Source organism: Prosopis cineraria, unplaced genomic scaffold, assembly GCF_029017545.1.
Source record: "Prosopis cineraria cultivar Desert tree isolate PC_DT_omini unplaced genomic scaffold, ASM2901754v1 PC1, whole genome shotgun sequence".
NCBI lineage: Eukaryota > Viridiplantae > Streptophyta > Magnoliopsida > Fabales > Fabaceae > Prosopis > Prosopis cineraria.
Genome location: NW_026555332.1, coordinates 45,004,172 through 45,062,104, shown reverse-complemented (window position 1 = coordinate 45,062,104; position 57,933 = coordinate 45,004,172). Strand labels below are relative to the sequence as shown.

The 57,933-nt window shown below is 32.3% G+C and overlaps 3 protein-coding genes and 1 long non-coding RNA gene across 16 annotated transcripts; 2 read left to right on the top strand and 2 right to left on the bottom strand.

Annotated features, from left to right (window-relative positions):
• The first annotated feature begins 12,594 nt into the window (after positions 1-12,594).
• Positions 12,595-19,264, top strand: LOC129315581 (putative lysine-specific demethylase JMJ16). 13 transcript variants are annotated; one of them, XM_054959456.1, is made up of 10 exons: positions 12,608-14,602; positions 14,723-14,767; positions 14,910-15,089; positions 15,283-15,354; positions 15,455-15,532; positions 15,677-16,159; positions 16,256-16,480; positions 16,660-16,821; positions 17,577-17,945; positions 18,158-19,264. In XM_054959456.1, exons 3-10 carry the CDS (start codon positions 15,060-15,062, stop codon positions 18,959-18,961), a joined length of 2,223 nt encoding a protein of 740 aa, XP_054815431.1. In that variant the 5' UTR covers positions 12,608-14,602; positions 14,723-14,767; positions 14,910-15,059; the 3' UTR covers positions 18,962-19,264. The 13 variants fall into 13 exon arrangements, with proteins under 13 accessions (XP_054815387.1, XP_054815433.1, XP_054815393.1 ...); XM_054959412.1 differs by having other exon boundaries at positions 12,595-12,701; positions 14,723-14,994; XM_054959458.1 differs by lacking the exon at positions 14,723-14,767 and having other exon boundaries at positions 12,606-12,701.
• Positions 19,265-19,586: 322 nt separating this feature from the next.
• Positions 19,587-22,168, top strand: LOC129295232 (uncharacterized). Its single transcript, XR_008589535.1, has 2 exons — positions 19,587-19,981; positions 20,237-22,168. It is a non-coding gene; the product is annotated as an uncharacterized LOC129295232 (long non-coding RNA).
• Positions 22,169-22,640: 472 nt separating this feature from the next.
• On the bottom strand, positions 22,641-24,993 carry LOC129289439 (probable arabinose 5-phosphate isomerase). The gene is made up of 3 exons (XM_054926216.1): positions 24,218-24,993; positions 23,124-23,347; positions 22,641-23,017 (listed from the first exon to the last, which is right to left on the bottom strand). The coding sequence occupies exons 1-3, from the start codon at positions 24,869-24,871 to the stop codon at positions 22,861-22,863; spliced, it is 1,035 nt and encodes a 344-aa protein (XP_054782191.1). The 5' UTR covers positions 24,872-24,993; the 3' UTR covers positions 22,641-22,860.
• An 18,511-nt stretch (positions 24,994-43,504) lies between these two features.
• Positions 43,505-45,409, bottom strand: LOC129308098 (protein G1-like5). Its single transcript, XM_054949108.1, has 2 exons — positions 44,594-45,409; positions 43,505-44,460 (listed from the first exon to the last, which is right to left on the bottom strand). The coding sequence occupies exons 1-2, from the start codon at positions 44,842-44,844 to the stop codon at positions 44,079-44,081; spliced, it is 633 nt and encodes a 210-aa protein (XP_054805083.1). The 5' UTR covers positions 44,845-45,409; the 3' UTR covers positions 43,505-44,078.
• Between the last annotated feature and the right edge of the window lie 12,524 nt (positions 45,410-57,933).

Below are 57,933 nucleotides of genomic sequence, written 5' to 3'. Positions count from 1 at the left end.
CTCCTCTAAAGTATTGTTTGTATTTAACAATTTTTAAAATTATAATTAACCACTGCGAACAAATATTTGTTGGTCAGGACTTTCTTGGTTTAAGAAAGAAGCAGGAATTTATACCTAAGATCAGAGCCATTACCAATTTATAAGCCACGCATACTTCCCAGTCTCTCAGTAATAAACACCAAGTAAATATGCACGTGTAACGGAAAATTAGGCTAGTAAGCAGGTTTGAATGCAAAGGAATTTTGTAAACAAATAAAAAAAAACAACAGGTGAACCAATAAATTCAAATTAACGTCATACAAAGTGATGTTAGAAATAAGCCGTGTGTGTGCGTGTTCATAAAATATTGTCGCACCGTCATAGTTACTCGTCAAATCAACCATGAATCATTTTGTTTTCCGCCGGTAGATTTACTAACACAGTAAGATTCCAAGAGATGACGAAATGGGATTTTTTTTTTTGGCTTAATTAAAGGATAAGAAGAAACTGTCAAGTAAATTGCTATATGGATTTAAAGCATGTGATGAGATAGTACGAACAAAAGCTAAGATGATGAGTGAGAAGATGGAGCAGAGTGATTGCTTTGTTTGGGGCTTATATTTCAACGGGAATCTTCAGTCTATTTCTGCATCAAAGTTATCAGGGACATTAACATGACGCCTAATAAGATCTTTGTTAGAGAAAATCTTTTACTTTACTACCATTCACCATCACCGTGTTCTAATAAAGCCCATGCATGCATTTCCACCAGAAAATGACCCCCCAACATGTTTTTATTTTTTTTAATTTTTTGCCGTGTAATTTCTTGGAATAAAGTTCCCATGTTGGAGTCATAGTCAGGGTGGGTTTTAATTTCTAATTATTTTACGTTAATTTCACTGTGTGTTAGTTATTTGTCGGTACACTTGTCCAACGCTGGATTCCACATTGAAATATGTGTCCATGCGGTTGGGTAAAAAGATTCTTTGATTCTTGCTGCAAAATTTGCTTTTTGTGCTTTTTCGCTTTATCTCTCTTCGTGTCATTATTTTATCCAAACAAAACTATTTCTTAGAAAACTGGTATTGTGTCTGCTTCAGCCTCCTTTCATTTGATAAAAGCTCCCCCACAGCGTCGCAAGGCACGGATATATATATATATATATATATATATATATATATATATAATATTGACGAGCCCAATGATTGGAGGCTGCTGGAAATGATGATACAATTAAGTTGAATGTAACGTATACGTTGCATATGCTCTTAATTAAATAATTTTATGAGCATGCTATATATACACATCTGATCCTGAGTTTAATTAATTTGTTGAAATAAAAAACTACTTAACCTTGATTTCTTAATTTTGTCAACTCCTGACATAGAAAATTCATGAAAGGCCAAGAGAAGAAATGATATAATAATGCTTGAAGTTGTCTGCAAGATATGTTGGAGTGGAACTAATTCTTGTTGTTTTGCATAAGAAATAGGGACGCTTGCAATGTTGTATATGAATTTAGATAATATTAGTTGTCTAAATCAAGTTATTACAATAAAGAACAATGAAAATCTTGTGAAGTTCAAGAATAAACAACATGATGGGTATTAATTAAGGCCATATTTTTACAATGATTATTTGAAGTGCTTTCTATATAAGCATATACATATATATGACACGTGACATAGTTAATTAATCCCATGATCAGGATATAAAACACAGTTCTGTGTGAGTTCTGAGTTCTGACAGAAGTCAATCCCCCGTACGTCATTTACTTAAACATGAATTGTTGTTAGATCGAGATTATGTTTCAAGCATAAGAGAATGATTCTGGTGACTCATTAAAGAAAACAGGAAAACTGCCGAGGAAAAAACAAGCGGTTTTTTTATTCCCTTGGATACATTAACACTTTTTTTTTTTGGTCGAGATATATTAACATATAATTCCAAAGATTTAGTGAAATTGGGTGAGGTGTTGATGACTCTCTCTCTCTCTTTCTCTCTCTGTTTTTTTTTTTTTAAACAAGTTGTTGAATGTTGATTCTCTCTATGACTTTGGTTCTTCTGAAAAGTGAAAGGGGGCTCTGAAAACACCAAAAGAGTTTCATGGCCATTATCTTCTTTAAGCAATAGCCACTCTTTCTGGTCGTCTCTCAGGTGCCTTTTTCCTTGGATTTTGATTTGTGGTGCCATGAGAATTTGTGCGTTCTCATTCCGTTATGAAATATACTAATATTTTCCTAAATAAAAGATGCACAAAATAAATACAATATATGTACGAAATTTACTTTCCAATCCCTTTTCCTTTATTAGGTACATTATGAGGGACTAGTCCTTTTTACTATTCTAGTAGTCAATTCTTGTTGGTTGTTATTTCATTTTTTTACTATCCATAAGTATCTTTTATTGAAGATAATCATATTAGAGATATTGTTGGGTATTAAATATGAGCATCAAAGACACTTCAATGCTCATATTAAAGGTTTTTTTTTTTTTTGTTGGGATTGGAGGGGGGACACGAATCAAATGAGAATGGGGAGCAAGACTGCGAGACTATCACTTCGTTTTTTACCTTTAAAAAAAAACAAAGTAGATAATTTTTTTGTGATCTAAACAATGTTATTATGAAAATGTGGTGGCAAACATGCATGTCCCTTTTCTTTTTTGGAACAACTCAAAAAAAAAAAATATATACATATATATATAATAGGCCGTTGCCTTTTCTTTTCTTTTTTGGGTACACAACCATTCCCATTTCACTGCTGCTTCTCATTTATACACACACGCATATATGTGCGCCTATATATATATATATATATATAGTTTTATTTCTTTTATTTACTTCTTTTCAATACTTTTGCAATACGATGATTAGTATTCATGTTATTTTAATTATGTGATTAGATGGCCTAAAGTCATATCACTTTAAATTTTCATTATTTTTTAAGTGATCAATTTATGGTCATAATAAATTATATAGCCAGAATATATATTTAATTTTGTTATTATATGGCTAGAAATCATATTTGATTTTATTATCATGTGGTCAAAAGCAATATTTGATTTCATGATTATATGATTAGAAGTCTTTTATGATCATATTGCTAAAAGCGATAGTTAATCTTATCATTATATGACTAGAAGTCATCTCAGTTTTAATTATGACTTTTCTGTAAAAGAATAACTTTATAGGCCTGACAATGAATGTAAACTTTGTAGAATTTTAATGGGTATCTCAATTATTAATTTGATTGTCTTAACTACCATAGCCTTGAAGGCTAACAGTTCAAAAGGCATTGTCAAGTTTAGAAGATTATTTTGTTATAATCTTGAATATTATGGTAAATAGAGTTTACATTGCAAAAAACAAAAAAAAGGCATGTAGCCATGCAGACATAATGTCTATAATTTATCGAACTCAAGGAATGACAATGTTAGTTGTGAGAACCACAATATGTTGAGAAAATGTCAATGAATGGCAATGAAAAGCCATTGTAATAATGAATTTATGAAAGTACATATTTATATATAGATAATTCTAATTATTTTATTAAGAAAGTTTATTCAAGAAAAAATTTACAGGTCATTTAAGAGTGCTTGGAGATTAATCTTGAAAAAATTAGACATGAATGACATTCTCTCCAAAGAATTCTCTAGAAGAAGGTGAGCAATTAAACATATTTTCGCTTTCTTTAAATTCTTTAATTATATGTCCATATAGTTGACTTGTTGATTGTTTCTTATAATGTTTATGACATATGATAAATTTTAATTCACTTAGAATGGACAATATAATCGTTATGTTTTGATATTCAAATTCAACTATCATTATATGAATGGCTCTAAAAGTTAGAAAGGAACAGTAAGCATTTTAAGATTGTTTATGATTTAGTTCCATAAGAACTTTTGAAAATTTGTATCTTTTTATTATTGAATTAAAGCTATACAGTGAAAAAAATATTCTCTTTGAATAATATTTAAGGGCGAGGGTTAGGTAATCACATTAGAAAATAAGTGGTGTTGTTGTTGCACTAGGAGGACAAAATTGATAGAGGCCGTCAAAGAATTTTCATAATCATAGAGGAAAATTTATTCATGATGCTATTTTCTTAAGTTTTAAATATATTTTTTGTATTTATTATTGAATGTCATATTAAGATTATAATTATAGCCAAAAGTCTACAATGATAGATAAATTGTTATAGCAAATTGAAAGTTTACTATTAACTTGGTATAGTATACCAGAAGTATACTAATATTAGTTGGCATTACTGAATAGATTATCTCATATTAGTATTGATGCAAAGTATCGAGATCCATTGAATAACTAGAAGATTATTCATAAATAGCTAACTTGTTATAGACTTAAAGAATTCTCATGTGCTACTTAAATAAAATTATGAGATAATCACTAGTTATAATTGAGATTGGACCCCAAATATATGAAAGATATTAAGTTGATATGATGAACTCATTTAGACACCATGTGAACTATAGAAAGATATAATGAAATTAATTAATACATCTATAAGATAACAAGAACCACATGGGTATATATATTAATCAATTCACAACATTTGCGATGAAAAATTATATTATGTGCACATTTTTCAGCCTATAGATAGCTCACTTGAAAATGTAAGTGATTTCATATCGTAGGCTTTAATAAAGCTGAAGAAAAGCTTATTTATCTAAATGGCCTATGCTTCCAATAAGATGATTAGATCAATATTTGGAAAAATAAAATTTTTCATAAAATATGCAAGTTTGCACGTTGCAAAACATATATGCATTAGGCCAACAAAATTTTGTGAATACCCCTTGAAATTGGCTTTCAATCAAAAGTCAAAAATTTTAATTGTACTTCACCACAATTTATGAAATAATTGCTCAAATAAAATTGAGAGTAGATGTTGGGTAATATACTTCTTCTTTTTGTTTGTTTCTAAATGAAACAAAAGGGTGTTTCTATAAGAAACAAATGGATCTAGAATACTTATACGATATGATTTGTTATCCCAAAATGAGGGTGAGATAATGAATAGCCAAAAATAACAATACGTGAATGTTATTGTGTGTGTGTACTAGAAGTTCTTAAATTGTGCATTCGTGAAACATTAGAAAACAATTGCCAGAAGTAAATATTGATGCAATAAAATTTATTTTCCAATTGTCAATGCTCCAAAATATAAAGGACAAAATGAATCATGCTTGAAACATGAAAGGCAAATTGGTTAAAAAAATGCTATAGAAAAGAATATATAATTAAGATGAATATATTAAGGAGGCTGTCATTTCTCAAGAGACCAAAAACAACTAACTTTAAATCCTCAAAAGAGGATCAGGTACTTGATAACAATGGAGACATGTTGATAAGTTGTATCAACATGAGAAGTGATGTGATCAAAAAGAATAAAGTTGTTGACAACACTTTCGATGAGGATGAAAAATTGCAATCAAATGAGGGATATTGAGAGAATGTCAATAAAAGGCTTATCAGATTAGAGAAAAGGACACAATCAACTAGAATTACATTTACTTGTTCAAGACATGAGAGTTATGAATTTATAGTTCAAGTACTTGAAATACAATATTACACTTGAGCATTTATGCAAAAGAGATATATAAAATATCACATGGAAAGCTTGGCTTTCGATACAAGAACACCTTACAAAGATTCAAAATGTGGACTAATGGAATATTTTGTGGCGGATGAAATGATTTGTTGACATATTATTCACCTAGTAGTATAGAAATCTGATATGCGCCTAATAAATTCCAAGTTCTTTATAAAATGGTATTTACTTGAATAATCTTATAAAGATTAAAGATGATAAATGTAACATCCTGATTTTTATTTTTAAAATTCAAGTAATATTGGGATGAGAGATTATTCCATAATGAATGAAATATAACATGTTACTAGCTAGTAGATTTAATTTGCTCAAAAATATTATTTATTATCTTAGGTAGGATTAAATAAATGTTTAAAATAGTATTTCAATTTAAGGTATTGCTAAATAGTATAAAATTTTATTTGAGCAAAATGTATAAATTTAGCAGTCTTCCATATTTCTTTACAAAGTAAAAAAAAGGAAAATTAATTAATATATAAACAAACAAATTTTAAATAATATATATAATAAATAATTTTTTTGATAGAGAAGAAAATAAATAAATGAGATATTAACCATATAATAAATAAGTTTAAAGAAAAAACAAAATAACCAATAGTGACGTGGGCTTAAGCCCATCCTTGGTTTGCCGGGGGGGGGGGGGGACGCGCGCGAGTACATGGTGCGTAGTTCATAGACAGATTTAGCGTGAGAGGGTTATTCATTGTGAGTGTTGTGGGGTTCCAAAATTTTATTCGGCAGATTTCAAGGCTTATAAAAATTAAGTAAATAATCTAGATCTTCATCTTATTTTTCTTTTTAATATTTTGAGATCTGATATGAAAAAGGAATTTAAATCTAGGTAAATTTTAAATTTAATAGGTGTTTTTAAATGATTATTGGGCTGTTAAAATAGCAAAAAATCTTAACTCAAGAGTTTATATATGTGGGTATTGTCCAAGTCATTGATTTTGAGCACTCTAAAATAGTTTTTAATGTTTTGAGGGACTTAATATAAATAATGATTTATGAACTAATGAGTTAGAAAATTTCTCTAGACACTAAATTTATTTACAAATAAGCTGAATTAATAGAACAAACTTTAGAGATAGAATTTGAGTCTTTTACAAAAAATTTTAATATAAAGAGTTCTCTTTTAATTTTATTGAGGTGGAAAATTGACAAAATGTATAGAAATTAATTTAAATTAAAAGATAAAATAATTTAGAGATTAAACGAGAAACATTGGGAGCTGTTAGAGTAGATTTTTGAATAAAATAAATTATCAAGACTTATTAAATAATGATTATTCATTATATTAAATAATATATTATTATTATTAATTTTTCTAGACTAGCGTTTGTATTGGTGGTTCTGTGAACATTACGTAATGCATAAATTTTAGCTTGAAAAAGAGATAATAATGATTATTGTTTTATATTAAAAAATTATTATGCTATAATAATTTATAGGCTAATTACACACAACTCTCATAAACTTTGAACCATATACAAATAACCACTTTGACCTTTAAAACTTAATAATAAACATCATTAAGCTTCCAAGTTTATACAAATAACTCCTAGCTATTAAGTGTATACTCCCTTAAACTTTACTTTTGTATGCACTTAAACTCTTAAACTTTGATTGATATACAGATAACCTCTTAAAATTTATGTTATGTATAGATGATTAATATATAAAATTAATCATATTGAGTTGCCTACATAAATATAAGAGTTGAGGAGGGTTTATTGTAAAGTTTCAAAGGTTAAAGAGGTTATGTGTACATGATATAAAGTTCAAGAAAATAATGCATAATTTAGCCTGTTATATATATGTAAGTTGTTTTGGGAATATTGTGCCCATTAAGGGCTTGTTTGATTTGTCATTGATTGAAAATGCATCTTTAAAATTGTCTAGCAAGCTTGGCCATAATTTGAACTCATATATTATTTTGTTTCTTTTCAAGTATGCTAATTTATATCGTTTAATGAATTCTATTGTAGAAATAGTTATTTATAATTATTCAAATCCTTTCAAGCATGCTTATGAATATTTGAAATGTTATAAGAAATATGTTTTTTCTCTTTTAAAGCATACTTGTGTGTTTTGGAACCTTGCGAATGTTATGCAATTGTAAGGAGTATAGGGGAGAATATGATTATAGTGGATGCGCTGCGGTTTTTGTTACCATTTTGGCCACATAGTAAGCCAACACTAAAGATCTCGTAGTTGGTATTTCTTGTTATGGCTCATTTCCCTTGGTTTGGCTGTTTAGGACAATAGGACATTGGGCACCTTCTTTTAAGGAAGGAAGTTTAGTCTTACAGGCAATGCACATTTGGTTAGGTGTATCTTTGAGCTAGACTTCAGCTAGCAGGATAAAATGGATACGAGGTAAAAGGGGGGATCAAGGATGACATCACTTGTTTATATGACTTTTTTGTTATACTTTTGAATTAAACAAGTTTTGTTCCCTTATTTCAAAACACATTTTGCAAACTAGTATTGCAAAAGATATTATGTACAAATAGATATTGTGAAATAAGATTTTGAACTAGTTTGCTAGTATATTTAAAATTCTCATATGTTACTAAAATGATTGGTCTTACATGTTACCTCTATCAATTTTTAAGTTTAGTTTTTGATAGGCCACAAGGGAAGGTGTGGAGGGATTGAACAATGACTCAATTATCCTCTAGGTATCATACATGTTTAGTTTATGCTTTGTTTATTGCCATGACCTAAGAGTGTGCATTTAAGTTACTATTTTCTTGGTTTTAAACTAATAAATTATAGTACTTTGGGTCCTTTGAAACTATTTTAAAGAGTTATTTTATTTGATTTTTAGCAGAGCCTTATCCTTTTTATTAAAGTCTCTTCTTGTTTTTTGTTTAATTTATGAAAAATGGTTGTAAGTTTAAAAGCCTTGGTTGTTTTATTGGGATCCTAATGTCTAATTGACAAGGTGTTATTGTCGTCGTCGTTATTGTTGTCATTATATGATATTTGTTATAAAAATTAAGATGTTACAATAAAAGTTTATAAATATTCTTGAAGAATTTTCTTTATCATTGCATTTGTTCACATTAATATATACATATTAATTTGCATAAAAAAATTGATTGATTGAGCATTACTGAATATCATAAAAAGTTTACATGAGCACTTGATTGTTAAAGAACTATGTTATAATATGGGGTGATCGAATGTAAATCAATATTATTTTTCTTCAAAAGGATAATGAAATATGGTTCTGAAACACCATTATGAATGCTTTAATATCACAATTTATAATATTGCTTTGATTTGCAACAAAATTATGTACTTGATATGATATGCCTAAGAATTTATTATGTGTGGTTGCTCTACTAAACTTATTCATTATCAAAATTAATTGACTATGTATGTGTTATACATGCTTAATTTAAGCTATACAAATTGACCTTCTAGAGATTATTTATCCATGAAAATACATGTATATCATGATTGTTTATTAGTGGCTTTTATTGTTACTCCTAAAAAATATACGAAAAGTGGAAAGTGCATTCATATCCAAAAGAGGTGTTGATATGGGCACAGGAGCAAAATTGTGCTAATTCAGGATGGAACGCAGAACATGAATAAAAGAAGTGAAAATGAAACAAAGAAATGTAAAGATAAAGGTAATGATAAAGAAAAGACAATAATCAAGGAAAAGGAAAACTTTGAGAGATCACAAGAGTTGATCAGACTCTCGATCGCACCAGTATTCACCTTAGGATTTCCACAAGCAAGCACAGCTTGCACACAGAGTTTTATCAAATTCAAGAAAAAATTTTCATTCATTACTTGGTTTAAAGAGTATATAAGGGGGCCCATTTATAGGCAAGATAGAAGACTCTAGAATTCCTAACCCTAGATGACTCCCTCTATAATGGCGCCATCTCCTCAAAAAGGAAGATTCCTTGTTTCTTGGAGATTTAGCAATAATGGCTAAATGAGAGAGTTCAAAAACTTTTCCAATAACTAAAGTCTTACACCTTAAGTCAAATCACCAAATAAAGCCATAATAATAAACAAGAATCAGCATTAAAGCTAAAAATAAAAGAGGGAATCAATTTAGTCTTGAAATTCAAACTTAGAACAAAATAAGAAACAATTCAAATTCGCATTGAAAGCTTGAAGATGATGGAAATCATGCCTTCTCTCTCCTCATTTATGATCATAAATGCGGCCTTCTCCCTTTTCAAATTTGCTCATAAATGCGTGCTCCTATTGTCCATAATATCCCTCAAGCATATTTAACACATAGTGAATTAAATAGGCTTGGGTCTTCATTAATTAGGCTTTTATCTTCATGAATTTAGACCTTGAACAAGATTAGGTCCTCTTTAAGATGGGTTTGGGACGTGCTCCTCTCTCTCTTAACCCACATCCCTTGTTTCCAATTAGCACATGGTGAATTAGGACACTTTAAAAAGTTTAGATGGCCTTCTTATGGATAAATGAATTGTACTTGTAATACTTTGATTATCACAAATGGGCTCCCTTTGCTCTTGGAATGCCTCTCTTACATACCGGGGCTCTTAAAGTTTTCTTATGATACAATCATTGGGCTCTTTTACATTCTTGTGTTGAGATATGTCTCTAGGCTTGTAACACCTTGTATTAGATCCTTGGACACAAGATGATGGTCTTGAATCTTATGAATCATATGGCCTTTATGGGGATGGGACTCAATCACACATTCTAACTCCTTTTGGGCTTTAAGTACTTCACCTCCACTCCTTTTGCCATACCCTTCATGATCTAGCTCTATTAATTGGGTTGGGTTGTCTATAGCTCTCTATTGGCCCACTAGATTTGCACCAATATAGAGAAGATGTTTCAAAATATTACATGAAAACAATAGTTCATGTATAGTCCAGTTGGAAGAAAATATCAGCTTGCAAAGGTATCAACAAAAAATAATACTTAAGAAATTGACACATAATATGTGACACAATGACTCAGGAAGGCTCAAGAGCAAGGAGTGATGTTATCATCAAAAGGAGTAAAAGTGATGTTGTACTATTATTTCCTTAATTAGGATTTTGTCTCACTAGGTTTTCTTGATAAGGTTTTTAAAAAGGCAGCTTCAATAAATATGATAACATTGTGTATTATTTTTTCACTAAGTTTTTATCTCATTAGGTTTTTCTTAGTGAAGTTTTAACAAGGCACAATATTTGGACATCCAATATGAACTCTTTTAAATATTAAGATATTATGTTGATGTCCATCATCTCACCATATCTTTTAGACTCTCTAATATATTTTGGTTACTATAATATCCTTCAATTATTATTATCTTATATATTTAATTTAATTGATATATTTATACATGTAAATAGAAGACACTATTGCCTATATATATATGCATATGTTATAAATTGAGAAGAATGCGCCATCTATATTAATAATGTTAGTAACTTCATATTATCATATACAAAAAAATTGAGATAGGATTATAACAAATAAAGTAAACAAACTGATATACGGTAGTTATAAAATATTTTTTTGAAGAAATAAAAATAAATAATTAAATGTAGCTAATTTTAGAATTTACTTTATACTTTGTGAATAGTTTCAGGATCCACTTCAAGTTCCATAGATAACCTTGAGATCTACTTTATCTACTATGTAAATAATTTCAAGATCCACTTTTATGAAAAATTATATATGTAAATAGTTAGACAAATTATATATATAGACAAGTAGTTGAATGTAGGATAAATAAATAAATGTAGATATTTTTAGGATCTACATTATGCTGCATGGATAATTTCAAGTTTTGTGGATAACTTCATAATCCAAATTTATATTATTTGTGAATTCATTCAAATGTACTTTATATTATGTGTGAATAACTTTTAGATAAACTCTATTTTATTTGTGGATAACTTCATGAATCATAATCCATATTTTCTAAAATATAAATTGTATCTCATACTTTTAGATATGGCACATAATACATAATTGAATCAAGAGAAGAAGACAACAATTGATTAAATGATTTCAATAAATAAATAAATAAATAAACAACAAAGTAAATATATTATAGAGATTGTCTTGTTTTTCAATAGAGTGTGCATTCATGGGAGAATAACAAGTAAAGATCTTGTAAAAAAAATTAATGTTAAATCAAGAATTTTAATATTAAAACATGTGAGAAATAGTATTGAATTTGAAAACTTTAGTATTAAAGAAATTTTAATTTAATATTAATTTTTTTAAGGTCCTTACTTATCATTCTCTCGTGCCTTCCATCAATATCAGAGATGTTCATTAGTATGAGTATTAATATCAAATCCATTAATAGGATAAATGAAAATAAATTGAAAAACAAAAATAGAAGTGCACCCTTAATGACACTAAAGAATGAGAAAATTGAGAGCTTTCTCATACTCAATACAATTAAGATGCATTATATTTATAAGCACAAGTATAACAATTAAATTAAATATATAAGATAAAAATAAGTGAAATATGTTATAGTAAACAAAAGATATCAGAAAATTTAAAAAATATAATGAGATAATGTACATCTATATAATATCCTAATATTTATAATTGTTATATCAATAATCTATTTATACATAATATAGTAATGTAAAATGTACATCAATTCTTGTTACGTGAGTCTTGAATCAATGCATCTAGTTTTGGTCCATTTATCTGTTAACCTTTTTAATTTGTTAAAATAGCTTCACGCTAATAGTTAAAATATAAAAATATAATTTAAAGATTACAAAAAGTTAACTTCTTTTATAAAACTAATGAGATTATGAACCCTTGTTAATGATACCAAGTTTCCGGTATTTTTGCATTTTAATGGAAAAAATAAAAAAAATCAATGCAGCTCGTTGCAACGCACCGTTTCATTTAACACATTTAAATCTGACCCGTTCAGTGTTATCAGCTAATCTCAACCGTCCAATGCTTTCTAACCTCACAATCCCTCATTTCTTCCCGTGGCTACATGTCGTCGATTTCACTCTTCCCTACAAGCAGAGGCGTGCGGCGGCGGCGGCATATGACGGTGGCATGGGTATGACGGCTGCGGCAATAGATCCAAATCTGGTTCAATCTCTTCCTCTATTTCTATGTTTCGATCTGTTCATAGTCTCGTGCTGCTTGAAGGTTCCGCTGGTTCAAGTTATTTGTTTGATTAATTGAAAGGGTGTATATTCGATTGATTCGTAGAACAGGAAGGAGCAACATTTATTTGATTCTTTGAATCATAAAAATAAGTTATTATGGTTACATTGAAAAGGTGTGCATTCAATGATATTATTAGTTTTCCTGAGCCTATAGCATGACATATAATCCTCTGTAAAATTTTATTTGACCTGAACGGAACAGCATATTTTTTCTTCGATTTCTCATGTTATTGTTGCTTCATTTTGTTTGTGCTTTTTGGTCATGTTCTAATCTATCTCATTGACAATTGATGAGCTGTTGAATTCAAGTAATTAAAAATAATTTGAGCTAAAAATTAAGCATACGTGGTCCTATAGATTTTCGCCATCAGTGGATGCATAGGAGATCCCATAAACAAACGGTCTATATCGAGAGGGGAAGTACCATCAGGGGATGCAAGCATTCAAGGGCTGTCAGCTGGCCCTAATCATTAATGGGGTTCCATGTGGCAAGTAAGAAGTAGGGAAGAGGTATGGCTTTTTTTAAGATTATTGGACAGGAAAGAGTATTACACTCTCTGAAGCACACAGCCATTAGCATGGAACTAAGAGCGAGCAAAGCAAATGCTTGCAGTAGTGAAAGGACAAAGGCGCCCTTAAGTTGCTAGACCTCTAAAACGCCTTAGGCGATAGGTGCTAGAAAAGCAAACATCCAGGTGCTAAAATAAGAAGAATATGATATATATATATATATATGTATGTATATAAGGATAAATGTAACTTAAAATACTGCCATTATACTCTCTATATTTTGAAATATAAGAGAAACTAACATGTGTCTCTTTATTTTGATTTATAAGAAAAACTACAAATTTCAAGAAGCATTGATCACAAGTTTTCTAAATTGTCTCTCATAAAGTCAATGTTTATTTTCACTAGACAAATTTGTTTCATTAATTACAGGGATACTTCAGTCCAAATTTTTTAATTTCAGACATGATTATTATACTTAACTAACTTTTTTAAACTGTGTAAATTGGTTATTTTCTGTTATATTTGAAAATGGAGGGAGTATAGATTAAACTAAAATAAATGACTGCCATACATTTCTAGCTAATTTTGAAGTGTGTGCATCATAAAGCCTTTGTACACCCTGTTGAATGGTATGGGGTTAGGGCTAGTTTGACAGATAAATTTTGAAAAAAGAATGATATATTAAAGTTTGGGTTGGACCATTCAAGTTGTGTTTTATTGGTTATTTCATGATTAAGGAGCTCCTTTAGTGAGGTGCCAAGAGGCAATTTGAGAGGAGCTGAACTCGTTTAGCGTCTTGCCTCAGTGCCTTAGGCGCTAAGGCAAGCCCCTGCGGCTTCTTCCATGATCCACAATGAGCTTCTTTTTTGGCATCACGCCTCCTGACTTGTCACTGGGGCTAGATTCAACAGCAAGCTGGTTGTAGATGCCTAATTAGAAATGCTCAAGGAGCATGGGTGGTTGAGTTCACTTGCTCATTGGGCGGATTTTCAATTGAGGATGCAGAAGCTTGTGGAGTCTTAGAACGTTTGCATCTTGCTTGAATCAGGGGGTTTAGGCTTAGCACAGTATGAGTGGAGTTAAAGGCCATACCTTCGGTACATATTATGAAGGCCCCATGTAACTACTCAACTACAAGATCATATATAATTTTCTTTTTTCTGGCTTTGATTTCTTTTGTCATGCCACCCTTGTGTCTTCCCTAGCTGAAATTTCAGTTCTTTATCTTTTCTTTTTGAGGGAATTATAAAAGTTTGATGCTCTAGGGTGAACTTTTGAATGATTTATAGCTCTGCTAGGTGATAACTGGTAAGCTGCTCACAAGCTCATTATATAGTAGATCTATTCCAAAGTTCAGCTGTGAATTCACTCTATCAATTAGCTCTGAGGCTCCTTCTTATATGATTTTTTGTTTGGTCTTTGTTGCAGTAATTATGGAATCAAAAAATAGAAGGAAATCTGTGAAATCTAAAAGTAAAGAAATCCCTTCAGCCCCCCCTGGTTTTAGATCCCTTACTTCTTTCATGCTAAAAAAGGTTGCAAAGACTGATAAATCTGAATGTGATCCAATCTGCATGGAGAGTATATTGAAGCTAAATGATGCTGCTGCATATAGGGCAATTCTTAAGCATCGTCCATGGATACTTTTCGATCATAGCAACTGTGACCCTGAGAAATCCAACACAGAGGATTTCCCTCAGGTATGTTGGGAAATGATGCGCGCTTGTCTTTGGGGTGTATGGCATAGAGGCATGGGATTCTTGATATGCTTGTTCCAATAGTAGTTGTGAATCAGGTAATATGACCTTAAAGGTAGAGCATAACTAATGTGTTAATATATGATTTCCACAAAGGATAACTCGATTGGTTATTTTCTTATGCTATTTCATTTTGGAGAAATAGAATTACAGCCACAGAGATCTCATAAATGGTTTTCTTTTTTAGCATGAAAGCAAAAATAATTGTGTGGTTTAAAATTGGTTTTCCAGGGTTTTTCTTCAAACGCTTGTCGTCCAAAAGGGGTTTCTCTTGGTTGTCCAGATTGTAATGATTGTCTGAAGGTTCCTTTCTGTCCCCAGATCTTGAGCAAATTATTGATGGTAGGCATACACTTTCACTTTACCATTTGAGCTTAGAAATTCTACCGACGTCTTGAATCAGGTAACTGCAAGGTGGTGCCCTGAGGATGCAAGAAGAGATGTCCTTGATGAAGTTCAAATGTTCCACCCAACAGAAGAGGTACCTTAGGCATTACTGTAATAGGATGCAGATTTGTTTATTTCCATGCTTCCTTTTTATGTCTTGATTATATTTTTTTCAAATTTGGATTTGATTGCTTCTTGGGTTTATAGAAGTTTGAGGTAGTTGCTTTTACATTTAAAGGAATTTAAAGACACACTTGAATATATTGCAAGCATACGTTCCAAAGCAGAGCCTTACGGAATCTGTCGTATTGTTCCTCCTCCTTCTTGGCAACCACCATGTCTTCCTGATGAAAAAAACATATGGGAAAACTCTAAATTTTCTACTAAGATTCAGCGGATTGATGGCCTCCAAGTTCAGTGCCAGCAAGAAGTTATTGACAACCCTTACAAAAATGTAGAGACCAAGACCAGAAAAGAGCCGGGAGCAGCTTTGGACTCTCAACCTGGTAATGAAAACCCCCATGATGTTAAAGACTTAGAGTCTAAACCTGGCCCTACCTTCAGTCTCAGTACATTTAAGAAATTTGCTGATGATTTCAAGGCCAAGTACTTCCACCGTGACAATAATGTCATGGGTTCTGATGAAAAGTGGGAGCCATCTGTGGAAAATGTTGAGGGAGAGTATGGACGAATTACTCAAAATCCAACTGATGAAATTGAGGTACATCAATGAAAAAAATTATAAACAGGCAATGCCTTATATTCTATGTCTTCTGATATTAGACTTAATGTGAAACTAATTTATGCTATTCTATAGGTGGTTTTTGGTAATGACTTGGGGACTGGAGTTTTAAGCAGTGGATTTCCAATGGTGTCTGATTCTGTGGAGTCGTTAAATCATCCTGAATGTATGAGATCTGGATGGAATTTAAATAATATGCTTACACAAGCTGGTTCTCTCCTTTCATTTGAAAGCTCCGAGGTTTCTAGCAAATTTGCCCCTCAGGTTCACGTTGGAATGTGCTTTTCTTCATTCAATTGGGTTAGTTGCCATAGCTTGTATATCCTGCTATCTGCATTCATTTCTTTGTCTTTAACATGTTTTAGATATTTCTTAATTCCTATTTGATTTTCAGGGAAAATTTGTTGATGCAAATTAATATATCTTTTGTTGTGGAATTTCTTCTTTCTATTTATCTTGTTAATCATTTGAGAGAACAGAAAGTGGAAGAGCACCAGTTGTACTCGTTGTGTTACATGCATGTGGGAGAGCCTAGAGTTTGGTATAGCATTCCGGGAAGATTTGCTGCTGACTTTGAAACAGTGAGGAAGAAGCATCTCCCAATTTTGTTTGCAGAAGAGTCTGATTTGCTTGACAATTTGGTGAGTTAAATATGAGTGCCGGTTATGAATATTTTTTTAATCCTTGAACAGGACTATAGGGCAAGATTTTTAGTCACTGGGCACCTTGTCACATTCGTCGTAAACTAAGCCATTCAGAGATGCTTATATATTGGAATTATCATCTGATTGCTTAGATGAGCTCTATAAGTGTCTTTAACAATTAATTAATTCCATTCATTCTCTTTCATTATGTGCCCAACTCCTACTGTTTTTCTGAAATTTTCTCCTGTTTGATTGTTCATGGGCTATACTTTTCGTCCAATTCATTTGGTGCATTTTTCATCCATTGTACGAGCTGCTTTTGATTTTGGTTTCCACTTTATATCTTTGCTAAGTTGCTGTGTATCAGAGTGAAGGGTAAATGTTATATGTTTCATTTCAACAACTGAAAATTACATTGGCACTTAGAGACAAAAGCACAGGTTCAAGTTAAAGGACTTGAATTTATGCCTCTTATAATCACTTTGTTTATCATCACGCTCAAGTTGGCTGAACCTGAAGCTGCTTGTGGGAAATCTTTCTTTTATGGTAAAGTGCTTTGGTCTAACAGTTATACCTGTTATTTTTCTTTAATTGAGTATAAAATGTTTATTCTTGAACCCACTCAATTTTCTGAGAATAAATAATTTCAAGTTATTTGAATGAGATGTTTATATTGCTGTCTTGAGAGCCACTGGGGATTCACTATCTCTTTGCATGTGTACTATTGAGGTTTTTACATGAATATGGTACAGCAGATGCAGTTATCCTCCGCCATATTGAAGTCAGAGGGTGTACCAGTATATCGCTGTGTCCAGTATCCCCGGGAGTTTGTTCTTGTCTTCCCAGGAGCATACCATTCCGGATTTGATTGTGGTTTCAATTTTTCTGAATCAGTCAGTTTTGCTCCTCTTGATTGGCTGCTTCATGGACAGAAAGTTGTAGAGTTATATTGTGAACAAAGGCGAAGGACATCAATTTCATACGATAAGCTGTTGCTTGGGGCAGCAAGGAAAGCTGTTAGGGCACAATTTGAGATTGGACTCTGCGGGATGGGTACCCCAGATAATTTATACTGGAAAGATGCATGTGGAAGGGATGGGATATTAACAAAAGCTTTTGATGTAAGTCCCTCAGACCTATGCCCTCAATTTAATGGACCTGTTCTTTAGTCTACTTCAAATCCTGTTGAAGTTGAAGCAGGCTTGAGACTTTTTTTTCTTCTGTATTATAAAAAAGAACGATTTGAAGTCCTTAGGGAGGGGTTTTCTATTGAGTATGGCTTTTCTCAAATTGATTGTCTTAACAGAATGTTGGATTTGTTTTCTTGGTGTAGTTACGGAGAAAGAGTGAAAGTTCAAAGAGGGAATTTCTTTGCGCTTCTCTGAAGTCACGGATAATGGAAAAAGATTTCGATGTCACTTGCAAAAGAGAATGTTGTGTATGTCTCCGTGACTTGCACTTATCTGCCATAAGTTGTCCATGTTCGACCAACAAATTTGCATGTCTTAATCATGGAAAGCAGCTGTGTTTTTGCCCTTGGAGTGACAAATTTATCCTCTGGCGATATGAAATCAGTGAGTTGAATACCCTTTGTCTTGCTTTGGAGGGAAAAGCAAGTGTTATCCACAAATGGGCTAAAGTCGATCTTGGATTAACTGTGCACTCTGTCGCCTCCAAAGCATCGAAACAGAACCCAGGAAATGCAAGTGCTTCATCGTCTACTGCCTTAGCAAGAGTGGCATTTTTGAATTCACTGAAACGGAAAAGAGATGCAGTCGAGCCCAAAGGTTCGGGCACTGATGGTATCTCTCCTAGCATTGAGGCAAAATTGAAGCCACCGTTACCTGACTCAACATGTGTAGGTAAATCGAAGGCAAAACAGAAAAAGGTGGGTCACCAATCTACAGCAAGACACAAGAGTGGAGTCAATTCTGCTCCTGCCATTAAACCTGATCTCAAGTCGCGCAAGGTTCAGTCATCAATTCCAAACTTGGCTGAAAATGACCCAAAAGTGTCTAGGGATTTTCTAGGTCTTAGTTTAACGTCAGGTTATGTGTCACTTCTTCCGGAAATCAGGTCATTTGATGTTTCTTCAGATAGTTCAGCTTCATCATCAGGATCCGATGATGACACTTGACTTGCTGATAGTAAAAAAAAAAAAAAAAAATCATGGAGCAGTGCTGAAAGGGTTTATACCTGTAAAAGAATCATCCATACAGTGAGTGATTCGGATGTTTAGTTGTGTTGGTGCAGTACTGGATGTGCGAATGGTGCATCCATTCATGGTTTAGACTTTGAGCTGCATTTCGGGGCTTCATGTTAATCATGCTCAAGTTTTAATTCTACCACAATCACATTGTTGTAAAGCTTGTAACCCCTCTCGACTTTTGATTAGACCGCAATTAGAAATAGGAAAATTTAACCTGTTGTGATTTTCCTACCTTTTCTGCTTTCATTGTGTTTCCTCTTAAGATTTTCTGTTCTTGATTTTGTTTTAAAGTAGATCCAAATAAATTAAAATTAATTTTTTGTATTCATATATATATATATATATATTGAAATGATGATATAAAAGGGGGAAAATTAATTATTATTCCATTTTTGCTTAGGATATTTTATTACTTCATTTATTATACCTTTTCCCTTGTCTTTGTTTAAATATACCATACATACATACATACATACATATATATATATATTTCGTTTTATGACCGCGTAAAATCTAAATTGATGTCATCTTGTCCTGATTTTGGCAGAAGTGAGGCTCGGAAAAAAGTTCGTTTTGTTCGCCAGATCTCATGAGTACTTTGTGCTTTGAAAGGAAGGAATCTTTGTCGGTTATTACACCAGAGCATACTCCTACTTCCTAAATTATTAACAACCAAATAACCGTGGTGAACTAAAGGAATTGGCTATGAATTATTTCAAGGATCTCTTCACTGAAGACAATTTTGACAGGCCAAAACTGAATACCCGGTATAACTATCCACAGATTGAGGATGAGATCCTTCTCTGCTTTCGTCGTGATATCGAGGACGATGAAATTAAGGAGGCCATTCGAAGTATGGGAGTGCTGAAATCACCTGGACCTGATGGCATTGGAGCTATTTTCTATCAAAGTCAATGGGAACATATAGGAGACTCAGTGACATCGACGGTAAAATATTTTTTCAATAATCGCTAGGCAATTAAGGAAATAAATGGCATTTTTATTGTTCTTATCCTGAAAAAATCTCCTCCTGAAAGGGTACATGGCTTGAGACCCATAAGTTTATGCAATGTTATTTTTAAGGCTATTGCTAAAGTGATTACTAATAGGACGAAGACTTACGGTAAACTTAATTGGGATTTTCTTTTTGATTGCATGGACCACCTCAAGTTTCCTACTCATATTATTGATGTTATTACTCAGATTATGCCTTCATCTACTATGCAACTTCTCTAGAATGGCAATAAATATGAGGCATTCTTACCATAAGGTGACCCTATATTCTCTTATCTCTTTGTTATTTTTGTGGAGAGGTTGGCTCACTTAATCCAACAGAAAATAGATGATGCAGATGGGAACCTATGCGGCTTGGGAGGGAAGGCCCCCTAATATCACATTTATTGTTCGCTAATGATATTATTCTCTTCGCAGAAGCTTTGTTAGCTCAAGCCAATGTGATTAATCAGTGTATGAGCCAGTTTCGTGATAGTTTCGAGATGAAAGTGAATGTTAAGACTCAAATCTTTTTCTCAAAAAATGTGCATATTGTTTGATGGGATGAAATTATCTCTATGCTTGGATTTACTCGCACTGCCGATCGTGGCCACTGTCTCGGAGTTCAACTTCACACTAAACCAGTAGAGAAAGAAACATTTTATGATGTTGTTGACAAGATTAAAAAAGCATCTTTCGTCTTGGAAAGCTACCCCACTGTCTCTTGTGGGGCGGACCACTCTTGATCAAATGAATAGAGACTTTATATAGAGCTCTATAGAAGATAAAAAGAAAATTCATTTAGCGTCTTAGAATGATGTGGGACGAAGCAAAATAAACGGAGGACATGGTATAAAGCATGCAAGGACTTAAAACCAAGCGTTTCTTATGAAGTTAGGATAGAAATTAATGAAACAGAGAGATGACCTCTACGTACGGGTTATTAGAAGCAAATACAAATGTGGAAGTGACGTGATTCCAACCATCAATAAGTAGAGAGTAGGCTCAAAAGTTTGGGTTGATATAAAGGCTACCTAGAAAGGAGTGTGTGAAGGCATTGAGCTTGTTAATGGCGGACAAGATGTCAAGTGGAAATGGGAGAAGCATGGTGCTTTCTCATTTAAATATGCATACTACTGCTTGTCTAAGAAAAAACCAACGAAGGACATGATATGGGGCAAACTTTGGAAGTTGAATATTCCTCGAGGGTGTAAGTCATTCATGTGGCTTGTCTTACATAATAGGTTGCTTACCAACAAAGCATGGAAACAGAGAAAGATGAACACTGATGGTTGATGCATTTGGTGTCCCAATTGCCAGGAAGATGTGTTACATGTTCTTCGAGATTGCCCGCAAACTTACCAATTCTAGTGCCGATTAGTGCATCCCAGTCATCAAGGTGTGTTTTTTGACCTGAACCTGAATCTTACACAACGGCTCTGATGGAATTTGAATGGCCCAGGAAGTAAGATGCGTCTAGATTGACGTGAATTGTTTTCAGTGTGCTATTGGCTTTTTTGGCAAAGAAGAAACAAGTATATTTTTGAGAACGAAACTAGAAGCAATAAGTCCATACATGCACAAGCACTCTTTGTCCTTTCGAGCATGGCAAAACAAAAGGCTGCTATAGCCGGGACAAATTTTTTAGGATAAAAAACAAGGACTGACACTGCTACTTGGCAAGCTCCTTCGCAGGGATGGATCCTTAGTAACATTGATGGCGCCTTCTTTTATCGGACGGGTATAGGAGGATGTGGGGGGATGCTTCAAAATCACACTGGTTACTTTATTTCTGGGTTTATTCACGAAAATATTGGCACAGAAAGTCTTGAAATTGTACTTTGGGCAATTTTGCTTGGGTTGAAGGAAACGTGGGACTTAGGGCACCGAAAAGCAATTGTGGAAAGTGATTCTTTTGAGGCAATTCATCTTGTTAATAGAGAGTATAACCCTCTTCACGATTACCATATGCTTGTTGGCGAGATTCAGGAATTCTTTTGTAGAGAGTGGCATGGGAGTGTGCGTCATACTTGTAGACATGGTAATGTTGTTGTTGATAGCCTTGCCAAACTAACCCTTAATACTTGGCCAGGATTCACTAGAGTTTTCTCTCCGCCCCTTGATGTATTTTCTCTTTTATTAGCTGATTGCAATAATACTACCCAGCCTTAGTTAGGCTGCCTATATTTATAAATAATAATAATAATAATAATAATAATAATAATAATTGGTACAAGTGATAACCCACTCAGGAATCAAGAGACGATGGTTCAGCAGAAAATAGAGAAACTTTTAGACACTAGACATATACTGTGTGCGTGTGTATGCACTGAGTGATTAAAATTTATTTTCCATGTATCAAATAATAAATATATGTTAAAAAATAGATTTTAACCGGCGAATAATTCAACTTGCGCTCGATTTAGTCCCTTGCAAATGTTTCATCCTGAGTTGCATGAAAAAAGTATAGTTTTGTTACCTTGGTATTTATCTGCACCACCCGGCTCCCATCATTAATTTTGCCCATTACTGTTGGATAGGACATAGCATCAACATCACATCAAATAATGCACTTCTTCTCAAGACAATGAAAAAACATATCAAAACACCCACCTACACAATTATTAACTCTATTATTCATAAAACTACAAATAACGTGATTCATTTCCTAGGATTTGACAAAGCATATTTTAAAATAAAACGTTGATACATGGTACAGCAGCTGAACCCCAACTTTATAGGGGCTGGATTCAAACATTGCAATTATACTACAAAGAATGGTATAGAATCATTTTTCCAAAAATCACTCTACGCTGTTGCAGGCACAGATGTTATTACAGCCCTGCTGAAACCAAACCGTGCAAAGTAACAATGCCAATCAAGACATTTTCATCACTGATGACAGGCAAAAATTGTACTGGTGATGGAGGTGCTTCCATCTTCTTCATGGCCACCACTGCCATGGCATCCGGACCAATGATTTTTGGTTTCCTGACATTAAAATAATGTCACCTCAGAAGATATCACTTTCACTATTACGCGATTACGAAAGAATTAGCTTTCCAAATAGATGTATTGTGCAATTACATGCTCTTACCTGTTGCACATTTCGCCCACAGTGAGCTTGAAAATGCCCTCCCCACTAGCTCTGAGAGTGCGTCGTAGATCACCATCTGTAAATGTTCCAATCAGATGGCGTTGCTCGTCTATAACAAGCAGACATCCACATCCTTTACTCGTCAATTCCACCAGCTGATCCATAATTAGATCTGCTTCCCGGCAAACAGGAAGCTCGTCCTGCTTCTTCATGACATCCTTTACCTGCACATGGCAATCAAGCCATCTTTTACTTTTTAGATGATGAGCATCTATGTATTTTAGAAGCCACTGTTAAGAGAACACGACAGTTGAGGAAACCAAATTTGTGGTAATAATCTGCAGTAACTACAACATTAATTAGTGAGTAGTCTTCTGTCTAATGCTCACCTCACGAAAAGGACAGAAGACAAGAAACAAGAGCAGAAGAGTCAAAGCAATAACGCTCTAAAAGTGACTTCTCCATTAGAAGATATTACTTCGGCTTCAAGAATGCATGTGCCTAAACTCTGGTCGTAAGTTTAGTTCTTGATATCTATAAAAGTTCAATATTTGAAAATGCCATTCCCACTACTCTACTCTAGGTTCTAAATCCCTATCAAACAGCAATAACCATGCGGCAATAAAATGTGATTGGTAAGAAACAGCATACCAGAAGCCAAAGCCACATTTCAACTCTAACGACAAAATCTGACGTTCTCAAGGTTAAAATAAATGGGAATGGAAACATGTGTTGGCAATATAAATCAAATCTATTCCTGAGTTAGCACATAACGGTGAACCCAGATCAGCTACGATCAGTAAAATTCTTAGAGTCTCGCATTGTCACCACAAAGCCAACAAAGAACCAGAAAATAACGAATCATTAGACCATCACAAGAAATATCCCTACTATATAACGAATTAGCGATTATTGATGAGAAAATAACAAGTTGTTCAACAATAAGAGACACAATGGTGAGCTAATTATGCATCGTCATTTATACCAGTTTAATTTTCATTATTCGTAATTCTTCCATCTCCATAACATGGATCATCTTGCGGAATAAAAATTTAACAAAATGGTAAAGAAAGCAACACGGAATTAAGCCGCACCTTGAAGATAAGGTGTTTGCCGATCCTCCCAGCGGGGTGATTGCTGGCGTAGTCTTCCTTGCTCAAATTTCTGGCTTGCATAAGAGCAATCGCCACCGTGTCACCGAAAACCAGCTGGATGGCTGTGGAAGTCACCGGCGCCAGATTAAAGGGACACAATTCCCTCTCCAAAGGCAAATGCACGTTCATGTCGCACATGCCAGCCAACACATTCCCTTCGACGGAGGTAACCGAGATCAGATAGGCCCCCTTGGCCCTGGCACAGGGAACAAGCCTAACAAGTTCCTCAGTGTTACCAGATTTGCTGAGGAGGACGAGAACGTCACGACCGCAGAGAATTCCGATATCGCCGTGGAGAGCGTCGACGGGGGACAGGAATGCAGAGGTGATGCCGAGGGAGACTAGAGTCTGCGAGATCTTGTGAGCGACGAATCCAGATTTGCCGACACCGGTGAAGAAGATAGTACCGGAGGAATTGAGAAGGGTACGAGTGAATGCCAAGGTTTGGGAATGGTCGATGTTGTTGAAGAAGAAGTTGATGTGGTTCTGCTGAGATTTGAAGAGGCTGAGGAGGGCGGCTTCGTCGATCAGAGGAAGGGATTGTTTGGATGGTGAGGGAGAAACAGCGTCTGAAAATGGGGACAGAGAACCCATATTGTAGCGAGATAACTAGAATAGAATGAACAGCCAAGCCTCTCTAATGGCGGATCTTTTGAATATCAAGAGTGAAGAAGAAAATCAGGAGAGCTATAAATTTATCTGGAATCCTGATTAAATTAAAATATAATAAATTAATGAAACACAACACACCTTTTAAAGTCTGGCTGGTTCTGTTAATTACTTAATTCACGCGGTAAGGCTTAAGGAAGTGTCGGTGATTGCATAAAGAAACTTGTACATGTAATGGAACCAAGTACTTTGGGCTGGTTGGGCTCATTGAAATTGAGTCACATTTTTCTGAGTCCAACCCAACAGATGATAGGCTCGGCCCAATATAACTAATCGAATTGAGTCACGTATGTTTTTGGATGCTGTTAAAAAAAAACCTCAACAAAGCCCACCCTAACTAAACCAAACTGGCCCGCGAATACCCACATTTAAATGTACCGATGGCCAGCACCATACATGCCTACATACAATAACAAATTCCATATCAACGGATGCTTGTCTAAATAGTTAGGAGCCTAGACAATTGATACCTGCTAAACCCCCACGAAAAGGGCCCGTGGAAATCTAGATTAGTTTGAATTGAGCTAGGTTGGCAATAGAATCCAAAATACCCAAATACTCTAGGATACTAGGTGGAAATCTAAAAATAAATAAATAAATAAATAAGTTTCATTAGGCTGGGTTGCTTATATAGATTGTACAACATCATTATATTCTATCATTTACCAATTTTTTAAAAATATTGTTAGTTAAGAGATATCAGTCAATAACTTTCACAAATATTATCTTCAACCTTCCTCAACTTCTCTTAACATAGCTCAAAATTATTCATTCAACTCTTCTCACTAATACCTCTCGCTATAATCTTTGTATATGTGCAAATCATTTTGAACAATTTTTTTATCATTTTTCTTTTAATAGGTGTTACGCTCACTTTTTTTGCATGTGTTCGTTTTGGACTTTATCTTTATATGTATGCCTGTACATCCATCTTAACACTTTTCTATTTGTTACTCTAACTTTATGTTCTTGGTTTCTCACATTCTATCATACATACATACATACATATTTATAATTTATAAAAATTCATTCTTTTTATAAGTTATGGATAATATAACTATTTTTTTATTATATTTCTATTTTAATGATGAATTTTCTAAATTTTTTTATGTTTCCGAAGGAAAAGATCCTTCAGAAGGTTGGGACTTGGGTGTAAAAATGAGGATAGTTTACTATAAAAATATTAGAACTGAGAGACTATCCTCTGGCTACAAATGATTTTTTTTTTATTTTTTGGGGTAGAAAACAAGCGCAAAAGAGTTGTTTTGAAGATGGCATATATAAGGCCCATTAGACGCTGGATTTATGTTGTGAACGAGGCCCATGATCCATTTTTTTGGCAAATATAGTAAAAAAAAGTGAGAGCCCTGTCCACCCACATTGTCCAATGGATCGATCAATCACGGCTCATGTTCTCCTGCTGAATGGAGTAAGGGATCACGTCTTCGTTAAAACCAATTTTCAAGTTCCCCTCTCAACCCATTGGTGTCCTCTCGAACATGAATATAGTCGCGAATTTCATATTAAAAAAATAATGTCGCGAATTTCGGAAAGTTTAAGGAATGATGAGATCAGTTTTACAATGCATCAATTATTTGTACAAGTATTTTAGATTGTTGTGATCATTGAGAGGTGAAAAAACTTTATAAAATGCCACGTCATAAACTTGTACTCCACTCACCAAAACAGTGTTCGAATAATATTATTAAGGGGGAAAAAAAAAAAGCACGACGTCGAAGTCACAAAAAGATTTTTTAAAAAAAAAACTGGGACGATTCTGATCGCAATAGGTTGCCACGAACGTGCTTGCGGAGACATAATGCGAGAATATCGCGCTATCTGGTCAATTGGACGCGATGCAACCTTCTGATTTAACTAAAGGACTTTTCTTTTTTAAACAAAATATATTTTTTATTAGTCATATTTATTCTTTTATTCAACGCAACCATATTTGAAACACCTTGCTTATGTTTTGAAAAAAAAAAAAAAAAAGCAGATTTGAATCCCCCAATTGTGTTTTTAGGAGGAGGAAGCAACAAAACAAAACAAAGATATTAAAAAAAAAAAAGGTTGGGCCCCGTTCAGGACCCTCCGAACCGTGCAATGCTCACGTGTACCCCTGATGCCCATGTCGGAAACGGGACAATGCTTCTGAGCTAAGCGCAATGCGCGCGCCAGTTGAAACCACCGTTGATCAAGGGTCAACAGTAGTCTAGATGAATCCGCTTGATTTTTTTTTTTTTTTTCAAGGAATGAGACTAAGATCCTAAAAAAAAACATAATTGTAGTTTGAGCCTGAAAAAAATTTGATATTAAATTGTAGGCCTTACGGCTTTTATTGTAATTTTTTTTTGAAACCAAAAATATATTTTTGACTTTTACTTGATTCGAATTCAAAAAACATGCTTAAAATTGTGTATAATACAATATTTATTATGTACAAGATAATATTTATATATGTTCAACTGAAAATCTATGCCTTTTTAATATTTCAGTAGCCTAAACTCAATAAAATAAATAACTTAGGTAGATTATGCTCAACACAGTACTCACTATGCATAAGATAATGCTCACCTATGCTTGACTTAAAAGTTCATAACTTTTTATATTTTAGTAGCCTATGTTCAACAAAATGGATAATTTAAATATACCATGCACAACATAATATCTACTAGGCACAAGACAATACTCACGTATGCTCAACTTAAAGTCCGTGCCTTTTCAGTATTTCAGTAGCTTAGGCTTAACAAAATGAACAATCTAGGCAAATCATGCACAACACAACATCTACTATGCATGAAACAATGCTTAAGTATGCTTAACTCAAAATCTATGTCTTTTTAATATTAAGAAGGACAATTACATCAAATATGAATAATTTCATGTTGATACTAGCCTAGTTACTAAAATAAGTACTCATATAAAATTTGACTTAATATTTCAAGTCCAATATATATAAAAAACCAGTAACTATATTCAAAACATCTAACCATTACTTTTCTATATACAAATAAAAAATATTTATGACTCATAATTATTCAAAAAATATTACTTAAAAATACTTTCATATACATAATTATAGTTACTCATGTATAAAAAAAAAGTATAATGTGAGTACTTCTCATATTGAGTTAGGATTCTCGCATGTCTTGCAATTGTGTTCGACTTCCCCACATCTTGAACAATAATAAATTTTCTTATCCTGAAATTGAGACTCTATCTTTTTTATTTGTGGCCTCCCAAATGGATGACTAGTTAAAAATAGTTGTTAAAAAGTTTGTGATAAGTTATCTATCAATATTGCTATATTAGTAGGTTAGGCTTAATAAAATGTACAAGTAGGTAAATAATGTACAACACAATATCTATTATATATAACACAAAATTCATATATTATCAACTGAAAGTTTATAAACTCTAGTTTATCAGTAGGCTAAGCTTTACAAAATGTTCAAGTTAGGTAAATAATGTACAAACAAAATCTACGATATGCAACATGAGGTTCATATATTCTTAACTAAAAGTTCATGCGATTTCAATTTATCAATGGGTTAGGCTTAACAAAATGCTCAATTTAGGCAAACAATGTATAACATAATATCTATTATATACAACACAAGGTTCGTATATTCTTAATTGAAAGTTTATACGATTCCAATTTATCAGTAGTTTAAGCTTGATAAAATGCTCAAATTAGACAAATAAAATATACAACACAATATTCAATATGCACAATATAAGGTTCATGTATTTTCAATTAAAAATCCATGTGATTTCAGTTTACCATTAGACTAGGCTTAATAAAATGCATAACTCAACATTCAACAACAACTCAAAGTTAGTTTCTGCGCAACAAATATTTCACATGTTAAAATTTAATATGAACAACTCAATCATCATTATTGTATAATAACTAATCTACTTTAAAACTTTCACAGCCAATTCAATGGTTTAACAATTTTTAATTTATATCAATAGTAAAATCACAATTGAAATTCCAGCTGAAAGTTTTCCCATCCAACTAAATATTTGATTGAAATTCAACTATTTTGGATAATCCTCTCATCAATTGATGCGAGACTAAAAAGCCAGTGAGCCCATTCCATTACTCTCTGCTCGTGGTTTAATGAAGAAAACATGGCCAAACAAGAAGCTATCAATAACAATAAATATTGAAAGTCAACAAAATGTTATATTACTCATTGCTCGTGGTTCAACTGTCAACTCTTTCATATTTTAGCATAAAAGTAATGGACAACATTCTTAATCAAAGCTTAACAGACAAATTTTCAATCGAAGTGTAACACCCTTAAATTTACATACCGATTTTTCACAAATTATTAAAACCATTATCATGGTAGAAAATTTTCTTACCATGATACATCCAAGACATAATACAAGTCTTAAAATATCCAAAAAGACAATTAAAACCGTGAGAGACAGACATAAGCCTCATGTCATGATATTCAAATCAGATCATAAATCAAGAGGGACAGACATAATCCTCTTGGTCATATAAATACTTTTAATAAAAAGGATTAGAGTTTACATGCTTCACAAAGAAGATATGTCCTAAGTTGGCACAAGATACATTGTATAATCTAAAATAAGAGGCAACGTAAAAGATGGTGTCTTATACACCATAGTTATACCTCTAGTGCTTTCTCGGCCGGACTCGCTCCTGTAAAAATATTAACCACGGGGAATGAGACTTAAAAGTCACAGTAACCAAAAATTAATATGTAATGATGCATTCGGATGTAACTAATAATGCGATTGCTAAGTGGGCACACAAAACATTTAATCGAACAATACTTTCAAACAAACTGAATAAGTATTTAATTTACATAACTGCACCTTATATCCTCCTTTTGCCATACTCGGACGCCAAATCACCTGACCAAAGGTGAGTTGGACCAAGCGACACGCCACTCATTGGGTCCAATGAGGGCTTACCACGTGGTAATAATTAACCGAACAGAAATTTTCATTAACACCATACATTAAATACCCTGACAAGTCATGCATCATTCAAATATCCAAACAGAAATATATCTGAACAATAATATCTCATCATGATAAACAAAAATAAATTTTTTAACCCACTTGGCAATAATTTCAAACAAGTATATACAGTATTTATTTTCAATAATTCATAAGTTTTCCTAAACAACAAAATAACACATAACAGTTCACAAACACACCCATCACAACACATTAATAATGGTTACCTTGTGTCTTGAATAACAAGTTCCCCTTCATAACTCCTTTTTCACCACTATCTTTGTCAATATAATCTACATAATTATTTCACAATACTATATATTAATTTTATATTAAAATAAATAACTCTAATTTAAAGAGTTAGAAAGTCTTAGATCTATAATTCATATTAACACTAATTTAAGATTTATGCCTCATTTAACTTCTCAAATTCTTTTCTAAAATTCTCGTACCCTGATAAACTATTTTTTTATCCTTAATTCACTTCTAGTATCACAATTTCATCCTTTTATATTCTAAAAATTCATCCAAAAATAAATTAAAAATTTTAGAATTATCTTGAAGCCTCAAATCACCTTTCTATAATCTCAAAAATATCTATTCATACTTAAATAAATATTTAATAATCATAGGTTTATCCTTACATCTCAGATTCCACATAAATTCAACCATATAGATCTAGATTTTAACTCAAAAATTCTTAAACATGAGTTTCAACCTCAAGAAAATATTCTATAATATTTATTATATCCCTAAGAGTTTTAACCTATATTTTTACTCCATCATATCATCAAATTAACTATCCTATAGAAAAATCTTAATCAGAATATTTACTCTATCCTACAAAATAATCATATTACTAGAAAGCTAATATTATTTAGAAAATAAATATAAAATTAATTTTGTAATTAAATAAATTTTTAAATGCTAATCTAAACAGAAAAGTTAGAACATACCTGAAGAAAAAAAAATAATCCCCCCTTGCGAGAAAACGCCAAGCAACGTGAGAGGAAGAGAGAAAAATAATATAAAAATGAGATTGTGGTCCCAAAATTATATTAAAAAAAACTATAGGTTTGAATTTAATTATTCAAACCTTTAGGCTAAAAGTTACAATTTCCTCTAAATTGCATCTTAGCCTCTTATACTTCCTAATGCACACACCCCCTCCTTTTTATACATGAAGGCACCTCTTCTCTTCCCTCATCTAACCAATGTGGGACTTAGAAACAACAACCTTTTACCCCCTTTTTTTTGTTCCTTCTACCTTCTCTTTTTTTAACACATATAAAAAATTATTTATGTATTATATCTTAACTAAATATTGCTTATGTACTTTTAAATTTAAATTTTTAAATTTATAATTAAATACCTAACCATAATATCATTTCTAAATAACCTCAAATAATATAAATTTCTATTATTATCATTTTTTTCTCAAAACCTAAATTCCACAATTTTTTTATTATATAAAAATCAGGATGTTACACGAAGCACTCCTCAAGATGGAGGGATTTTAAAATTTACACACCTTAAAAGTTATTTCTCACCAATAAAGTTGAGAAACCTTCACATCCTTTGAGTAGCCTTCTCACATTTGTCATCAATTCCACCACTCCCTGTTCGTTCATATTCATTTTTTTTCTTAAAGGGTAAAATTATATTTTTGGTGTGAAGAAAAATTACAATAAAGGCTCCAAGGTTTGCAGAATAATATCAAGTTTTTTTAGGCCCAATATATAATAATATATTTTTTAAGAGCCTTAATACCATTTTTTTCTTTTTTTATTAAGTTTTAAAACAGACCAAACACTTTTTTTCTCGTACATAAATGGCATTATTCATTTATGAATTATACAGCACTTAAAATGTTTGTTATATCTTATATTAATCATTTAATATATTGATATCATGATAAAAAATATGATAGAAAAAATATTGATAATTATAATACGTTGAGTAATTAAAATTTCAGATTCTATGTATAATTTTGAAATTGAACATTAAAAATAAATACATACAAAAAATTGAAATAAAAAAATAATAATTTCATCATACAAAATGTAATAACGACAGTGAGATTTTGAGGAAATTTTTAAGATTAATTTTTTGTGTGGAAAATTAGTTTAATACAAGTCCATAACTAATTTTATATAGTTTAAAAGTTTGGTATAAATATTCACAAATTTAGCTTCACTAACTATTAAAACGATTTAGGAAATCATAACTTTTTATTGACATTTTTCTTCATTCAACAAAATTTAACTAATTGTATATGGTTCATAAATTTGATATATATAAGTATTTACAAGTTTAGTTTCATTAATAATCAAAATAATTTTAAAAACCACAACTTTCTATCAGTAAAGTCTAACTAATTTTATTTCATTTATAAGTTTGGTGTAACTATTTGCAAGTATAGTTTCATTAATAATTAAAATTATTTAAAAAATCATAACTTTTTAAATCATAGAGAGATGTTGAAGTAATTTTATATAAAAATTTAAGAGAAATGCTTAGATAGATTGGGAGAACTATATTATTTGTGATTTGTCTAATTAAAATGCTTAAAGAATCTAAATAAATTTTGTGTGACATCTTTTAAATTAATTTTATTTTTATAATATAATACACATTTGATTTCTTACATTTTTTCTCTCTACTATCATTAATATCATAATTAATTTATATTTAATATCATCTAAATGTTATATTTTTATTAGACAAATCACAAATGGCATGATACACCCGATTTATTGAAGTATTTTTCAAAATATAATATTAAATAAGTTCATTAAAATTTCACTATCATTATTTATTACATTTTCCCAATATTTAAAATGAGCTTGAAGACATTATTATAAAATAACCCTACACGAACACTTATTTCTTATACTTAAAAGTATATCTATGAGAACACTATTAAAGGTTGTTTATTTCTTTTTTATTATTTTTATTTCAATTTTTAAGAGTGCTCATACATTGAGCACTTCTAAAGATGTTATATTTAGGAGCGCTCATAAAGATTGTATACTTAGGAATGTTCATGAATGTCAATCTTTAAGAGTGCTTTTAGTTTTTTTTTATTTTTGTTAATCTTTTTATTCATATATTTAGCAGTAATTTTTTAAATGAACATTTATAAATAGTACTCGCTTTGTCACAAATTATAAAACAATTTTAGAAAAAGTTTAGCGTCCTAAAATATAAAACACTTTAATAAAAATAAAGTTTCATTGATGATACTTTTTTAATATTATCTTTTTTATATATTATTCTTCTTCAATATTCCTTCATCAATGGGATATTAAATGAAGGGTATTTTTAAAATTTTATATTTTTATCTTTAAAAGAAAATTATAAAATGTATTTAATAAGCTTTATTGGTATGTAAAATTTTATTTAAAAATATTTTATAATTTAAGATGGAGGAAGTAGTAGACCAAAGCGTTTTTTAATAGGCTAAAATACATAAAACCTTCTTAAATTTTGAGACAATTGTTTATAACCTCTCTTACTTTTAAAAATTTAAAACTAACTTTCTCAACCTTTAATTTTGGTTTTCAAAAACCCCTATTGTTAATTATGTTATTTTTTTCATGAGGGTTACAATGTCATTCAACTAAAAAAATTTATTAAACAAAATATTATATTGTATAACTATTTATAATAAATTTTTTATATTTTTTGAATTGTTGAGGCATTGATAATAAAAAAATATTATTATCACTATATAAAATTTTAAATATTTATGCTTACATTAGCTTTATCCATGTTTTTTTAATTGTCAATAGGGCATGATTTTATTAATTTAAAAGATAAATTTTTATTTATTTTTTATGTTAGATTAATGTAATGCACATGGATAAAATATTTAAATATTAGATAAATTTTAAAATTTATCTAACACATTAATATTTAAAATTTAAAATATTTTAATCATGTGCATTAGATTAAGCTAACTTAAAAAATAAATAAAAATTTATCTTTTAAAACAATAACATCATGCACCATTGACAACAAAAAATGAATAAAATTAATATAAACATAAATATTTAAAATTTTATACAATAATAATAACATTTTTTGTGTGCTATGAATGCCTTAATTATTTAAAAAATATAAAAAATTATTATAAATAGTTATACAATATAATATTTTTATTTAATAGCATTTTTTAGTTAATGACATTTTAATCCTTGTAAAAAAATAATATAATTAACAAGATTTTAAAAAATAAAATTAAAGATTGTGAGGTAAATTTTAAGCTTTTAAAAATAAAAAAGGTTATATATAATTGTTTTAAAATTTAAAATTTTTTTATACATTTTGACCTTTTCAATACAGATGCTCCGGGGTTTGCCTTTATATTTGGTAACGCTATTTTACTTAAGCGCTCTGATAAAACGCGCTCTAAAAAAATTCCTTTTGTAGCAGTGAGATGTTGTTTGGAGATGCGGAGGAGGGGGTTGGACCGTGGAGCCCGCGTAGTTGCTTTTCGAGAGGTCAGATGAGACTTTTCCGTACGGAGACACCTCGGTTCCTATCAATTTCTTTGATTTTTTGCGCGGGCGCGCTCTCTCTCTCTCTATCTCTCTCTTTTCTATTCCCCTATTTTTCTCTCTTTTGATGAGGACATGTCACGTCAGAGGCACCGCCGATTCTGCATGGGCTCCACGTTCCCATTCACTTTTTCCTCCTATTTCTTCTTCTTCTTCTTCTTTTTTAAGATACAAGCATTTTCTGTTAATATAGGCAAAAAATCCAAGGATAAATTTTTGTTCAACTTTTCAAGTTTCTACGTCCATTTTCATATCAGAGGTGATCAGGGTAGTTGACTCACAGCAATGAATCAATTGGTTATCTACCCAGTGGTGGCGTTGAAGTTGGAGAATTAATATTAATCAGATCCGAGTAATAAAGAACTCTAATTAATGTGATGTAATATAAATATGATGCTATATATGTGGCCTATCGCTGAACGCGGAAGAAAAAAAGGCCTCGCACGTGATTTTTTTTAAAGCACACTTAAATCAGCTGATAAAGACATTGTAAGAAATTAAATTGTGATTAGTTTGACAATTTTAATTTCTCAATTGTATGCCAGCTCAATCCAGTGCATTAGTTTGTGCAAACTTCGCAATCAGAGAATAAATTCCGATGTGTTGGCTGAGTGATATAAGCCAACCACTGGGTAATCGGGATAGAGACATAACATAGTGGTATGCATTGTATTAAATTAATTGAAGATAAGAAATGCTTTTTTATATTATGATCATTAATACCCGATTATATCGTGTCTTTTCTCCATGTGTGGCAGCTAGAGTTTTAGAAGAAACTCTGCGTGTGTTGTGATGTGCAAAAAATGATGTCCAGCATATTGAGGAGAATATCAGATGGAGTAACCAGGTAATTGCATCAGATTAGAGCCAATCATAAAATGGTGTCTAAATAGCATCAGAACCGTTGAGCTGAGCAAGTAGCTCCAAATTATGAATATATATTAGTCTTTTTTTTTTATTAATTACGAAAAAGGCACAGAAGAATGGGAGTTAGATAACGGAAAGGATAAAGTACCGAAGGCTCCCCTAGTTAATTAGTCTGATATTTTTTTTTTTTTGAATAATGAGGAAACAACAGCACAACAATACGCGCGCGCGCGCGCAAAACGAAAGAAAAATAAGGAAAAACAGAAAGGCAACTAATTAATTCAATATGCCATAGGAAGTTATCCTTACAAATTAAATAATTGATATGCAGGTAATTATGGTATACAGTATATTGACTTTTAATCGATGAAAGGTACGATAATAATTTATAACTATATTCAACAACATTATTGCTGGCTATTCGCTGTATTAGACTAAGTAACTAAAACCTAAGTAACGAATGAACGAGGACAGTAAAGTGAGAACCTGCACGTTTCCATTATTATTCAGCGTCGTTCTTTATTCAAAAAGGGAATAAAAATCTCTGGGGAATGAAGTGTCGTGCTTACATGTCTCCGTCATTTTCGCAACTAAAGAAGAGAAAGGCACAGCATCCCCATTCTACTTGTAGGTTCCATTAATTGGTTCAAGCTAGGTGCTCTACAATCTGCGTTGTTCGACAGTATCAAGAAATTATTATACGGATATCCATTTGTGTGTGTGCTGACCATACATAAATATGCACCACGTGGTTTCATCACGTTACTTTAATTAGTCGCATTAGGATTGTACCTGTACTGTGTACAGTAGCCGCACTGCGGAATTGTAGAGTTCCTAGAGCAGGGGCCCGTCAATGGAATGCTTATTAAAATTCCATGTTTCGGGCAATACACAAGAGAAGCACAGAATATATAGAATTGTAAAGTTAGAGTGTTCCTAGGTACAGAGAAAAGTGTGTGTGTGTGTGTATATATATAAATCAAAATTGGATTCAGATACGCTGCTTAACGAGTCCCCCAACGGTCATATGATTCTGGCCATTAATATGTGTGGTTGAGTGTTAGCCAAGAGGACGTTTCTGGAGAATCATATACGGTTGTAGTTGGATTAATTAGAGTGAGTTGCTAGCCCCTGGCCTAATTTGCCTATACAGGATAAACGAATTCAATTATTATTCGGTTCGGACTTCGAGCTGTGGGGTTCCATAAAGGGTCAAAAGGTGCAGACAATTTTCACTTATAGGTAATCTTCAGTGACCTTTATCATGCGTATTTTTCATTCCCTTCGCTGACGCTAATGAGAGCGTCAATTATTTTTCAGTTGCTGGAAAACTAAAAAAAAAAATCAATATTTATCCGTATGACAGGAAGAATACGAATCACTTTTCAAACTCTGGAAACGTTTAGAATTCATGTCCACTCTAGGTTAAAAATAGATATTCTCTAACGTCAGTGTTGTGAGATATTTTAAACTAATTTACACTTTCATAAATTAGTTAATGATATTTATAATTACACAGTCTTTTTATGCTTGTTCTTTTAATAGGTTGTCTTAATTAAAATATCTTATTAACTACACTCTTAATTAAGGGAATAATTTTTTTGACGATGAAATAAGGGAATTTTTTAAAAAAATCATATTAATTGTATTTTGAAAGATTCAATATGTTTTATAATTTTTATTTAGCATGATATCTCAAAAAAGTATTTTATAATCTTAACAGAAAGCTGGAGGAAATACTCAACAGAAAGCCAGAGGAAGACTGATTTATATCCTATGTAATAGCATATTTTAATAAGTTTTTTGTTGAAATCAACAAAACCTTAAAAGTCAGTTATCTCTGTCTAAAAATTCAGTAACTCTTCAACTTTGTTTGAATTAAATATGCATATTTTAATAGTACACACTCTCTCACAAATATTTGATGAGATAAAAGAAAAAAATTTTGATATAATATAAACACAATTTGGCTACTTTATAAGTACTAATTGATGGAATTGTTTTGTTTCAAATTGAAATCCTTAAATTATGGTTGAAAAATAAAAGAGAGAGACCAAAAAAAATTGTTATATGGTTTGTTTATTTTTTGCTTTTTAGTTGAAAGGCATGCTTGGGCTTTCACTAACTGTTATTTCTTATGCTTTTCTTATATTATATTGATGAAATAGGTAGAAATAACTTATAAATATAGAATTCCAATAGAGTAAGATGCATATAAGACAAAAAAATCATTCTCTCTGTATAAAAAGGGAGCAGAAGAGTAAATTAAATAAGGAAAAGTAGGAGTAGAGAAGTGAAGACTGGGGTGCATTGAATCATAGTGGGGGCGTGTATGATAAACAGGAACAGGAAGATAGGGACGTGGAAACAGTTACGAGTGTTGTAGAGCGTCTGGCGACTGCTTTGGGGGAGGGTTTGGTGGGCGTGCCTTTAAAACCACGGGCTATATCTCTCCCATGGTGGACATGTTATGTTTTCTTGTCTTCCCATTTTCCACCATTTTTAATTTCAACTCCTAAATCATAGCTTGATTGCATGTGATTATGCCGGGCCAAAGTGTGTTCCGAAACACGTATATACTTGAGTAAAAGTGCGTTCCGAAACACGTATATACTTTTGAGTAAAAGTTCCAGACTATATACGCGTTAGGGCGTCGCACGCCAGGAAAAGCATGAATAGATAGATAGGTAGGAAAGATCTAGCAGAGAAAGAGGGAAGAGATATATGACCCCTGATAATTTATTAATGCAGTAAATGATACGAGCATGTCAACGTCGCTTTGACATGCACATGTTTATGTAATAATTGAAGAGCTGATCTTGAGAAACAAAGTAATTAGTCAGTAAAGGTAGGAAAGTTGGAATTTGTTGAAGGGATAGTGTCACGCATAATGGTTTGCTTTGTTGGTTAGCTAGAGCGAGCTGAGTTGAGACTTGAGAGAGAGAGAGAGAGAGAGAGAGAGAATGGGGTGCAATAATTGGAAGGGTGTCTGTGAATGGCTACTGTTGATAACGTGAAGAGGAGGGAGAGAGGAGATCCTCTGGATTGGAGCGAACACTTTTCCTTCAGAAATGGCAGTCACTTGCCTTAATCACTCAGATATCTGGGGAATGTAAACCCTGCTCAGCTTTACTGCTCCCCTCCTCTCCTTTGGCTTCTATCGAACCCCAGTTAGCTTTTCTTCTTTGCTGAGAAGAATTGAGAAGTGATCATTATACGTTCTATTGTTAAATCGAACTTCGTGGTTTAAATTTAACAATTTTTTTAAAGTACATATTTAATTTAAGTAGTTTAGATTTACAGTGTAGAAATAATGGAGAGAAAAAGTAGTTAGAGATCACCCATATCTCTTTGCTCACACATACATTCTTGTATCTCTCATATTTACTGAGACGCTCTTAATTAAATTTTGCAAAAAGTCACAGAACCTACATCTAAAAAGGTTGACAATAATGAAGCAAAAACGATTGTTCCGAGTGTGTGATCAAGAAATGAAGAAGATTGGTTGTTGTTGAAGGCAGACACAAAATATTAATGCGGGGAAGCGTCGATAGTACTCATCAAATCACATTATTTAATACTACATCTTGCAGTCTGGTACAAATTTTGCTGTGACCTGCTCTGCCATCCATATGGATGAATTTTCTTTTAAAAAAAAACAAATATTCGCATTATTATATTTTTATTCAATAAAATAACTCAAAGGTAAGATTCAAAATGTATTTTGATCTTATTTTTATTCAGGATTTATTTTAAAGGTCACCTACATTTTTTTAAGTATTTCAAAAAGCATATTTATATTTTTTTGGATTAAATAAAATAATTAATTTTTAAGTAAAAATTAAAAAAATAAAAATGTTGACAATATTTTAGGCCACTATTAATATTACTACTAAATTAATATTATTAGTGGCAGAAGGAATATATATTAACAGTGAAAGTTAATACTTGCATATGGATGAATTTATTGAGATTACTCTTGCTGTAGCTTCCTCTTTTGTCTTGAATTATTACGTAACAGTTTGGTCGAAATGTTCCATCTGGACAGCACCACCACCACCAGTACTGACCTGATCGGCTGATCCTCCATTCGTTTAAAATATAAAATCTTTTTAATCAAATTTTATTTTTAATAAAATAATTATTTATTTTTAAATTAATTTTATTTTTTTATAGTCATCCTATTAAATACCTTACAATAAATATAAAGTTATTATCAATAGAGGTATTTAAAAAAATAATGATTACACCTCAAAAGATTAAAAATGTCTTAAATTTTTAACATCACTTTTTAAAAAATGTTTATATTTTTTTTAAATATATGCTACATAAATGATCCAACCACACTCTGGCCTGGACATCCCTGTGTGAACGTGTGTCTGTAAATCTAATCGGGCACGTACGTGTGCATCATGTATCATCATGGTAAATATTTCATTAAAAAAAAATCAAAAATCAAACATCACACACAGACACACGCACTCTGCAGGGGATTTATGCTAGGCCGTGGCCCGTACGACGTCGTTGGAAGACCCCGGAGAGACATTACTCAAAAGAGCGCCAAGGGATTTGGCATACTGTTGGAGTAGTTGAAAACAAGCATGTGGGATTCACTTTAATTTCTCTCTGTTGCTTTCGTGAACACAGATAGGTATTATTACTTCGCTTCTACTCAATTACTCTCTCGTTTTACTATTTCCACGTCACTCTCTCCATCCACGGCTCACAAGAAATCAAATCGCAGCTAGTTAGCTTAAAGCTCTGATCAGATCCTAACTCGGTGGCAAAAAGAAAGTCTCCGAGTCTGTTGATTGATCAAGGGCAATAATTTCATTCAAAGGACTGAGAAACACTACTTTTGGTTATTTGGCTTTGATGTATAATAGAAAATCTCCTGTCATTTTGTAAAGATTATCATAATTATGAGATGAAATTATTTAGTTGAGCGGCGGGCTTGAGGCTGGAAAAGGTGGGTCCCGCCTCTTTTGACTTCTGTCGGCCAGCACTTAACCAATCAATGATCAATTATTTCATCTCCCAATTAAAAAATGATTTAAAAGGAAAGGAAGAACAGATTACAAATGTCATCATTATAAATGCGAGGATCGTGATTTTCTAATGACGCTTCGCCCTCAGTGGAAGCATGCTACCAGCTTGGACACGCCTATAGACACACACACGCACACACTCATACTCGACTCTGCACTGATGCATAATCGAACCAGAAAGTGCCCTAGCTTGTGGAATTCGATTAGCAAGCTAATACATGTTTTTACCTTTAAAGATTAGCTTCAATCATATAATTAATTGAGGAGATATAATTATAAAAACTATGTTTGTAGGACTTATTTGTTTTTATTATATATTCTCTCTTTAATTATACTTTTTATGATTATTTTTGTTGATATTCGACGACATAAGATCCTCCTTATTAATATATATTTATTTCAACAATCCCGACGGCTTTGGGATTTGCAACCTTTACTGTGCTGCCCTGAAGCTATGTGTTTGTGTTTATTGTACTTGCGAACATAGCTGATAAAACACTGTCCCTGTAATTTCTTACACTGCCACTGTATATATAAGCATACATATACTCTGGCTTCATCAGTAGTCACGCTTAGTTGAATATTTATACGAGTACAGTGCACATAAAAGAAATTTGTGAAAGGAGACATTGATGTCGGAACGTTTTGACTCGGGGGAGTTCTAAAAGTGGTATGTGAAGATAGAGTAACTAGGAGGCCGGAGTATTGTTGAAGAAATGGCGCGCGTTATCATCATTCATCGTCCATAGCTTGAATGATATTTGGCTGTTTGTAGACACTAAAGTAAGATACGTATGGATGCACAGTGCATTTCTACAGTGCACACAGCCGCACACGCACATAGACACCAAGTTTAATTAAAATCCCTTTTGGGATGGAACACCAATCATTGTAGAGGCCAGTGCTAGACATTCCATGCATATTAATTACACTGGACTGAACTGAACTGAACTGAACAATGTTGAGATCAATTATATTGTAGGCGAAACCCTATTCATGAACGAGAGGTGAATCATTGTTCAGATATATTACGATTTTGTGAATGGGAAATATAAAGTTAAAGAACACGTCATGTGAGACTAACTAAAATCATAGATGCAAACGAATTCTGTCTCACTAGCGCGATATTTAACCTACTCAGAAACTAACAATACCTGTTATAAATTAGATCAAGAGAATATGACTACTATAACGCGACAAATGACTATATATGATTTTTTTTTTAAATTCATGCATTCAACTGCTACTACAACGGTCAAGAGCCGACCGAATAGGAAGTGGATGAACTGGATGATTGAGCATCTCTTGGATCTTCACAACTCAACTTGTTAATTATGCTATAACCCAACACTATGAACGAAATTTAGGGATCTTGTGGAAAGCCAGAAATAGATATATAATCACGAGAAACTGAAAGCATTGAATATGAGGAATTTCCGGGATGCTTATTATGGAGCAAGCTATAACAATAACAAGTTAGGAGTTTTCTCCGACCTTGACCTGACCTAGAATTGTGATCATTAAGGCAACCGACTCTGATAAAATATTTGTAAGATCGTAACAGAATCATTAATTTTGTAATTAATAAATTAGAAAAATGATGGCTTGATAAACACAATGCGTTATTATATTATTAAATATCGGGATCCTTCCCCAAGCTAGCACAACATTATATAAATCATCCCGCCTAAAGTCTAAACTTGTGATATATCTAAATGATTAGGAGAAGAATAGATCCTCTATGTCTAAAAGTGGTAGTCTGATCATGTATACCCCACTAGAATCACTTAAAAAGGGACTACAATTAAGAAGGTTCGCTGATCTGAGCTCCAGCATCTATCCTGTGTCCCATTGGGTATTTTGGTCTTGGCTAAATGGTGATAAAAATAGGTGACTCTTCATGAACACAGGGATATGCGGATAAAACACTTATTTTGAGCCTAAATGATCACAAAATCCAAGGGCAGTGACTCAAATTGATTATATCCAGTCACAGACAGTTGTCGGCCAAATTCATTCAGAAATTCTCTTCCCTGTGAGCATCTGACTACTTGATTACTCCACTCTTTCTAGTTAATTGAATTAATTAATCACATCTTATAGCTTCTTTATTAATTAAATTACTCCACTATATATATATATATTATATTTATTATTGGCTTAAACGGCGAAGACAAGTTTAATTTTCCTAATTAATTAAATAGAAGAACGTAGAATTTATATTCAGGCATAATTAATAATTCCTGCCCCTAGCTACTTCTAACCAGCTGGGTGAAAATCTACGTCTACCTAATTGTTGTCATGTTCTGTAAAATTAAATTGATACGTTATGACGATTGAAATATTTCTGGATTTCACCGGGTCATTTCAAACGAGTAGTTTGAAGACCGCCACCAGGCTATCTGGCAAACCTAACTAAAATGATCAAAAGGGAATATAATAGAAAGTTATGTCATACAAAGAAGGAGTAGTTCTAAACTTCTAGTTCAAAGACCTCGTCACGGTTCTATATGTGACCAGCAAATGATACTGCGATCATATTATTATAGGTAAATTATAGTAGAAGTTTTAGCCACGGAGGAATAAATTATACTGTCTGCCATTAATGTTTTTGGTCATTTCCTTTCAGTTGAAAAGACAGCACTAGTGGAAAAACCAACATCATCCCTCAAATTGACTCAGTTAACGGTCAGCAGTTAATGTTAAGTCTTGATGGGAGAAAACAAAAATTTTGTCAGTTCTGAATCATGGATCAGAACTTATTATGATTAAGCTTTAAGTGTTCTATCATTCTTTCTCCGCAAAGATGCACTTGTGGGGAGACAGTAAAGCAGTAAAAGTGGCAACTTGGGAGGGAGGGAGAGAAAGAAATTAAGAAAAGATCACTCATTTCCAGATCAGCAAAGACACATCAATCTGTGAATGTCTGTCTGACTCAAAAAGATGCATATAATGCGTGATCACTTGCTAATTTAATAGCATCCAATAGCTGTAGATATATATCGTGACACTAGCTGGATCCATGGATAGCAAATAATTAAACTAATTAACGCGTTCAAGAAAATGGCAAATTGAAGTGATGCCCCAAAAGAGAGAAGTAAGAATGATCAAAGTCACATAATTATCTTCAAGCCTAAGCTTGACATAGGATATATATATATATATCCAACTACATTAGGTAGAACTATATGAATAATAATGGCACACACACTCTCATGATATAGAAGGATGATCATGACCTCCATGTACATTAACTCTCATGACTCCCGCTTTTCAGTACTCCACTAGCAGTGTGTTAAAACATGAGTCCCACAGCGTTTGCATCAAAAGCAGATTTTCATGATATCCCAGATGATCTTTAACCTTTTGCTTCTGGTTTATGAAAAGGATACAAAGACAAACAGTCTATATAGCGAGAGAGAAAAGCATTTAGAAAAATTAACTGAGGGGAGAGGGGGGAAGCAAAGGAAAGGAAAGGAGCCAACCCTAAATAACACTAAAGTAGAGCACTAGCACTAAGGAGCATGACTCTAAAAGCCCATTCAAATCACCAAGGGAGGAAGAGACCCCCACCTGGGTATTATACTAGAAAGAGCGAGAGTAGAGTTTGTCCATGGCAACAAGGAATTGATCATCAATTCGCTAGCTAGCTTATTGAGTTGCACCTGGAGGTGGGAGATGATGGTGATGATGAAGATGATGAGGTAGCTGGAGAGGCATTGGTGGCGGAGGTTGCTGCTGCGGCTGCGGCGGCGGCCTCTTCCTCTTCTTCTTCTCATAGCTAATCCCTCTTGCTTTCGACTGCAGATCACGAACCTCGCGAAGGTACAGTCTCACCGCTCGAGCTCCAAACGGGTTGGCTTCAGGCTTGCCCCCATTCTCTTCAAAAGCTGCTCTCAAGCGACCGATAAGCGCGTCGAGGCTGCCCCATGCCTGTCGGAGAGGGCATGGACACGGCGCTGGAGGGTTCGGGTGGCCGTAAAAGGGGCAGATCGGTGTATGCACTTTGGTCTTTCCAAATTGATCTAGGTACCTGCAAAACGAAAATATAACGAACACACATACTATATACGGATTGAACAAAAGGGGGAAAATAGAGTGCTTTGTGTTGCATAGTAAATTCGAAGTGTATCAGCGAGTGAGTTAAGAGAGTTCTTGTGGCGCACCGAAGGAATTCGAGAACGTGGGCACCGCTGCACCTGGAGAGGGACAGAGGGGGTCGGTGGTTCTTGAGGTACTGACCGAAGGTGTTCCAGTCACGGCGCTTCTGGTTCTCGTAGCGGCTGCTGGTGGTGGCGGGGGAGGCTGAGGAGGAGGAGCTGGCGGCTAAGCTGCCGCCGCTAGCGGAGGTGGCATGGGTAAGACTGCCGGTGTTGTCGGAGTTACACGTGTCCATGAATTCTTGAATTGAATCCATGAGAAGGAAAGAAACCTAGACGTGTTCTGGGACAAGCAGATCCAAGGCAATATATTCACTTCGTACGAGTGCGTAGATTGTCTCCTCGGTTCAACTTGAACGCTTATCTAGGGTTCCTAAGACAGTGACAGACTCGGAGGAGACTGAGCGAGAAGCCGAGAAATGGAGATTGGATGAGATTAAAATATGACGGAATCCATCGATATACTTATAATTTGGGTAACAGTGGAGCAGTCACGTTGCTTGGGAATTTATTTTAATAAAAAAATTAATCTTTTTTACCAGTTACTGTATAAACTTTTAAAGAAACCAACTAGATCGCCATGGTGAAGGGAAAAGAGGAAAACCAAAAGAGAGGGGAGAGCTGAAAATGGTGAAGCAAAAGGAGATTATGATGGTGAAGAGATTGATGGGAAGTGTGAGTGGACTGTGGCTGTTTGCTGTGTTGCAGTTGTAGTTATTATTGAGTGATACTAGAAAGGGTCCAAGAGGGGCATGGCAGGGAGTGCTGGTGGGTTTGTTTTTCTTTGATTTCTGAGGCTGGCAAGGGATTGGGGTTTTTTGCCTTAAAAGGGGCGGAGCCAACTCAAAGCATGTATCACTTGTTAGTGGCCCTTAATATTTTTCATCCTGTGTGTGTATGTGAATGCGGTGGTTGAATTCAGAGAGAGAGAGAGAGAGAGAGAGAGGATTAGGGCTTTTGGGGAAATAGGGAAAAGAAAGGGTTTGGACAGTAGGTGAGAGAGAGAGAGAGAGAGAGAGAGAGAGGAAAAAGCTTGGAGGGGTAAAAATTGAGGGAATAACATGATTCTGTTCCTTGACCCTGTAGTCTTGAATGACGCTTCCTTTCCCTCTGACCACACTGCCCTTCTCATTTTCCCTCCCTTTTATCTTCTCTCTTCTCTTACCCCTCAAAACAATTTCTCGCATATAAAAATACTTTCACATCTGACCCCTCTTTGTCCCCTCCTTCATTTTCAATATACCACTCAAGTAACCCAATCCGCATTTTGCATGGTCAAAAAAGAAAAAAATCTGCTGGTATATTTATTATTCAATGCTAATTTTCTTATTAGTTTCAGTCCATTGCAAGTGAAGGCAAGAATCTACTCTTAATCATTGATCTTAATATTAAACTTTAAAGAATCATCGTTATCCCCTCTCCACGTAGCATTATATGCTTTTTTCTCTATGACTGGTGATGGTATTATGCCTATCTTCATCGTGTTGTGTGTTTGTATTCCTTGTGGTGAATATGACTGTAGGGATTGACCTTGTATCTGGCTTTGTAGTGGCGATGTGGAAGTTCAGCTTATAGAAAGGACGGCACAAATTAAACTGAAGGTTTAGCTATAAAATTTGGGAATAATGGCTAGTCTCATTTTCTACTCTTCAAATGATGGTGTGCAATTATATCAGTTTTAATTTTAATTTGACATCTTTATATAATCTGGAGTAAAATTGGACTTTGATATCAGTCATAAGAAACACGAACAAAAATGGAGGGTGCCACTCGAAGATGGGGAATTTGTAGATCCTAACACTTTTATGTATGTCTTTAAATCTAATTCTATCTAATGTGAGATTTGTCACATTAAGTCTGCACTTATACTTAATATCCTAGTAGTGAATAATATTTACAAGAAGATAAACAATGGATTCTCCACTCTCCAGTGCAGAGACGTTTTGGTTAATAGTAGTAATTGTAATATTCGGCAACCTGTTATTAGACGGGGGTGCTTGACATTTGCTTATTTTCCTAATTATTCCCAATGAAATGAAATGATAAAGTTGCAGATCTGTTCGTTGCCATGGCTTCAAAGAGGACATGGTTTGGTTCACCGAGTTAGTTTTGGTATCACCACCATCTCTTCAGTATTGTTTGCAACAGATATATTTATGATGGCGAAACCAGAGAATTATATAGTTTAATTTTAATTTATTCAATGTTATTTGGTTGGATGTCCTTATTTCGTTTTTTAATATATGTGAGTGTGCGTGATATTTTTTGTTTTATGAGATGTTATTAAGTATATAGTAAGGAGAGTTTCCATTCAATATCTTATTTCATATTTCCACTTGAATTAACCCTTATAAAGGAAAATTCTTGCACGCAGTTAGTGCATCACATTATTCATGGTTTGTTTAATAAAAACATGTAATGTTAACACCAATTGAATCAAATAAAATCTTGTGTTATTATTTCTAATGATTTTATTTTTGAAATTTCCTTTCTTATCTTTTCTTTCTCCATCATGACAAAATAAAATTATATTTCCAATCATCAACAAGGCATGTTTTTATTGGACAAACCATAAATAAGATAGTGCACTAAGCGATTATATACTTAGCTTTATATACATTGAATGGACCATAAATGATGCAGTGGACTTGATTTATCTAGTAATTTCTCCCCAGATTTATATACTTAATAAATTTTTATCCAATCAAATTAAGACAAGTGAATTTTAACGTGTTAATAATATCAACAATGAAAATTTATTATGAAATAAATAATCTATAAGACATTGACATATCTTAATTTAATTAAAAATAAAAAAATTTAAATATATAAGACTAAATATATAAGTTTTTTCCTAAATAGACTCACATTTCATTTTATAATTTATTTTTGAAAAATACGTGCTATAGAAAAAAATTAATTTTACCATCACAAATTAAATCACAATTAGAAGGGAGTTTAGTATGCAGCTATAAATAGCAAGCCAAGCAAAAGTGTTCTTTATGTTGGCCAAAACAGAAAGTAAGCCTTGTGCCCTTGTTGTTGTTGTTGTTTTTGTGAGATCTTTACGACTTCTGGTTTTTTTTTTGTGTGTGTTATATACATGTATTTTTTTATTTAAGATAATTTTGTTTCAGATATTATTGGACACTAATTGTGATACCTGTGCTAATGGAAATTCAAACTTGAGTTTGCAATATTGTGAGTACCACTAATATTTAATCTTTGATTGAGATCAAAACCTATGGACCCAAACGTACTCCTTATCATTCTTTTTGACCATATTTGTGAATTTGATTTGCGCGAGAATTTAATCCAGTCTAATTGAGTTGATCGCAGATTTTAATTAAATTCAACTCAATGTAATGAAATTCAATTGGAAATAATCCTTTTTTAAAAATATAGATATATTTTTTTCCGCGTGGCTAAACAACTCGGACGAATAAATTAAAAATAATGTATCTCTTTATCCATCATTTGTTTCGAAAGTACGTAATATTATCGTGTAGTATAAGTATATATATTACTAATAATTAAGGGGAACATATAAAACTGACTAATAAATTTAAATAATTGAAACCCACTAATTAATTGGCTCCAGTTCAAAAAGATAATTTAGAAATGGGACCAATGGGGGGACACCAAAAAGAGAATCGAACCGACCACGACAACTGACTATAGCGATTTGCCGAAGGCCTACTCTTGAACTTATTCTCAATTCCATTAATTTGGTTGGCCAATAATTTTTTTCCCTTAATTATGCCAACTCTTATCATGATTACAGCAAAACTCTCAAGCGATTAAAATTATACCACCATACTTCTTTACTTGATTTCCTTACAAATCAATAAGCCATGTTTATGTATGAGCATTGGAAGAAGTTAATCATGAAAAATTAAGTAGATTGGGTGTGCCATATTATTTGTGGCCTGTCCAATTAAAATACCCTAAGTCATCAAAATAAAATTTTATGTGACATTATTTTAATTAATTTTACTCTTAGAACATAATGCATGTTTAATTTCTTCAATTTTATCTTCCTAATATCATTAATGTTAGAATCAACTTATATTTAATGTTATTTAAGTGTTATGTTTTTAATGAACAAATCATAAGTGACATGACGTACTTGATTTATTTAAGAATTTTTCATTAATATCCTAGGGCTTATTTGGATTTCCATTGGAATCAATTTGGGGGCCAAAACTGTAGTTTTGTAAAAACTTATCTAAACACTCTCATTTTTGTAAAATTTCATTTGACCTGTGAAACTTCATTTTGTATGAGCTATTTTTTTTTTCTTCATTTGATAATCAATTATTAACATTTGAGCATTTTTCATTTTTCCCCTCTTTATAATTGATTCTAAAAAATTATTCAAATATCTTCAATTATCAAAATTAATTTCAAAAAATATTATCCAAATACCATCACATTTTGTTAATCAGTTTTTGCCAATTGAAATCCAAATACATTATTAAGCATTTCTGTATATAAGATGTTTTGGAGCGTACGTTCTCGCCAATTTCTGAAAAGTAATTTCAATGAAAATATACATTTAGTATTTACCCAACCAACGCCGTACTTCAATGTTCAATTAACAGTGCAATTTATATATAGCAAGAACCAATATGTTAACTCAAATTATACGGGAAGGAATTCACGGCAACACATAGCAAGAAAGCAAATATAAAAGCAAATACAATATCTGGTTAATTAAAAAAATAAAGAACACTAGTAGATCATTCTATCAACATATATATGTGCATAGAGAAATTCTTATGCAGATCCAATATACCACATTATTTATAATTTATCTAATAAAGATAAGCCATGTCACAAGGTATATAATATAACCGTTATAATTTATATTTGAAGAACCGGATTATAAGGGTATGAAAAATTTCATGTACGTGAACTTCCACTGAGAAATTATTTAAATATTTTTGTTACGAAGAAATTAAAAATAAAAATACAAGAACTCATATTGCCTTTTTGAATTTTAAAGATTAGAAGTGATAAATTTTGGCAAGTGCGCGTCAAAATGGTAAATGAGTGTAATTTTTGAAACAGAAAGATGCTAAGCATGATTTAATCAACCTTTTAAAACAACGATGCATGATAATCTATTTTAAGAAAATGAAAACGTCCAAAGTTAAACACTCTAGTAATTTACATGAAATTAAATTTTTTTGAAAATAAAATAAATGGTCAATTTTACTTCTATAATTTAAATGATTTTTTTAAAATTTGCATCACACTTTCTCTCCTAATTAATAAGTTTAAATAAAGATAATATATTGAAAAATGTAATACTCCATCACATAATTTATATTAAAAATTAAAGAATCTTTAAAAAAATGCACCATATATAATAAGATCTGACGGAGCATGTGAGACGCTTGCACAGAGTTTAATACTCTGTTGGTTTAAATGTATGCCAGCGAGCTAAATAATTAATACGCGTGGATTTGAAAAATATAATTAACTTAGTTATAACTTGCAAAAATATGTGATTATTTTTTAAAATATAATTTAAAAAATGCTCATCCTTTTAATAATGAGTAAGACTTATGTGTCTGGTATTGTATACTTTTATCTAATCAAATAAAAATATATAAAATCTAATATGTTAATTAATAACATTAATAATAAGAATTGGTTATAGAATAAATAAATTATAAAAGATCCATGTGAAATGTCCTATGTATTAATCACAACCAATCACGATCACTCAAAACTAATTGATTAATTGAGAAAGATGCCAAAGGAACAAGGTAGCTTCAACTTTTGCATAAATGGGTCCCAAAAGTATCTTAGATTTGAGTATAAGTATTAAAGGCCCTTTAAACAATTTAAACCAGTGTAAGAGTAGTTTAAAAAACATGGAAAAAAAAAAGCATTGGAAACAAGTTACAGTGGGGTTAAAAGAGTTATTTTTACGAAACAACATCATTCCCTATGGGTAAGGGCACATTTGATGCAACTTGTGGTGCATAAAGCATTTGATGCAGCCAAACACACTTTCTACCATGGCTAACATCTTTTATGTCTTGTGTTGCAACTAACAAAGCCCTTCACCATGGCATATGTGTCATGACAACAGCTGTCATTGCAGCATCTTGAATCCAACTTCTAGTGCACCTAAAATCTTGGTTAGACCTTTGATTTATGTGATCTAAATGTCTATATGTAAATAAACAAATAAACTAGCTAATGACTTTAGTCTTATCACGATCAATTAATGTAAGGGAAATCTAGATACTCAGAGCTAAAATACTCATTAAACACCCAAAACCATCAACCAAGTGTCTATTCTCTTAACCATTAGCCATTAGCTATCACAACCACTTAAAACTTACTCAAATATTGCAAATGAACATATTCAGTAATTTTCTCACATTTGAATCATCAAACAATATTTAATCACCACCCAAAACAGATAAATTGAGGTAGGTAATAATAAATCCTTTCTAAACATGTTTATAGAAAAAGCACATGGTTCAAAGTAAGTTTAATAACCACCTTCACTCTTGTAACAACACGGCTCTTAACCTCTTACACTGGTGAATGTGGTGTTGACACGTGTCCTCTCACAGGACCACGTGTGACTTTTCCCATGATAGTATATGGGTTATTTCTCACCCCACTAGAGAGGTCTTTTGGAACTTTCTCCAGGATCGAACCCCGACCTCTCTTACCTTAACTTGACTTAACGGTATCAGGGTTGGCCCTAACTTCACTAAGGTAGGAGATGTTGGGAGATCGATCCCTAAAAAGGTTTCAAAAGACCTCTTTGGTGGGGTGAGGAATAACACATGTACTATCATAAGAAAAGTCGCACATGGACTCATGAGGGGACATGTGCCAGCATTGCATTTGCTAGCGTAAAGGGTTGGGGCCATGCTGTTATATACTTAACTTAATGGTATCAAACTTAGCCTCAACTTTCTTAAAGTGATAGATGTTGGATGTTTAAGTCTGAAAAGGTTTTGAAAAACCTCTTTGGTGGTGTAAGGAATAACTTATGTATCACATTGGGAAAATCCGGCTTGGGCTCTATGAGGAGTGCTGGAGCCCAGTCTAAAAGACCCCCGAGTAGGTGAAGTGATGACTATTACAACTCTCTTGCTTGAAAGTTTGACCAATAGCAAATACTCAATTAGGGACTTAGACCCAATTAGGATCAAACATGAAGAATGCCTAAGTAAACAATTGGACTACCATGTAAGAAGAAATGATTCCAAAAACTATTGAACCTTAAGTTGATAATATTAATATTCAAAATTACACATAAAATTCTAGAGACATTACAATGATGTTAAGTGTATCTGTCTTTACCAGTGTCCCCTTTAACCCTTACTGGGAGCCTCTCATAACAAATATTAGACAACGAGGAGTGATATAAGAAATCTAAGTAACTAAAGCTCATAAATTCAAGCACATGTAAGAGTGACAATTAAAAGCATACACAGGAAGAATTCACATTCAATAATCCATATAAGCTTAACATGTATGTCAATGATGTTCACTGCGTATGATCAACATCTAATTTTATTGCCCTCCTTATATCTCGTAATTGAATTCATAGGCTATTAACCATATAAGACTAATCCGTTTGACCTAATTGGCCCTTACTGTCCAATTGTAGAAGTTTACCTGTTTAAAGATTTATATACTCACTCTTAGACTATGAATTCTCTCTTTTTAAATCACAAAGGTATCATAGTTTCCTGACCCACATAGTCCATCGTAGGAACTCAATCATACCAAGCATTGTAGCCGACCCATATCATTTCCTATAGGACAATGATAATACCAAGCACTTTCAATTATCAGTATGTTAACCACTATGTGTAATTCTCAATAGAGCCACACTATGTGAATTTTTCATATCACTCTACTCTTACTCGGGTGAACTCCAACCTATCTATGATCATGCAATTTCATCTCATGTTCTATAAAATGCTTATATTTGTAATCAAGCTTTATATGGCCATATGATCATGCTCACTGTTCAAATAGCAAAAAGATCATACTCTTGCTCAATGACATATCATGTTCATAAGCTTAGTCAACTCATCACATTGTTAATCTCATGCTTATCTAGCCATGTTCACATACTCATACTTGATATCATACTATTTAGCTGTGTAATCATGGTATATACATACATGTAATCAAACATGAAACTCAACCATCTATACAAACAGTCATACTTATATAATCTCAATTCATTTCATATCATAATCATTCAAGCTCGTAAATGTAAACAACAACTGTATACTAGCATTTAACTCTTAGTTATCTAAACTCTTAGCTTATCAAACTAAGAGAATATTTGAGCCACTAGATCCTCTAATTAAGCACAAAATCTCCAATAGTAGTTAATCTACAATCATTATTATTATATATTATTAATGACTAATCATCATTAATGAGCTATCTTAATCATAATTAAGGCCTAAGACTCCCATTAGTGCCATTAACCATAAACGACCCAATTTCTAGCTTCCATCAATTTATTTAACCTCTTGTAGGCTTAATCATCATATTAAACTAACTCATTAGCTTAAACTTGATTACTTAGTATTAGGTCTTATCTTAACCCATTGTTAGCACCATAAATCACGTTATTAATGTAACACAATCCCAAAACTTGAATAAAAATGCATAGAGAAGAGAGGATAAGAGAAGATCAAGCTTACCCAGTGATATGGTAGTCCAAAACCACTCAAAATTGACATTCACAATGAATTCTAGCGGAATTCACACCTTCCTCTCTTTCACTCCTATGTTTTCTTTCTATCTTAGCTAGCTTTCATATCCTAAAAATTTAAATTTTCAAAGTGTCCACCACAGTCGATGACACAGCATTGGAACCCTAATTTAAGCCCATTAAATTGGGCCCAAGGTGGCTCAATGGCTCCTTAAAGCTTCCCACTAATAAAGCTAGGAAAATGGGCAGACTTAGCCTTTAAGGGTCTAAGCCTTAAAGCCTAATTCTCTGTTTTTAGCCCCATTATTCAAGCTTGACCCTTATAAGAAGGGCTTAGGACCAAGCCCGCAAGCCTTGTTTTAAAAAATAAAAAAAATAAAAATAAGCATTATAAATTAATTAAAATATTCTAAAATTAAAAAAATCAAAATTCTCATAATTTTTTGAAAATTAAACAACACAAATCTAAAAGTCTAGTAATGAAATTCAAATCTTGATTAAAAAATAGTTCATTTTTTATAAATACACAAACATAATAATTATAAAAAAATAAAAAAATATTATAAATTTTACACTATAAACTGATATTTATTAAATTATATTAGATCAATTTTAGAATAAATTAAAATTAATAATAATATAGTGCATGTAGGAACAAGTGAGTAGGTCATTGACTTCAAACACATATTTCACTAAAGAAAATAATAATAATAATAATAATAATAATAATAATAATAATATAATAGGGCTTGAAGAGCAGCTCGGGCTCAAGCCTTTTTTTTATAAGACTTATCAGGGTCAAGTTTTCAAACTCGATTACTTTTAAAAAAATTAATTTTAAAGCCTGAATCCTTATTTAAATAAGGCCTCCAAGTCCAACTTTTATTCCCAACTCTACCCACTAATTCCTTATAGAGTATAATGAAGGTCATTTATTCATCATAATTTATTCAATTTAGACCTCAATCAATTAACTTAACGTTTTAATTAATTTAATTATTTCTAATCTGAACTTTAAGATGTTACCGCACATGTCTTAATTTAAATGAAAACAAACATCTTAATTATATAAGTTTTTTCTTTTAATTATTTATATTAAAAACTGCTCTTATTAATTGCACACATTTAGGACTTACCCAGTGGAAACAGTTTGAAAAAATAATAAATTTAAAATATAAAAATGATTGAGATCTTATATTTAGGACTGAATGGATTAAACAAACTCATCAATTAACTCCTACATTTAAGATAAAGAGATTAATTGTTGCGAATTAATATTTTCTTCTATCTTGTTTTATAATCGTTAGTAATTTAAGACATGTTTAATGTCCCGGGGGAAAAGGACATGTTAGATGTATGTGCTCATGCACAACATTAAGTTTCGTGCCGTTTTGGACCAATTGATCGATACATATTGGCTGCCTGATAAACAATAAACAGTACATACACTGTAACCAAAAAGTTGTTTAGTATATGTTTTCGTCAAGTTAATCATGCGATCTTAATTCTTAGATATCATGCGACGGCATTCAACATAGGCGCGTTACATACTTCTTGTACACACATTTGTAAATATAAATATTCTATATTGAGGTGACTATTAAATGAAGTTCGAGAAGATTCCTGCTAACAAAATTTGTTCACCAAGCACACAGTTTCCATACTTGCTAGTAATTTAAGGAAACTCAGGGCCAGTTTATTTGAAATTTAATAAAAAAAAAGTAACGTTAGTCAAGCTTAATAGTAGAGTTTCAGGAGAAATTGAGTTAGCCATTCAAATTCTGTTAGGGAAAAAAAAATACATTTTTTTAAACTTTTTTTACAAGCTATTTGTGGCTTTTGTCCCAACGTGTTTAACTTAAACTCTCTCAAAACAATTCCTGGCCTTGTGCGTCCTCTTATCAACTGTTTTTTATAAAATATATTTAGCCTAACTTAAATTATTTTTTAAAATCTTAAATAAACTGGCCCTTGATTAATTAAGTGTATGAGTTCCAATGCAGATTTTCAGATATAATCAGTGTATGTTTTAAAAAAATATCCCTTATATATATATATATATAATCTATATTGCCTGTCCTACTTTTGATATATATCTAAAATAATTGGCCAAAGAAAAAAAGATATATATCTAAAATACACTTCCCATGACATATAATTGAGAATAAGAGTGAAAAAGAAAACTAATTTTTATGTATGACATATATATTAGTAATTATTAATAATAAATGAATTGATAAGAAGAGAGAGTTGTGGTTGACAAAAATACAAGTGTTTTGGAAAGAGAGTACATGTATGCAGGTGAATTGAAGTGGGGCGTGCAAGTGAATAATTGAATTCTGGAGAGGGAAATTTTTGTCTCCGTTTCCTATTTAATATTCTTGTTGGCCTTTCCTTCACCATATCTCTCCCTAGGATCTTATATTGTCTTCTCCGCCTTTTTTACCTTTTTTTTATTTATAAAAAACATTATGAGTCGGATTCTGAAAGATTTTAAGGCATGTTTGGGACACAAAACGCTTATTTAAAAAAAAAAAAATACAAGTTACCCACCAAATTTTTTTTATACCAGAAGTAAATTTTTAATTTTATACCCAAGTCATTCTAAGCTATAAGTCATATCTTAACCAATTTTTATTGGCTTTCACCTCTTTTTTTTCAATTAATTATCATGTAAAATCAATTATCATCTTAACTATTTAATTACGCGTACATGGAACCACCTAATTTAATATATTCGTTAATAAAATATGAGGTTGATTGTCTGACCCAAAAAAAAAAAAAAAAGAGTTTGAATGTCCTGAAAACATGAAGCTTGTGAGATGTCTTTAAAATGAAAGAGACGGAAAAAATAATTAAAAAAAATTATTAGTTACATCGAGACGTGCCTCTATTGATATAATTCCTCAATCTAAATTGTAATATTTTTTTTCTAGCTAAGATTAGCAAATATATATATATAGGAAATTTAATATTTTTTAAAATTATTTTTTAAATTTATCTTTATATTAATTAATACGAACTTGAGAAATATGATCGGATTAATTACTATTTTTACTATTCATAGTAAAAGAGTTAAGGACAAAAATATATTATTCTTAAAAACATTTACTTATTTTACCGGTCTCGTCTATGCTTTTTTTTTTTTTTGGGGACCTGGAGTCGCATTTATGCTTTGAAAAGCATGATTAGTAAGAATTGTGACCTACGTAACAAACCCACTGAGCCTCAGTGCGTGGACCATCCTAGTAGCTAGTTGATCTTAAAATTCGGGGGCATCAATATTTTTTAAAAATTTTTAAAAATGTGTTATAAATCTCAATGTAGATGTAACTTTCAATCACACTTGACAATTCACGAAGTGCCTTTCACATCAAAAGAAAATAGATAGACAATTCCATCAAACCCAAATCTTATGCGTGTCAAGAATCTTTTGGGTCTGAGACTTTCAATTGAATTATGGCCTAACAAATAATTACTTCTATTTAGAGTGGTACCAAACTACCAATTGCCATCACGCAACAATAGAGAGAGAGAGAGAGAATGTATATAATATGTCCGGACAGGGTTGAAAAAAATTACATTTAAATGAATAAATATGTGACATTTTAATCCCCAGAGATGGAGCCTAGCATTGATAAACTGAAAAGGTCAATTTTATCAGCTGGATTGTAATTTGATATTGCCTTTTTCATGAATCATGAGCTGTTTTGATGTGGGTGGTGAAAACAAATTAAACCAGGTCAATTTGTCTCATTTGCTACTTTGTTAGATACACCAGTGATTATAAACAGTAATAATCAAAATAATTCACTGTTCAAGTCTTCTCCTTGTAACGACTAGATATCCCCACTTAGAGTCAGAAGATTAAAATATGGCAAATTTAAAAATCAAGCTTAAGTGTATTCGTTGAGACCTAGATGCTGGAAGATAAACATGTACGACGAATACTGTGCGAACGCTTCATCTTTTTTACATTCGAAAAGCAGTCGAGGAGAAATTTTCATCATATATAAATATATAAAAAAAAGAAGATAAGGGAAATTTTAATGCACGTTTTCAAAGAAAAACTGGTCCCTCCAACACGATTTAGTTAATTAGCTCATTTTGATTCACAGGCCTGACATGGGCATGGATTTAATTGTGATAGAGATTAAGGAATCTTTTGTGGTTGTGGAAATGGGAAGGTGGAATGGGCTCACAGAATTGGTTGGCACTGTGTCTTTTATTTATATAAACTCGTACTGGATGAGATTTAAATATAAAATAGAATGAAAAAACGATATCATAAATAACAAATAATAATAATAATAATAATAACAATAATAATGGCAGTTATGGGAGGTACAAGTCATTTATAAAAGGGCATGTATATTTGTCTCGTCTTTCAATTTATGGAATCTCCCCTCAATATGAAAAGGCACCTCAACAAAATGTGGAACACAAAGTTAATTTAGCTGTAGGACAAGGGTTCCTTGTTTTTTTTTTTTTAATATGTATGTATGTATATATATTGGCTTCATTTTTTGAACTTAAAGGGTTGAATTTGTTAGTTAAGCAGATTGTATACCTATGCAATGCATGGAATATAAAAACTATTAATTATAATATAAGGGAACAAGGGGAT

What these genes read in the sequence shown, in the direction of transcription:
- LOC129315581 (XM_054959400.1), top strand. Translation starts at nt 14,695, where the DNA reads ATGATTTTTTGTTTGGTCTTTGTTGCAGTAATTATGGAATCAAAAAAT. An exon ending in TGTTCCACCCAACAGAAGAG is followed by an intron (nt 15,533 to 15,676) that starts GTACCTTAGGCA and finishes TTACATTTAAAG; the next exon opens with GAATTTAAAGACACACTTGA. An exon ending in TATTAACAAAAGCTTTTGAT is followed by an intron (nt 17,946 to 18,157) that starts GTAAGTCCCTCA and finishes TTCTTGGTGTAG; the next exon opens with TTACGGAGAAAGAGTGAAAG.
- LOC129289439 (XM_054926216.1), bottom strand. Translation starts at nt 24,871, where the DNA reads ATGGGTTCTCTGTCCCCATTTTCAGACGCTGTTTCTCCCTCACCATCC. An exon ending in GCAAACACCTTATCTTCAAG is followed by an intron (nt 23,348 to 24,217) that starts GTGCGGCTTAAT and finishes TGCCATGTGCAG; the next exon opens with GTAAAGGATGTCATGAAGAA. An exon ending in GTGGGCGAAATGTGCAACAG is followed by an intron (nt 23,018 to 23,123) that starts GTAAGAGCATGT and finishes TTTTAATGTCAG; the next exon opens with GAAACCAAAAATCATTGGTC.
- LOC129308098 (XM_054949108.1), bottom strand. Translation starts at nt 44,844, where the DNA reads ATGGATTCAATTCAAGAATTCATGGACACGTGTAACTCCGACAACACC. An exon ending in CACGTTCTCGAATTCCTTCG is followed by an intron (nt 44,461 to 44,593) that starts GTGCGCCACAAG and finishes TTCGTTTTGCAG; the next exon opens with GTACCTAGATCAATTTGGAA.